Source organism: Platalea leucorodia (genome assembly GCF_965183815.1).
Source record: "Platalea leucorodia genome assembly, chromosome: 3".
Lineage (NCBI taxonomy): Eukaryota > Metazoa > Chordata > Aves > Pelecaniformes > Threskiornithidae > Platalea > Platalea leucorodia.
This window is the reverse complement of record NC_138825.1, coordinates 45,511,678-45,583,766: the sequence shown is the minus strand read 5'-3', so window position 1 is coordinate 45,583,766 and position 72,089 is coordinate 45,511,678. Positions and strand designations below refer to the sequence as shown.

Genomic DNA, 72,089 nt, shown 5'->3' with positions numbered 1-72,089 from the left:
AGTCCCTCCTCTTTTACGAAACCATTGCCCCCTGTTTATTCTCAACATCCCTCCCTGACTAATGACCCCACGTTCAGGTGGGTCAGGCATGTTGACAGACCAGGGCATGAGTTTCCAGACTGAACTATATGACCAGTTCTCGTCCAGTGTTGCTGGCTAAGTAAAGTTCAGATAGGCTTTGCTATTAGAAAAGACTCTGGAGCGTGCAAACCACAGTGAACTAGAACTACTGGTTTGTGCTGTCACCCTTGCACTTAGATCAGAGGGCTTCTGAATTTGCCAGGTGAGGCGTGACATGAGTGTTACCCATTTGTCATGCTTTCTGCAGCCAGCTTATGCAGGAAATGTCTGACAAAATTCCCCCTGTCTGAACAGTTTCCTGGGCAAGTACATAAATTCTCACGTTTATGATGATTTTTCTCTCTGTAATGCAGTATATCGGTATTGTAACAGTAGCAATCCATTAACATTACAATATCGTGCTTTTGCAAGGACTTTTGTAGAAAATCCTAATGAACCTTGCATTTGCCAAGAGCCTGAATGCAGATCAAGGATCTGCTTGCCGGGGGCCAAGAAAGATGGATCAAGGTAACTGCTGGTCCTGTCTATGTTCTTCGCTCATCCTGCCCCCAGCTTTCCCCCCGGTGACTCCGCACTGGGCTGCAGGGGTGCAGGCTACCCACCTTTCACAGACCTCGCTGCTGGGTCAGCCCTGCGGCCGGATAGGGCTCAGCCTCTCCTGGGCTGCTGCCATCCGAGACCTGACTTTTCTTATCGTGTAGCTGACTTTGTTAGGAAATAAGCGTTTACTGACAAAACGCTCCAGCTTTCGTGGAAATGCAGGAGCACATTGTACGTGATGTACGGATTGGAAAACAACTCCTGCCCGGCAGGCTGGCAGAGGCGCGAGCACTGCTGTGTGATCAATACTGGCCTGAGCTTTCTGCAGCTCTGCTCGGAAAGGGGCAGAGAGAAAGCCTCAAAAATCACCAGGATAAAGCCTTTTCCACTAACACTATTAAGATCAAAACGTGGCTTTCTATTCCTATAGCTGCGTAGAGTTTTAATTAGGGCTTTATGGCTGGGGGGATTTTTCCTCCCTCATTTGATGCCATAGGCTCCAAGATAGTGTTTTCATATTCCTTGACAAAATGAAATAGTGCCTTGACAAGACAAAACAAAAAGGAAAGAACATCTTTTTCAGCAGAAGAAAACGAGCCTGATGATTAATCTCTGCCACCGGCACGGTTGCTCAGGTGCAGAGGCAGACAGCCACCTCCGGGCGCTGGTACGTGGCCGCCCAGCAGACGGCTGCCACGCTTCAGCTGGTGTTGCCCCTCCACCCCCCAGCTGCAGGCAACTGGCCTTCTGCAGGAGGTTACTGCCTGCTACAGGGGAATAGGCAAAGGGGAACTAAATGTATTTGCCTCTCAGTTGCTTCCATACAAAATCTGTCTGTTTAGCTAAAAATGACAATAAAGGAGTGCTCGTTTAAGACTTCAAGGAGGTTTGGGGATATGTCTTGCTCTCCCAGCCCTGCTGCATGGGCAGTTCTCTCTGGCAGAGAGGCCAAACACGCAGCTGAGGCTGGGATCACGCCAAGCCCTCTGCAACCTGCTCCAGAGAGCGGTTCTGCGGCCTTGCCTGCTGTGTTTGCTCCTGTGGAGATCCTTCTGTTCCCATCTGGCTTGGGCCATCTCCATGAGCAGCAAGCTGGGCTGGAGTTTCTCCTGGGAAGCAAATGGCAGAAGGTGGGTAGAGTCAGCACAGCCTGGATCTCTGGTCTCTTTTTTTTTTTTTTTTTTGGGGGGGGGGGGGTAATCTGGATTGCCACACAGAAGGTTGTATCACCTGTAACCTATCTATTGATAGAATTACACTGGGTAGAAAGGTAAACCTTTCCTGTATAGATAAGCTGTAGCATTAGCAGTTTTGCAATTTCCTGAAACCCCCTTGCACACTTTCCTCACAGAGATTTAAATTAGGTGAATGATGATATAATTGTGATCTCTTTGTTTCATCTTTGTGGATGTTACAGAAGGGATTATTTTCTTTTTTGCATTTTTTGTTTTGGCCTTAGTATTATTATGCTGAGGCTTTGAACAGCTGAGTTGCCTGGAAATTCATATTTCCCCAGAAGAACCATTTGGCTTGTCTGCTGATGGCAGAGAGTGCAAGTTGGCACACTTGCAAAAGAGAAAGCTTATTTTACCAGCAGCAACTGTGTCTTTCATTCAACCTGGAACAGCAGACAGGAAACCAAGGGATTGTTCAAGAAGCAATTCCAGGCAAATTACAATCTGAAATCAGCTTTGAAAGAACTGTGATGGAAAGCAACTATATTATTTCTTTGAGGTTTTCTGCTGCCGTTATTCCCCCCCCCTTTTTTTTTTTAGAGAATACTAGAATGAAACCAACCTTCATTCAGGAGGAAAGTATATTGATTCAGTTTCATGTCTTTCAGCTTTTTATCCTCTCTGATTTGTGAGCTCCTAAAAGGGTGCTTTCTGTCACTTTGGTGAGGTGATGTGTCCCATATTTGAAGTTTGCACCATTTCAGTTCCTCAGTGATTTCTGTGGCTTAGAAGAATTTTTTTATTCTTAAAGTATTATATCTGAAATAGGTTTTTGTTGTCTAGAGATATTCTTTCGTTCCTTTAATGAAACAAATTTTATTTTAATGTGAGATTATCTTCTTGATTCTCTCACAACTTTATTTCTACCGAATGGAGGACCGTGCCCTGTGGGTACACTTCTTGGGAGGGAAAAAGTCGCAGGCAGCAGAAGGTAAAAAAAGCAGTAACACTGGTTAAACAGTCCCTGTTGCCTCCCAGTTGGTGATATTTGAGAAGAAAGCAAACGTGTTACCTGTGCTGAATGCTGTGCCTTTGTGTGTGTATATGTGCCTTTTCCAGTTTCTAATATGCGTAAATTTGGAGGAGCAGAAAACCGTACAAGAGTTTGAAAAGTAAGGACTGAGACAGTAACTGCAGTGCATCCAATGTCTAGGTGGTATTATTCTCCACCAAGAGATCAATTCTATAGTTTGCCTTTGCAGTCTTTTATTATAATAAAAGTCCTGAGGAGGCTGAGCGGGGATGTGCTTCTTCACATGAGCGTGCTGGCTGAGGCTGCAGGGCCCATCCTGCTCGTGGCAGGAGGATCCTGTTGTGGTGACCCTGCTGTCGTGGTGGACGCTTGAAGGCATGTCCTAGTACAGTGCCTTTGCTGTGCAGAAGTACGCCAGGCCCCAGATGGACTGTCACAGGGCCAAGGATCGGGCACCCTGGTACCCAGCTCAGGGTAGCTGCACTGCTGGGGGAATGATGGACTCATCTAGTTGTTCCTCAGCATCTCAGGTTGGTCAGTGTCTCTCACAGCTCTTCGATTACTGTATTGCTCATGATACCGATGCCTGAAATCATCCTATGGCAGCATAGCGAAAACCACAATTAAAGTATAAAAGTATCTATACTGGGTGACCCCAAAGGTTCACCCAGCATCCTGCCTCCAGCTGTGGCCAGCAACAGGTCCTTATAAAAAGCATAAAAAGCGGGGCAAATGCAAAGTGGTACCTTCCCAGCTACTGATTTTTTTAGGTGCTTCCTGAGCCAGAGATTGCATCCAGACAGTCATGTTCCCTCACCACTGGTGGACATTCATGGTTACATGAATTTATTTGATCCCTTTTTAAATTAATTTGTACATTTGGCCTCTGCAACTTCCATGAGCAGTTAGTTTCACAGTTTAATTAGATGTTATGAGAAAAGGTATTTCTTTCTCTTTGTTTTAAACCTGCTGCCTGATAATTGGGGTGCCTTCTAATTCTCATAGTGGGTGGAAGATTGAGTAATTGTTCCCTGTTTACTTCTGTTACCATTATAAACCTCTATTATCTCCCCTCTCAGCTGTCTCTTCTTTTCAGCTGAAGAGTCCAAGTCTAATTAGTCTGTCCTCATTTCAGCAAGGCTGAAATCCAGCTCAAAATAATTGCCAAGTGCGATCCTAGCACACTTGTCCAAATCATACCTACAAACCTTTGGAGGTTATTGTGCTACTTATAAAACCAATAGACATCTTTATAAGACCTGCTATGAACACAAAAGGCATGTACCGGCTACTCAGAGCAGTAGGATAAAGCAATAAGTATGTAACACTCTTTCACATAATGTCACTTTTGATCAGCTATAATGTGAAACTGAATGTTCTGGTAAAGATCGGGTGCTTTTGTGTATCCAGGAAACTCGCATCTGGCACAGAAATGCCTGAGAAGATGCCAAATAAAATATGCTTCAATTCTGATTTCTGCAGAAGAGGAAAAATTAGGAGAGACAGACCTTTAATTGGCAAAGTTCAACAGTGGGAGTTCTGTGGTGGTCTGTTGTTTTCTGACACAGTTAAATCCAGCTGCCAAGGAATGGATTGGGTCATCGTACATCAAGAGCTAAGATGCTCTGAAAGGCATTTATAAGTACCTGACTATAATTTAAAGTTGTCAAGATTATACAAAATCATATTAGTAAATGAACCACGGATAGCAGAACGAATGCTTTAGATATGCTTCATTTGAACTAGATGAATATCAAAATCCAACCTGATTTTGGTTAAATCCCAAGGAACAGTGTTCTGTCCTTTCATTATATTCTTCTCCATGTTACAGTATGTGTTCTTTGCAAACTGATCTTTTAATGTTCACATCCATTACAGTATGTAAAAAAGAGGCAGGCATAACTTACTGTGTATATGTATATGCACTTTAAAATCAATTTATGGTTTCATAAGCGAAATTAAGAATGAGATTGTACTGGGTACAAATGGACTGCGCAGTCATGAAGCTCCAAATCTGCTGAAATATTCTGTATAGATTTCAAGTAAAGTGGACTTTTTTTCGATTTCGTATGTAACCATGGCACTGCAAGGTCCTATATATTGAAAATAATCTCAGCAGCCACAACACCTCCTTGATCAATATTATGTACAAAATTCTGTGCAAAACCTGATCAGTGTCTGAACTTCTGTTCAGAAGCCACTTTTCCATCTGACAGTAGTTGTCTCCCACCTCCCATACACACAAACTGTGTTTTCACTTCCCGGGTGGCTGTCGGGGAGCCAGGAGTTCGGGTTGCTCCAGGCACTCGCAGGGCAGCGGCTCCTTGGCCTCCTGGGCTCCTGGTCCACCTCAGCGTAGGCTGTTCCATTCCAGTTTGCAGAAACTTTGGAAATAGTAGGGGACTGTTTGGAACTGGAGGAAAACCAGATTTTGAAACATCTACATTTTCTGTGAAATAAAACTGTCTTTACTCACCTCTAATTATGAGGCAGATTTCAACTGAGCATTTTATGATGTGCAGAAATTTAATAACTTTTATAAACCAGAGATTTAAGTTCTGTGATGAGTCCCAAAGTTTCAGAAGACTTTTAGACTTAGAATACGAATGTTGTCTGGGCTGCGTAAAGGGGATGGAGAGAAGTTCCTGGGTGGACATGTGGTATCTTAACACAAGCTGACCACTCAGCTATGTAGCGAAAAACAGGCAAAGATAGCCAAAATAAGCAAAAATTGAAAGTGTGCTCTTTGTAAACCCTGACAACTCATGAACGTTCAGATCTTGCAGATTTACATGTGGCAAAATAGGATGTGAAAACGCAGACAGGCACCCAAAGAGTGATGCTCTGCTGGCTTTGTCCTTGCTCCTCATGGGCCTCCCATGCACAGGCAGAAACTGGGCAGTGAGGAGTGGCATGGCCCACGTGTGAGTGCCCTGACTTTGTTCCCAGAGGTGCTTAGTCCTGGCCAGCTGGAGCAGGTAGGCATCTTTCAGGCAGTTTCTCCACTCTGAAGACAGCACTTGGTGGACTTAACCTTGGTGCTTCTGGTTTAAAAAAATAAAACAAAAACCCAGGTCATACTGCCTTCCCTTATTTCCCCTTCATTGTCTTGCACAAATCAAGTGCAGCTTCATCCAACCGGGTGTGAATTATCTGCTAGCTAGTCAGCAGTGCTTGAAAAAATCTTGCTACACCCAGCATCTTTTAAACTGCTTAGTATTTTCCACATTATGAAGGTTATTTGTCCAGTGACTGCCACCTGCCTCCTCCTTATCCTTCTTCTAAGCTAATAAAAACTATAGCTATGAATACCTTCAAGGAACCTGGGATAGTCCTTCCTATGCTACTTGGTTATGGAAGATTGATTCTGAAACTCCTGACACGGAAAGAAAACTCCGTAGTGCAGCAAAACCAATCATCATGTTCCAAATGTTCATCTAGCAACAAACTAAAAATTAGTTTGGACTTTGGGATAGAGTCCCACATCGCTGTTCTTGCTTTTCTAAAAGCAATGTAACTTCCTCATTTATCTTAAAGTATCTGTAGTAACCTTCCTGTTCTGGAATTGGGATATATTTAAAGGCACACATTTGAGGAAATCTAAATCCTGATATATCATTGGTGGTGGGCTTTTCGGTCGTCTTTAGAATTCAGAAGGCTGGCACGGAGGCACCAGTTCTCTGTGAGGCTAATCTCTTGAGTAACCTACAGCTGAACAGAAAAGCTACCTCTTGCAGGCAGCTGACAACAAAAATCCTGAGGTTTCTGAAGTGTGGGGCTACTGATGAATGACACATGAAGGCAGATAGAAATGCATTGATCTTGAGCTTTCATCTGCTTGCTCCTTATGAGTGCAAAATGGATTTGCAGTGCAGCTCAGGACAAACGAGTTTTACAAACATTGGGCATGGGTGTAAGCAATTACCCAGGCTGGGTGTTAGCAGGAAAGATACTGATGTGGCAGAAATTTCTTAACTCTTCCTTTCCTTTCTGCTCACCTGGGTATCAAGGAACAAATTGGGATACATCAGTGGCTCACCCCAAGTCCCACGGAAATGTCTTCCATCTTGTACATGTGGTGCTGTATTATGGAGCTGCTGACCCGTTCCCTCAATCTCTATTTTGGTTTGTTTTTCATGTTTGGAGCGTTACAGGTGTGTTGCACGGTAGAAGTACTGAGTAAAGCAATAAGGGAGGAAAGAATCAAAGTAGAAGTAGGAAATGCATCTGTCAGGGACTACAGCCTTAATTGCCAGCATGTTGTGCTTGCATTGACATTTGTCAGCGCGAAGTGTATGTTCTTACATGCATCTGCGTGATTCCTGGTTGTTTTTATTTTATTCGTCTGTACAAAGACATTGTTTTCCCTGCAGCTGTGTGCCCTGGGTAGGTCTGATCCTCCGACAAGGAGCAGAATTAGAGACGGTGGGGCTGTGTCAATATAGCAGCAGACATGCTGGGGTGGCAGGATTGTTATCAGCAACTGCTCATAATGCAGCAGGGCAGCACTCAGAAACGCCTGCCGAGTGCCAGGCCTTGAGAAAGCTGCTTCTAATATAACCTGAAGCAAGCAACAGGGTTTATTTTGGTCAGTCTGTGGCTCTTGTAATTACAGATGTTTCTGTAATTTTGGAAATCAGATATTCTCTTTATTAAAAAAAAAAATACTACAAATGTTCGCCAAGTATACACAAAGGTGTAGAAATGGTGACGTGGAACACAAAGTGCAGGAACATATAGCTTTTATATAGTGACCATTTTGTGTGTTAAGTCATGAACTTCTGTGCACTGAGAGGCAGGTTTTCCTTGCTGTGCTTAGTGCAGATCTAGCACAAGGAGAAAAACAACATCTATTGATTCACTGATCTGGTAAGTAATAGATTTTTCGGGCAATATCCCCAAAGAGTAAAAGAAGAAAAGAGTATAATTTATTGCATGCTAGAGATGCAATGCGGAGACAGTAGATCCAGCAGGCATTATTCTGTGTTTCTCATTTCTAACAGCTACACACATATTAGTAGTTTAAAATTCGAGCTTTAATGAATTGCATTTGCAGTATCTCACCTTTAACTCAATTACTTGCTAATTAGATCTTCCATTAAAATATGATCAAAATCTCAGGAACTAGTATAAATTTAAGAAAGTAAAACAGATTTCACTTTCTACTTACATTATTTCAAACAAGTGTCACAGGATAACTCAGGTACTGGATAGAGTCGGTTGTATCTTAATATGAAATGCCAAAAACCCTCTGTGATTCATCCACAGATGTGACAGGGGAAAGTGGGAAATTAGCCTCACAGCCATTTTAAAGGCTCTGCGTAAAGATTCCCCCGGTCTGGTCCATGTCACAGTGCTCCTCCACAAAGCTCGTGACCCTGCTCCCACAGCAAGGGCTTTTCTGGCTTGTGCAGATCACACTAATGAGTGGGCCAGTCCCCTTACCCATCGCTTAAGTGATCCGAGGCATCACTTCCACTGCGGCTGAACTGATGCTTCCCTTCCTCATGATGTGCCGGGAGGCTAAAGATCCTCCATGAGTAGGTGGGACTCCTCTACAGTCAGAGAGCACCTGTACACAGACCTAAACCAGGCAGGGCAGAAGCTTTGAGGTCTGCAGCCTTTCTGCTGCCAGTGTTTGCGGTGGTGGCTGCTGCACCCCACGTTGCAGGGAGGCACTGTGAAACTGCTCAGCCTCTCCTCCCCTGCCTTCCCTCCCCAGTTCACCTCTCCCTTCGTCCAGCTCAGCAAAGACTCATCTTCAGAGGAGGTCACTGGGGCTGGTCCACTTAAGTAAATGAAAGCAGAATTGAATCACCAGTTCTTCAAGGGACTTCCCTATGAAAATGGCTTTGTTTACATAAAGCCGCTGCTTATGCTCAAAATGTATAAGCTGAAGAAGAGCGTTTCTCTGCAGCAAGCTCTGGCTAAGAATTTAGTTTCTTCCTTTGCAGATCCCCCTGGATCTACTCCATTTCCTCCTGCTCATTGTGCAATTAAGAACTGAAATGGGAATGTGATCATTCAAGACAATACTGAGGCCTCTGTGGACGGGCACTTCATTTCTCTCCTATCTGTTGTAATGGCAAGTCCCCACATCTCTTCCCCTGGTGCACTGCCGTACCGTGCTGCTGAGAAAGTCATTACCCTTCTCAGGGAATAGCTACGTGGCGTGGAGTTGTTGAAGGCCTGCAAAGACAAAAAGCTGTTACTTTTGAAAGAAGAAAAAAAGAAAGGGGGAAGCAATTTTTGGAAGCAGCAGCAGTTTTCTCAAGGACAGCTGTAAATGGCACTTACTGCATACAAATAGAAGCCAGCAATGATGACAACAAAGCAACAAATAAACAAGTCAACAACAATGCCAACAAAAAAGTATTCTGCTGCCAAGAAAATACTTTATTTCTCATTAGCATAATTATTGCTTAGAGTTTCAACTCCAAATGCCACAAACAATTAAAAAGTTATGCTATGCTTAAATATTTTGTCATTTTTTGGTAAGAAGGCAGGCTTAGGGAGAGCAGAGTACAAATGCCATCGCTGCCTCGTGCTATAAAGTTATCTCCCTCGTTTGAGGAATTACCCTTTTGCATTGATAGGCTGATGACAGCTCCAAAGCTGACAGAAACCAACACGGCCTCCCTGAAGTAGAGGGAGTTGTGCCGAGTTGCAGCACCAGACGCTTTTAGATTTTTAAGATGCTGAAAACAGAACCAAGGATTTTCACCAAAGTGAATTTCATACTAAACTTTTCACTCCCAGGGAAAGGTTGGGAGAGGCACAGAGCCAAGATCTGGTCAAGGAAAAATCCTTAGACTGTTTTTCATGGATATTGCTTGATCTATTTCTTTCCCCAAACCGTACAGTGTACATACACACAACCTAGACACCCCGATGGCCTGTGAGCAGAAGTTTGGTGTCAGCTCGGAAGGCGGCGAAAGAGCGAGCAGCTGGGACTCCCTCAAGCCAGAGAAAAGAGAGAGGACAGCATTCCCCAGTCTTCCCAGTCCTCCTCGAGGCACTGCTTTTAAATGTGTATAAAATTATCACATATCCCTCCAAATGTAATCTCAGATTTAGGCAGTGAAAAATCTACACGAAGACAGTAATTTTTACCTAGCCTGATCCATTCCCTTTAACTAGGAAAACAGGTACTGGTGTTTTGAGAAGCAATGGCATTCTTGAGTCTTTTTCTGAATAGCATATTTCTGCCTAAATACTGCACTTTCTGCTCTTAAGGATGGTCCACACCATTTCCAACATCAATTTAAGGGAGTTGCTGGTAGCGTCCTGGGATTAAAGTCCTGAAGTTGAGCGAGTCATGTATAATGGATCCACCTTCTGAGAAGTCCCATCAATTAAAACCAAGGTATACTGGAGGAAAGTACTCTGGCAGCGACTCACCATTTGAAGGACCTACCTTTGAAAATCAATTTTTAGGCATGATAGATGCTTTCAGCTTCAAGAGCTATGGACTATGGTAGGCACCGACTTGCTGCAATGCTGCTGTGGTTTTTGTTGAGTCTGTTGATAGCTGGTGGCTATAATTAGCAGAGCCCTTTATGCAACTATCATGTCCCTGAGAGAAATCAATGCTGCAGCATTGTTTTGCCTTCCTTCCCTTACGCAGACTTCTGTAAATTGAAATGCAAATGCAGCCACAAATGGCAGGCTTTGAACCATATTTTATAGAGCTTCACTAATGTATTACAATGTTTCAGCTGTAGTACAAGATGGTGGGGAATAAAGATGTATGCTCATATAATTGCCTGGGGAGACTTCAGGATTGGAAATCTTTAACAGGTTAGACAGATGTTTATCAGGTATGACACAGTATCATTTATCCAGTTGGTTGGTCTAGAAGCCCTCTGGAGATCCCTATTTTCTTTATTTTGCAATGATTCTGTCCATGTGGGACGATTATGTTACCTACAAATAGTTTGGTAAACCAGAGGACCAATAAAGCTTAATTGGGCTCCTGTGTGGATTGCCTTACACCTAATAAAGCGGACGGTGCTTACAATTCTTTCAGAAAAAGCACGTACAGAAAATTCTCCCTCCACACAGTTTTCTGTTGTCATAAATCTTATAGGACCAGAATACCTTTGAGACCTCCAAAGATTTGATTGAAATCGTCCGTTTAGTACAATAGTTATTAGACAAGGGCTGATACCCCTACATGAAAGCAGGCACAGAGAGTGATTGTGTGTGCCTTGTTACACCATGAAATCAGGTTGAAATGCAAAGCCGATGCAGCAACCTCATCTGGCAATTTAACACATGACCATTTTGCAGGGGAAACAGGAAGATGTACATAAGGTTGTAATTATAATGATTATGGAGTGGATTTTTTAGTGCATTGAAGCCATGATTTTGTGATATTTAGGCAACACAAAGCTATCAGAAGCTCTTCTTAACTTTTTCTTATTTATGTCACTGGATTAGGGTAAAGGAACCAGTGTATCTGATTCCTTTATAGTAGGCATCACTGGTAAAACAACTTAAGAGTGTAATATGCACCCCAAGGGGTTATTAAGTGGGATTAAAATAAGGCATGGATAAGTAACTGGAGTTTTATGTGGAATTTTATTTTCATATTCTTCAACGCCACCTACACCTGAAGGCAGGATGAGGACTGCAGGTGATAAACTGGTGCATGAGTTCAGTGCCGATGATTTCTATTTATAGATGGTGGAAGTCTTGGGGTTGTATTTGACCTTCTGTATAACAATGCAATAGTGCATCCACTCTAACATCTCCTGTCAGGAAAGCACAGGAGAATGTACCAAGGAATGTTAGTCACCTGTGGTTTTTCCTAAATCTCTCTCTCTCAGTAGTGAAAAGTAAACGGGGGAAGTTGAGTGGGGAAGTTCTCTGAATCTCAAAGCTTGTTTCAGTCATTAAAAAGTAGGTCTGATCCCTGAAAACATGGAAGAGGGATCACATCAGGGAAGGCATCCTTGTTAGGGCAGACAGTGATGCATTTCACATCCTGTGGAGGAAGAAACTACGCCTCTTTTCCCACATCTTCTGCTGACACAAGAGGGAAAGCCAGTAAAGTCACAGGAATCACACTGAGACCAGGTCAGGGAGCTAGTGGGACACTGTGATGATCTGTCTAAAGAAGTACAAGGTATTAAACCAAAACTGACCAAGAGATTCCCGTTTGTCTTTCTGCTGTGGTCCTTGCTTTTCCCAACTGGTGCACTGCTTGCTTTCTCAGTGTGCATATATACAGTGTAATGCAAATTTATCCCCAGGGTTTCTCGACAAGAAAGGTGTAGATGACCAGCCAGTGTTCATGGCAGAATTAGATGGAAATATTTTGCTCAGCTATCTTTCGTTTGCCTGTAGTAGGTCTTCCCTTCTGACTAAATGCCAAAATGCTCCCTGTAAAATAACAAGTGGGATGTACATGGGAGTTCAAGACTGCAAACAGGCTAAGGAAAAAATCTGTCACTGATGGCTGCCGCAGATTTTTCTGGAGAGGCTAAAGCTGTTAAAACCACCACTCAAGCTTCTCCTGCCATCTTCTGCATGCATGCATTAAGAAGAATCAACCAGGGGAAGCCACTGGGATTTGATGTTCCTATCCTGATTCCAGCTGATTTAATGGGCAGGGTGGAGGCCAGCGGGAGCAGACCCTGGAAGCAGAAGTTAACAAGGTTTATTTGCCCATTCAGTGGCTTGGGGTCTGCTGTTGTCCCACCTTGCCCACTGATGGCTTTTTCTGGTCTCTGAGATGGAAGGTGATGAGGCTGTATGCCTGTTTCCAGACTTAACTGGGAGCTTGAGATCTCTACCCTTACTCCAGTTCAAAATGGTGAGGGAAACATGCTCCCTGCATGCTGCCCACCCCTCTGCCCTTTTTCTGGGATGTTTCTATGGAGCTGGAAGGGTAGACAGCGTGCTGCTGGGAACAGCAGCACACAGCCAGCTCAGTCCCAGCTGGGCTGCTTAGGAGGGCCAGGGCAGCAAAGAAAACACTTTCTTCTGGTTTTTTTTTTTGTTTTTAATTAGCAGTCTATAGGAGAAAAACATATGCAAAATAGTTCTTTCCCTGCTTTCTTAAACTCCCTGGTGCCACTTGTTGATAGCACATGGTGTACTAATGCTGAATAGAAGCCCACAGTAGCTGGGGTAGGTAGCATTTTACTATTTCATACATGGTCTGCTTGCCAGAGCTGTTGTCTCTCTTTTCACACCAGTACACCAGGGCTTTCCTTACGCGATGACTGGCACGCTCCCTCCAGACTACCCTGTGTACAGTCACTCCGCGCTGCTTTCAGAGCCCAGGCAGCAGATGCAAATGATCAAGGATGCATAAATCTTCAGCAGTGAGTGAAGAAGGCAAGGCTGGTATGCAATGGAAGGATGAACCACTGGTCTCTGGATATCTTATTGTCTTGCCCTCCCACTGGCTATTTTAGCAGATTGATTCTATTTCAGGAGCTTTTTGAGGTATAGCAACTCTACAGTTCTCTGCTGGTTCCTGTTAACAGAACAGATTCTTGCCGGGGATCATTTCTGATCCCTAGATGAAGGCACAAGAATGAAATCAAGAGGGAATCACTTTTGATTTCCTAGTCTTTAGATGCATGAAAGATGTTTTCTTAGCTCTGGGGTCAGGAAAACCATATCTGTGCTGGCATGTGTTATGTTTGCTTCATCCAGCTGCTGAAGAAAAAGAGACTTCACTCCCTTTGAAGTTTACCCTTCTGAGCTTGGTGCTGGTACAAACAACTGAAGTGGCAGCTTTGCCCTTTGAAGATGCCTCATTTCTGTCTCAGAGTTTCCTTCATTTGTTCCTTTGGAAGCTGATGGAGTTAAGGGAATACAGAGCCAGTGTGAGCTCAGTATCAGTAAGGCTCTAATGTCCTGGTAATAAGAACACTGTAATAATCTGAGTGGAGCAGTAGCATCATCAGCAGCAGGTTTCGTCACATCCATCTCTGATGGAGGACACTTTATTTCCCCTGGTCTCTCCAGGGAGTGCTGTGGTGTGAAACAAAGGGGGAATTTCACATCACTTGCATTGAGGCACTAGTTCAGATGCCCAGGTGAATGGGCTGGCTCCCCTCAGAGACTCCTGGATCTTCATGTATACTTTTGTCTTCTGGAGGTGACTCCCTCACCATGGCTACAGAGGGATGAGTCTTGTAACTTAGCACTGCCATTAGGTACATAAAGACAGATGTTGCAAACACCCTACAGCTCCCTGTCAAATCCATTCAGACTCCACAATTCCTCTAGCTCCTTGGAGATATGTATTGATGGAGCCATTACATCATATATTTTACATTTTCCAATTACTCTTTCTGTGTTCTTAATCAGCAATTAATTTTACAGCATCATTCTGAGTTCCTGATTATTCAAACTTCTTTATTTAATACACTACAGACAGATGTAAAAAAAAAAATCCAGCCTCTCCCAGCCATTTTGAGTTGTCATTAATTTCATCCATTTCTCATTTTTAATTGCCCTGTTATCTTTCTAGCTCCATTCCCACTCCAATATATTAGGGGAAAAAAAAAAACCAACCCAACCTTCTGGTTTCTTCTAGCCCCTTTGGCTAATGGTAACTCATTCTGGGGTTTTAATTACATTTTTAATTAAGGCTGCTACAACCCTATTGGCTCCGAGCCTTTCATCACGCACAGTATTTTTTAGCGCTCAATGCAGCGCACACTGGTCGGCAGGGACAGCCTCTCACAGAGGCTGTAGGGACAGAGCAGAGCATGTAATGCTGTCTGCTCTAAGAATCTAGTCAGGGAATAAGGAGATGTAAGTTAATTTCTTAGCTGTCTCACATGTTTGGGTTTAATTTAGTCACCTCATCGCTGTCTCAGTTCTCTGCCTGTAAAATAGCCTCTCTCTCTCTTATCAGCTAGTTGCATGATTTACCAAAATCCTTGTGCCTCAGTTTAATCACCCCACCATAAATCAGCGGGTTCTTTGCCAGGTGCCCTCACACGGGCACCAAACAGCCCTCCCCTGCCCCAGCCCTAGCGCTTCTGGCGTTTGCAGGATGCCAGGACAGCTTCCTTCTCTTGCGTGCCTGCCACAAACCCACATCAGCTGTCTGCCTGTACCTGAAACCCTCATCTACTGCATGGAGCCTGAGAAGGCATGGAGCGATGTGGCTGCCTGTCCGTACCTAAACCTCCCCCTTCCTCTACACGTGTTTGCACATCCTTTGTGTGACCCAGGACAGGAGTACGTGCTCCCACCTGCAAACGGAGAGAAAACCCGTCCTGGCCCTGCTGAGCATTGCAGTTGTACCACCTTAAGCAGAGTAGTTGTGCATCATTAATGCCTAGCTAGTCTTGAGGACACCTATTATAGGTGGGTTCAGTGATTCAGTGTTACTTCATTCTATGTGACTCATCTCTCTGACCCTGTGTTGACATAAAGTCCAGATTTGTGTGAACAGGAGTTGTGTTCAAACAGTTGTAAGTGAACACCCTTGACACTACAGTCATTAAAAACGGCACTATTTCATTTCCAAAAGCACAGAGATTTTAGCTTTCATATCCTAGCCAAATTCTAACTCCAGTATTTACTTTTTGCATCTCAGAATGGTTTCTGTCATTTTTACTGGCAACTACAGTTTCACTTCTTACCCTACACCCTATTGGGTTGCTCATATACTATGTATAGTGCCACATAGAATGGAGCTTTTAGGTATTTGTATATTCGGAAAACATCTTGAGAAGAAAAGCCAGTGTGTAATGTTCAAATATAAGAATATTTCTTATTAGTAATTTATATATTCCTCCAACTGTTCTGAGAGGTACCGGTGTTTATAAAATGCTCCGAGTTTCTCTGATGAAATGTGAGCTGTAAGAACAGTCCCTGCTTTTAATCACAAATGAACCTGAGGTGTCATAATTACTCTGGCTCCAGATTCAACAGATTTCACAATGCAGTAGAAAAACATAACCAGCTATACAACTGCAGGGTAATTAGTTCAGTAAAAACAAGGTGGACTTCTTGTAAAACAAACTAATATACTTCATTTTTTTCAGCTTCTTCAGGAAAATCTATCCAGGAAGAAATTCATTACCTAAGTTTCTCACTGGCAGCCAGGAGCTTCTGGCAACCACTGAGGCAGGAGCTGATTCAAGCACAATATTCGGGGCGCTGGTATCAGATGAGCCTTTCCCATAGTGACCCCCCTGGCCAGGCTCTGAGGAACAACTGGTCACAAGCTGGCGCCCACAGGCTCCCTCTGCCCGACGGGAGCAATCGAACGATGAGAAATGGAGCAGCTGCACAGAACAATTCTAGGAATAATTCATAAATACCTTTCAAAAAATTATTAGCATTTCAAAGTTAGTTTCCAGAGAAAACCTACCCGCTCTGATAAGGCACCCAGCAAGGTTTATTCGTGCGAGTCTAGCTCTCAGAAAGTGTTTATTCAACAAAAGTGCCAGGAATTAGACAAGTCCCAAATATCAGCTTTTCAGTGGCTGTTGTTATCCCCTGGAGCCATTCATATTCACAGGCATTCCCATGAAGAAAGGGACATTTTTCTCCAAGCAAGAAATAATCACAGGTTAGTGTTACATAAATAGCTGTAATATCAGGTCTTTCTCTTTCCCTTAAATGCATACAAGATCAGATAGAAACAGTTTCAAAGCCCAAACAGGCTTTCTTCCAGGTAGCAGAATGCCAGGGTACAAAACGTAAGTAAGGTTTATCCATTCGTCACAGCTAGGTTTTTTCAGATTGTGTAGACAGCAGGCGTTTTATCATACCTTATACAATCGAGCTTTGTAAGAACTTACTCAAGCCACCACCAAGCTCCCTAGGTTCCTGAGTGATAATCACTATGGAAGTACAACACTTAAGCTTTCCTTACCAAAGATAAAAGGGGAAAAAAAGAAAAAAAAAAAAAGTGGATACTCTGGGAAAGGATGAGGAACATATAATTATAGACAAGCTGCCGTCTTAACAGAAGCCAAGCTTAGCTCTATGCTGAACCATGAATAAGGCTCAGTGACTATAAAGCAACAGATGTTTATAGGGTTTTGGCTCATCAGATGTGGTGCTGCAGAGCAGAAACGTATGAGTAGAGCTGGTTTCACACAGGGACTTAACATCTCCTAACAGTGTACTTGCAGGTCTCACCAGCTCAGGCACAAAACCCTCTAAAAATCACTACATTGTTTCTACCCCCAAGCTTAATACCTACATGCATGCTGTTCAGCAGCAATCACAAAATCGATCCTTGTGATGTTGTCCAAAATGGCAAATCCAGATGACACACAAAGAACTTTAGTTCTGGTTGTAAAGAATATTTCTGCCTTCTGAGCTGCTGGGACAGATAGATGACAGCAGTATTTGTAAGTAAAATTTTTGGCCTCCATAGCTTTGGGAGGTAATTGAGACAGCCAGGTTTAATGATATTTCTTAGAACTTCACCAAGCCACTTTTAGAAGCCTTTAATGTGTAATTATTTGTAGACCACTGTTAGGGATTCATCAATGTCATTAATTTCTTTATCAATCCTTGAGTTTCATAACATTCAGACTTACCGATACATGCATACTGAATTTTTTCAGATGTCTCCTTTCTACTTTTTCTTTATAGTAAAAACTTTGCATTCTAAGTGTTTTTTGCTTTTTTTTCTTTGCATTACTTTTTTCTTTGCAAGAGCGTTTTAAAAGGACTGTTCAATCCAACACTACTTATTAGAAAATGATAACCCTTGCAGGCTTTTGAAGTGCCCTGTGGAGCTTAAAGGAGAACTGCGTCTTCTGTAGAACATTACAGGAAGTCTGGGGAGCATCGCCAAAGGATCTTCATAGCAGTTCAGGGGTTTCAATAGTAATTTTCAGTAGAACCTTTTGAATCTATCTATAATTCTCTCATAACTTTAATAAGGCCTCTTGGGACAATCTTAGCTCACTCTATGTGTTGTGCTCCATTTCCTTGAAAGTTTATGGTCTGAAGGCTAGATTGTTACATGTCCAAGACCCTTCCCTTTACATTAATGGGCCTTAGCATGAGCATATAGGCAAAAAAGGAAATTCGGTACTATCTATTTGTGTTTGAGAAGACACAAACGAAGTGTCTGAGAAGACACACAGATGAGACTTTCAAAGTCAAGGGACGGAACCACGTCTTTGGTTGAGCCAGGCTGTTTCCGGAAGAAGTATCTTTGCAATTTTTCCACCTTTGAGTAATCTCTGTAAACCGCTCTTGGCTGCTTCCTGTCCTTTGCATTTTCTTTGCTCATCTGTTTTCAAATAACCAGACAGACACACTATTATAGTTCAATTTGTTCTTCTATATTGATTTTTTAGGCTGACATATAATTTGCTCCTATGGCTGTTTGCAGTGACAGGTCTTTGGAGACAGGAGCTCTGGAGAAAAGAAATTGTGTTGTTTCATTCAGCCATGTTGTCTGGAAGCTGGGAGGGCCAGGCAGGCCGGGTCACCTGAGCTGCTCGCGCTGGAAATGATGGCTCTACTTACATGACAATTTAGTGAAAGTCCACTGTATATGTCCTAATTAGATTGGAAATATCTGAAGTCACCATTGTATGATACAAAATGTGCTAAAATGGGAGATGCTGCCTTACCTACTTAATGCCAAAAATGACAATGCTCTTTTTTTCTTTTTATGCCAAAGTTTGAAGTAACAATTTAATTAGGTTAAAGTTTCAAGTACAGTCAGAATTCATTTGGGCTGAGATGTGATTTTTACAGTTCATTCCTGGCTAACAAGGGGAACTATTTCTTCGGAAAATCAGAGGTCCTGGAGGGGCAATATTTCCACTGCATTATATTTCAGTTGGTTTAAACACAAATCTAGCAGTGGCTGAACACCTGAGAATGAACAGTACATGGAGGGGGGGCGGATTGCAGCTCTGCTCCTCTCAGCGATGGAGGCACCCACATCTAAAATGCAGGTGGGATAAGCCATCTACGTTGGTCTTATTTACTCTGATCAATGCTGGCTAATGATCTGATGTAGTGCATCTCTACTCCCCATTCCCTCCACTCCCTGCCACTGCTCAGAGACCGATTTGGGGGCCATATCTGAGCTGGTCAGATGTTAGAAGTGGACCGGAAGATGAGAGGGAAAGGATCACGGAGGCTTCCCAGCGCTGTGGCTGCTGCTACGGGAGCGCACATCACCAGGACATGTGGCAGCAAGCCGAGGTGGACAGGGGACACAACAGCTCCCTCGTGTCCCTCCCCTCTCCCTGGCTATCCACCCTGTTCACACACTACGTGCTGTAAGTGTACCCAGAAGCACAGCAATGTCTTGATAACCAGATGAAATACCAACATGGTGTCAACAGTTTCTTTAGGGATCACCTTTTACTCTTCAGTGTCTTTTTCAAAGAAACAAGCCTCAATTTGGAAACAGCCATCACAAGTGGACAAATAAAAAACCTAACCTTATAAGTGATGGCATTATTGTGGTATTACAGATAATGAAAAAACCCAACAACATCTGGCCAGTTAGCATCTTTTCTTCAAAAACACAGCCATATAAATATCTTTCATTGCAATAAACTTTTTTCTTTATTTGTGTAGTAAGACCACAGAACAAAAGAAAATATTACAATTGCTGAAATTCCACTACTGTTTAAATGGAGTAAATAGCATCATATATACAAGCATCACTTGTAAAATATGAAGTACAGACATTTATAGTAAAATTCTGTACTATCCTTAGCTACAGATGAATCATTTTCCTCCCAAACTTACAGGACGCAACAATACACAGAGAAAAGCAAATGATAACAAATTATGCTACTGAAATGAGAGGTAACTAGTCAACAACTGCATCAACAATTAGACTGTCTTTTATAGCTAATACATCCTCTCCTGAAAGCATGCCACGGCGTCGTCATTTCCATAAGAGGAAGACTATACTCTGAAACTATATATTTCATAAGGACTACAGTCTGTAGAAATGCTAAAATGCACTGAAAGGAGTGACATTTAAATGTAATTATAGACAGATTTTCAAACTCAGCAGACAATGTAATTTCCTCTGCGGTTTAGTGAAGCTATATTTAAAATAGTTTTCTTGATTATTCTACTTTCATAACCAAAACCATTTCAATAGAAAATGGTGAGGTGAAAATTCAGTTTTCTGCTTTAACATCAAGCAGAAGAAATATGTCTTAGGGAGTTCATTTGGGGGGCTGGAGGGGAGATCTTTTCCTGCTGCAAAGCATCGTGCCATTTGTCAACGACTTAAGATATTAAATAAGTACCTTGGGAGCAAAGTCACAAAAGTATATTGCACAATTGTACGTAAAATGCCATGATATATATTTTTCATAAATATTTAATGCTTTAGGATAGTTACATCCAGCTTTTCTTTCAATCTGAACTTTCCAGAAGACAGGCAGGATTTATATGATCCTGTTGTAACAGCACATTTTGTTCTCCCGAAATAATGTCTGTCTATCTATCACACATCATGAATGGGAATGTCTAAGCAGACAGAAGCCTGTGCCTAAAAATTACAGAGTGCCTACCTTCAGGTTTCTGAATTTGTGTTTAGGAAACTAACCACAAGCCCCTTGGCTTCCCTAAGGTGCCATGCTGTTACAGGTCCTTCTGCGTAAGGCTCCTTCGGGTCTGTTGTCCCCTTTGCCTGGGGAAATAGTCATACATGGGCCACGTATTGCCATACGGGAGGAGGCAGCATGCCAGCAGCTGGGGTATCCCCGGGGTATGTCACACATTTCCACCACAGCCTGGACGCCACGATAAATCGCTAAGGCCAGCTCTCCCAGAAGTGTTATGCTGGAAGGTAAGAGCTGCACACAAAAGGATTTTTCATCCATTGACACTTCCACTGAAAACAATGGCTGTTTCTTAGTGGGGGGTAATGATGGGAGACACTGCGTCATTAGCGGGGGAGGGTGTCACGGAGAAAGGGCCAGTGGTGACCTGCAGTAGAGCATCTGGGGCATGGATGAGTTTTGGACATGCCTGCATGCATACAACCATCCAGAAAAGCCTGCAGGAAGTACTAACACATAAAGAGTGTGGCCCAGAAAAGGAGCAAGGTAAGACCCCACCAGGGGACAAAACTTGCTGGCAGAGGCCAGCTTGGAAATTGGACATCCCTTCCACATGCTGTAGAAAAATACACTTTGCCTGGGCTTTGTACACAGACTTATTTGCCAGCAGCAAACACCTGATTCCATCATTGTTTTCTCCTCCAAGCAGGACTAGGGCCCCAAATACCAGCTGGTGACTCCTGTCACTGGGGATGAGAGGTCCAGGGGGCAGGCAAGTACTTCATGAGATTGCAAAAAAAGCACCACAATGAACTGTACGTGTCAGCTTCCTAATGATTTCAGTAGGGCTTTGCTGGCGCTCTTGACTACGTTATTAAATGCCCGTTCGCATCTCTTGGTGATTGGGATTCAAAGTAATCTTCTGTTTCTGTGACTCCATTTTCCAGATATAAAATGAGGAAACCAGAACTTCTTCACTCAAAGGCTGTTGGGAGATTAAAAGCACTGAAACCTTCTCTCTTTTCAGTGGTAAAAATCATTAATCTGGTCAGTAATTATGGCACAATAATACCATATAATAACTTAGATAAATTTGGTGGCTGAACAGATTTCATACTAGCATGACCATATAATTATGCAATAACATACCGAGGAGAAAGTTCTTTGCAACCCTGGACCTAATTGCTATGGGTTTGTGTAGTAGGAATAACCATCATCATTTTCATCATCAACGTAATCCCTTCCAACCTCAGCCATTCTGTGATTCTTGTCATTATTACTCGCTGACAAGTAGTACTTCTCTTCTAGGTGCCTTAAAAAGTTTCAGGCAACTCCACAAGAGTCTTTCACTGGTTTTGCATAGGGGAGACTTGTCTTTACTGGTATTCTGACAAGAGAAAATGCAGCCTCTAGCTGCTGGGTGTATATGCTTCTTATCTTCTCTTGCTCGTTTCCTTTGTGCGACAGGACTGAGTACCCTTTGAGGACTGAGGGGCCGCACTAACCTAAATGCTTAGTATCAGTGAAGCTTAATGTTTAATATATATCACCATGCATCATTCTTACAGAAATCTTGCTGAAACTTTCTTTTATTACAGTCTGGATCTTCTCTGTTTTGGCTCCTTGGAACATACTGTGCCTTATGTTTCATTAGTTGTAATCAAAACTCAAATTAACTAAAGAAGAGTATACAGCCCATGAGCTACTTCTTCTATAAACAATACTTTCCCTTTCAATTCAGTAAGGGATTTTGGATGTACTGAATTTCATCAGCAGGTTCACTTTGCTCACCAACATTGGTTTGCACCGTCACAGGTAAATCGTACTCTACTGATACAGCTTTTTCAAAAAGAAACGTTTCATGTGGTCTGGTAGCTGCACAGTATATGAAAGCCTTTGTATGTTATAGTCAAGCTAGACATGGTAAGAATTTAACTGTAGTGAAATAGAAGACATCAGTACAATGTGAAAACAATTTATTTGTCCCTATTGACTGGTAATATCAAAAGTTATCTATTACCCAGTATTATTAGGGTTTTTTCTTCCTCTTTCCTTTTCTGTGCACTGCCTAGAAAAATAATTCCCTTTACCTAGTAATAAGAGTAATTGTCCTTGTGGCAATATATCTGATTACTATTAATTATAACTTTAATATTAATTATTAATATTTTGATTTTTTTGTGTGTTGTTGAGAGATATGATGTTGACCTGAAGAGAAAACAGAGGTCCATCTAAAGCATGAAGCCTGTCAGGAAGATTGTTCCTAACACTAAGTGGTATATAGACTGTCCTGGAATTAATTTCACATCAAATCAATTTAACTGGAAAACACATGCTAATGGATAATTCTGCAGCCTGGTTTAAGATTTAATTGTTAGTTATTTGTATGGAGGTAATGTTATGACTTCATTAACAAAAGGACAGCTTGAAAAATATACATGGTGTTAATTTTATTTCATTTTCCTGTTTATGAAAATATAGTCCTAAATTCACTTTATGGGGTGTGTAGAAGAGAGTTTTAGTGAGGAGTGAGAATGGGCACAGGTACCATTAGTTTAAACAGAGAAGTGGGGGAGGTAGAGAAAATCATAATGCAGCATAAAATCAGAATACATAGTTGGCAATGTTCAAAAGAGTTGCAAACATTAGTTCCCCGCCTCATCTTCTCAAAGCATTTTGTAGCTCTGTCTTAAAATGAGGTGTGAGAGATCAGAAGAGAAATGGTGGCACTGTGAGAAATGTTTGGGGGTTTTTTCCCCTGGAAACTGTTTTTTTCAGTCTTTTGTTCTTTATTCCTGGCAAGGTCAAAGACTTGTTTGAAGGATAGCAGGCTGGATTCTGGGAAAGAGATTTCAAGAGGAAGGAAGGAATGATCTTCTAGCATATGTTGCAATTGTTTCCCATATATGTCTCATGAGCTAGACAGAATAGGATCAGGTCACCGATACTTGTTTTGCTATAACAGTAAGAAAAACAGATTTCGGTGGGGTGGGGTGAGCGTGGTGTTGTTTTTTAATCACTTTATGCATTTCTGAAAGTACAGGGGGAAAAAACCTGCCAGGTTTTTAACTGAGGTTTTTCTGGATAGACTTAGATTTTAAGCCATTTCTTTAACAGACTGTAGGCCAGACAGTTTTTATCTTTCTTTCTCAGCAAACATGCCCTCATGAACATCTGGTAAATGTTACAAGACTGTACAGTGCACTCTGACAGAAGTGGATAAAATGATGATACTATTGTATTCTATTAAAAATAAATCAACCCAATAGCACTAAATCCCCTCGTATTAAAGTTTTCTTACTTCACAGAACTTTTCCTCTTGTCCTGTGATGTTCTTTCCACCCAAGTGTATCTTCTCAGGGAAAAGGGTAGAATTTGGCCGTGCTGAAATGGTAATTTTCTTAAACTTTAAAATATCTCACGACTCAAGATTTGCAAGGGTATCTTGGGCTGAGTGACAAAATTGTCCTTTTGTACTTCTGATAGGTTTGTTAGGTTGATTGAGAGTCAGTGGGTGAAAATAGGACTCAAATTCAGTTTTGATTGATGAGTCAGATGACATGGTTGAGGAAAAGTAGGACACTGCAGCTTGTGTTCCCTCTAAGTGGATAAAAATAAAGGACTAAATTTTCAAAAGATTCAGGTCACTGAAGTAGGCTTTGGTATTCATTACAGCAGGTGCATGTGGCAATAGTACCCATGGGCTGTTCCAGACGTTGGTTCAGCAAGGCAATGAATTGCACCTATTAAAATTTAACTCTGCTGAGGCAGAAGGGTTGCCTGGAAAACAAACCTGTCCAAATAGCATGGCTAGGCGGGAGTATCACAGGTTAGATGGCTTTGCTTGTACTTCCTCATGCGTGAACAGTAACTCCTGCTTACTTCATTGTAGTAATGTGGGCCTTCAGCGATGAGGAATAAACGCCATGGCTGAGGGTTTCTGGTACGGTGTCTTGTTTTGTGCTACTCTACCAGCGCAGAAGTATTAGACCTCAGAGCTATCCGGACTGACCACTGGAAGAGACAGATTTGCTCTGCAGGAATGGCAAGGGAAGAGTGCTTGCTTCAACACTCACCCCCACCATGTGCTGGATGTAAAGCGTGTGCCTAGGGAAGAGGGTTGCCTGGGTTCCCCATCCCGCTAGGACAGTTGTAGGAAAGTATTGGAGCTTGTGCCAGCCTACAGATAAACATTAAGTTCCTTCAGGTTGTAGGATCCATCCAGCGCAGGAAATATCCAAGGTCAGACACAAGGGTTGTTTTCAGGTATAGCTGAGGATCTGGGTTAGAGTGTGTTTTATGTATTAGAGACTGGCAACGATCTGTAAGATGGGTCTTTCTTTAGAATTTAAATTCTCTAGGAGTCTAGAGCCCTGAAAAGCCAAGTTTCTGTAAGTCCTAGCTATCAGCTGTGGCTGCAGCAGGAAAGAGAGATCCTTTCCCAGAGCTGCACCTGCTCCTTCCAGGGCCCCTTACTTCTTGGGCTGCATCTAAGCAGCATCTGAAAGTCATCCTAAGAACCTGCCTTGTGGCCCCTGTATGATACACACAGGCAGCCACATCCAGCACCAGACTTCCCTACTTTAGCAAAGTAACTTGGCCTGAGGCAATGTGTAGTTACCACAAGGTCTCATATGGGCCAGGATGGTTGCAGGCATCCAGAAGTTCACTGTTACAAATGATAACAGCTTCAAAAACATCTCCAGCCACCTGAGCCCAACTACCCAACGCAGAGTCAGAGAGCACTCAGTGTCAGGACCAGGCTTCAGCACGCTGACTTGAGCGCATGAAGAAATCCAAGTGCGCATACGGTTCAGTCTGAACTAATTACCCAGGTCAGGGAGACCTCGGAGAGCAGTGCTGTGCTGCGTACACACACTGGGGCCCAGGAAAACAGAGTCAAATGGAGCTGAAGCTGAACGCTATTTTGGCAAGTTAATGTGACCTTACCATGAATGGGTGAGAGGGTGTGCTACTTGTCAGTGAAAACGTCACCACTGCTGGTCCAGGCTTACTTCTACACATCCCGCTGTAATACAAGTCCAACTCAGCCTGTTGCATAAAATTGATTATACGAGTATACAAACTCTAAGGCAATCCAGATTGAATTAAAACGGGCAAAAGGACCTACCAATACTCCCCAATGGCAGCACTGAACTGAGAGACTGGGACTGGGCCTCAATTAACCAAAAACAGAAATCACGGCAATACCACCTAACTACTGAAAAAAGTCATTACAGGCAGGCCATTTAGTGTGTAACCCTTTCTGGGGCTGTGTGTTTTGAAAGTGACCCAGAGAAAGCTGGTGGGCTTTGCTGGCACCATCATTTCCTGGGTGCCCAAGAAGCAGCACCACGTGTCTGAGACAAAACCAAGATCGGTCCTGGAGGTGATAAGATCAAGAAGGAGGCTTGGACACCCACAGCTGTTCAAGTCCACCTCAGCTACTGCATTCTTTTATTTCCCTCCATAACCATCTTTAACACCAGGCTGCCAGGAAGGAGGAGGAAGTACTAACAATTCTACAGAGTAGAAGGAAGAGGAATAAAGCATTTTGTGAAGCCTTATTTTCAGTACAAAGTATTAAGTACCTTAACTGGTTTTCCTCTTTTCAGCATCTTGAACAAGAGGTTAAAAAGACTGATCCTGCTGGCTGACTGCCACAGGACTTAGGAGGGCAAGGTCACTTTATTTAAAACACTGAATTTTATTTAATGTAATGCTCTAATAAGGTCATGTTGACATCCTGAATTCTCTGAGCTATTACATTCCTTCAGCGTTAACACAATCCTACAAATCACGGGTAATTACCTTTCTACCAAGACATGGCACAACTTAGAATATAACAGTGAAAAGCTGGAGGAAGAACACACACTATATAATTCTATACAAACATACATGTATATATATGAATGCATGTATTTACGCACATATATGCAGCCCTCATCCCCATTGGACCTATACCTCTTAGAGTGACCGAGTTTCTTTTCAGATAATGCCATTGGGTAAACCTGACAGCAAGTATCCATGAAATTACTTTTTCCATGACATAAAATGCTTATCTTATTAAAAATGTTATCTATCAGTTGTTCCATCTGGACAACGAGATCATTGGCTAAATATGAATACTTATTGCAAGGCTAAGGAAAATTACATTTATGCTGAACAAGGCATGACTCACTCGAGAAAGAAATTGTGCCTGACCATGCATACAAACTTTCTTGATTCTAAATACTACTACTCCGTGACGTAAACCTTCCCCTAAATATAGCCCCCAAACCAGGTACATTCATTCTTTTGCTATCACAGATCAGTGGTCTTAACCTTTGTGGACAGTGTTGCACCATTAAGTTAACGGCATAAAATGATTTTTTTGGAGGAAGCCACTAAATCTCAAGCCTTCTCGCCTCCCTCTCAAGTAGAATGCAGCCAGGCAGGATATTGGAAATGGCACGGACACAGACTTTGCTGACTCTGTTTCTCCCATGGCAATATTTCTACTGTCACCAGCTTGCTTGGTGATAAACTTTAAAGACCTAAATATGTCTGTACTCTCTTATCACATCTCCATCCTCCTGCCACATTAAGATGGGAATGAATCCCCTCTTCAAAGATTACTTTTTCCTATAAAGTCAGGCTGTGTTGTTTCAATTTTTATAAGATTCATATTATTGACCCAAATCTAGATGATTCCCTTTAGCCAAAATAGAACACCTCACCCATCCGAAACAGAACACATGGCAACCCATCTGACTGCTTCTCAACTTAACTGTGTTTGTGTTGCTGCCTCTGAGGATGTGATTCTTATAACTCCACATTCTGCCTGCCCATGGGGGCACGACATTCAATCAGAGCCACGAGACGACCTTATATTAACTTTTGCAAAAGCCCCCAAATTGTGTGTTCAGAAACAATTGTTGGGATACATTTTCTTCTACATCAGGAAATGTATTATGTTCCAGCCTTCATTTAACAGATACAGCAAATTATGAAGGATTCTACTTCTTCTCAGTTTCATTAAAAAAAATATTCATGGGAACAGTTAAATGTGGCAGAATCCTTAATGCAAGTGAATTCAGAGAATCTTACATTTATGGCTATCTTTCTTCACGTACTGATAATTTAGGACAGATCAGTCAGACTTAGACTTGCTATAACCACTGACTTTCCACTCATGCCAAACCCAAAGAAAAACCCTGAAGGACAAATTGGTTTCCTATCGCTATTCAATATTCAGCTGTCAGGGTGACACAGCTTTGATATTATTCCATGTTCTCCGCACAGAACTGTTTACTGGCTCCCACAGTGTCCTGGTTCATCCCACTCTTCCCCACCATCACCACCTCCTCTGTTCACCATACTGTGAGCTTATGCTGTAGGTATGCCAGAGCAGAACAGGTTCGGCAGGATGAGTATTGCCTAGTAACTGATTTTATTTACCCTGCTTCTCAGAACTTAAGGTTCTTCAGTGTAATTATTTATACTTCTTTGGAGAGGAAGGACATTTTCTTCTAAGACTGATGTCAAAATGGAGGATTTTGTTTGTGATTTTGCCACAAGGCTAGCTCTTTTGAAAAAAAATACCTTTCAGTCAACTTGAAACGCTGTGTATTTGAGTCACTTCCAGTTATTTTTTTTCAGTGATGAAAGTATTTTATAGTCTTGAAAGTATTTTATAGTCTTGATATTAGTAACAGTGCCAAACGTGGGTATTTCCCTTTCCCCAGACTCATCCCCCTCAGGGCCTAGAGCTCAGTGATGAAAGCAGCAAAGCCCCAGCATCAAATCTCCTCTTTGCCATATGCCGTTCAGCATAGGCCAGTCTCTGGGCACTGGAGCATTCTTGGGAACTATTCTTGCTTTTCACCAAAGCTAGTATTTTTGTCTAATATCATTTACATTCACTGGACGTAAGACTAGAGTAGAGTGGTCATCCTGTCTGGTCACTGCCTGCCACCAGGCTGTCATCTCCCTCCAGCCTACCACCATCTCCTTGTCTTCCAGTGTTTGAAGCACTTCAGCATTTCACTGGAAACGTGTCAGTAATAAAAGATTTTTTTTAGTTAACCAAAAAGCTCAGATAAAAATAGGCTGCCGTTAACACAAAACCTCTTTATTTCAGTTTCATCTCTCCTAACAGAAAATGTGATTCACACACCAATGAGAGTGCCTTACATTTCTTATGTACAAGAGCGGATTTTCTCAGCCTCTGGACAATGCTAAAGCTGCTAACCCAGTGATGTGACAGGGGAGTTGTCCTATCTCCCCAAGCAGCAGAGGCAGAGAGACTACTAACTTTCTCTATGGTTTTCTAGCACCCCAGGACACAAACATGATTTCTGTCTCAGTTCTGTGGGTAAATTAGAGTGTCTGTCTTCTCTTCTACCCTTGTAGACAGGCAGCTTGTACTTGAATTTTCTGTACCTCAGAGAAGTTTGGTGTGATAGAGAGCATCGGTATCTACCAATAGTGGGTTTCTTCTCCCAGCTAGCAGATGGACTTCTCTAGCAGTAAGGAGCCCAGTCATCACTGAGCGTAGCTAGTGGATGAGTGATGTGATGGTGTGGTATGCTTTATTAACTGGATTCATGTTTTATTAAGAGGGATGATCACAGTAGAATGAAACTTCTGCTGGAAAAAGACTGTTCTGTAACAGCCTGCACACTGAACCTGTGACTAGCTTGATCCTTGACTAGCAAGACAATGTGAAAATGGACGTAGCATGCTCTGGAATGAAACTGGAATGACATAATTGCATTCACATATAATATTATCATGGTAAATACGATCACTTGAAGTCAGAAAACTGAACATTATGACACCTTTCTGCACATCTATCCCAATGAAATCTGTAGTTAAATTATCAGGTATGTTAAGGGCTTTGAGTTAAAACATGAACATAAACAACGGTGGCTGAAACTCAGACTGTCCAGACATTTGCTTTGGAAGCAAGAACGTGAACGCTTTGGTGACACAGCTGTGCTCCTCTGCCGTTGTACCCTCAGCCCACGCCTCTGAAAACCTGTGGGGGAAAAATCAAGTTGTAAGAGCAGCGCAGGTTCTGTTCAGCAGAAAGTCCTCCTTTTCTCTCTAGCCCAGCAAGCCTCCAAGTGTGAGAGACTTCTAAAAATGGAGAACAAGTGATTCATAAAAATGGAAAACTAAAGGAGGCCAGTAAATCAAACTGTTCAGCTACCCAGCCACCGTTTCCTATCACCACTGAAGAGAGGTGTGTTCTTAGGCAAATATTTTCTAACAAATATTTGGCTTGAAGGTTGGGAAATATTGTTTTATAGAGAAGACAGGCCCATTCCCTATTACGAATGCAACTGTACCTACCAGATGTTGCCATAAATTAGATCGTATTAGGAAACCTCTTGTATCTGGCAAACAGAGTACACTTGATCAAATGGAGCCCAGTATGTCACATATATTGTTTTAAATGGCTTTTCTATTATAGATGGAGATACTCAGTCATTTGGAATTTGAGGGGACAAGTGATTAAGTAATTGGATGGAGTTAGCCAAGCATACCAAATTGGTATCCTTGACTTCTTTTTCTGTAACGATGCTTAAATCCACGATGTCTTAGTGCGATGCAATAAAACATGTTTGGAACACTCCCTTCAAAAGCATGTCTGCACTACATTCTTTCAGGCAGTATCCATTATTAATTGTCATTGCTATTGATTTAGATTGCCTTTTTCCTACACATTGCTGGTTTACAGCAGAAAAAAAAACATTTTAAAGATACACTGATGCTGATGAAAGGTGCTGAAGTGGTGGTGTAGGGACACGACATCTCTGCCTTTGTCTGTCCTTCTGCCAATTAACTTCTGGATATACAGCATAGATTTTCTTCAGTTGCTCATTTCAAACCTCTCCCCTAATAATTATGTTGTACCTCTGACCGGTGCTACAATTTATATACATGAAAAAGGCACTTTGGAACCATTTACCTTGCAACAGTTCAGGAGTTCAGCTGTGGGGGAAAAGTTTACCTTCCTACCAAAACACCCAAGTGCCCACGGTGCCCCCTCCCCAGCTGTATGATCAAATGTGCATGCAAAAGGTGCACATGCACGCACATGATAGACGCACATCGGTAGGCCACAACACATGTGCACTCCTAGCACGGCATCAAGAGTCTGCTGGCTGGACCTGTCAGGTATGCACCTACCACATCCCCCAAGTGTGCTATTTCACCATGCATTCAAGCAGCTGCTTTTTGCATGCATGAACACATTTTCATTTTGATCATCCAACGAGGGGCGGGGGGGGTTTAAGCCCCTGGAACAACTCAGCTGTAGCTGGCAGGGGGGAATGGGCCAGGAACTGGATAAGCCGTTCTGCCAGGCCAGATTCATCCCACAGCCCAGTGTATCTTTTGTATAAAAGGAAATGTTGACACATCATTTTAAGTTTCTAGCACAAAAAATTGTTTCATGCCTTTCATTTTTGTATTCTTTTCCCATTTTAGTTCTTACAGCTTAGAGGGGCACCTCACAGCTTAAGATAAGATGCTGGATTTTAGATACTCTGTCCAAACTCACTGGCTCAGCCCCAGTAAGTGTCTAATTTACAAGCTACTACTTTGTTTCTGTGACTGTACAAGTTGCCATCAGCTGAGCCGTGAGAGGGAAGCGGCAGAGCCCTGCAGGATGCGACCCGGGAATCTCCTCCAGAAGCTGCCTTTAGTCACCTGAAGGGACACTTTGGGAAGCTACAATTTTTACTGCTCCTTTTCATGTGGTGGGGAACTTCTTTGCGGATTAAGTGTATGAATGCGGGCCAGAGTTTGAGATGGATGAAGAAAGAAGCATTTGAAGTGAAACTTGAGAAGACCACTGGTTTGGACCACGCTGCGAGCTGGCTGGACAGTGCATTTGTATTCGTCGTGGATGCGGCTCTGAGCACGAGCCGGGTGCTTCACACCATTAAACAGTAAGTATCTCCAGGAGCGCAGCACAGAAGTGAAGACTCATTCAGCTCGGATGGGGCTTCTGGAGGTTACCTGGTTCAAACTGCACCCCCACTGGCCCCATTTTGAACTTCGGTCCCAGTGGACCTGAGGGAGGACATTAACACCTGCCATCAGGGTTTCTCCTTGAACGCATCGCATCCCCGAGCTGAAATTCAGCCTCCCGCTTCACACTGCTCCGTCTCTGGCGTTACCGTCTACTGCTTCGCCCAGCGCCTTTCGAAATATGAAAGAAAGCAAAAAAAAACCCCAACAGTGGAAGGAATTGCTGTTTTGGGGGTTTCTCTTTCACAGGGGGGGCGGGGAGGGGGGCTGCAACGAGGCGAGGAAACCTGCAGACACTTTTGTATGACAAGGGGAAGAAGTCCCCGCCAGGCGCCCGGCCGCAGGCCGCCCCGCCGCAGAGACGGGGGGCCCTGGGCCGGCCTCCCCGGCCGTTCGCTGGGGCCCCTGCCGCCGCCCCGCGCTACTCGGTGCCAAGAGAGGGGAGGAGAGCGAGCGCCGGTGCCGGCGGAGGGCGGGCGAGGCGGCGGGGCCGGGCGGCGGGGCCGGGCGGCCGGCGGCGGCAGCAGGCCGCCCCTCAGCCGCGGTACCTGCGCCGCGCGGCCACGTGAGCGCCACATCACCGCCGCTCCGCGCCTTCAAAGTCAGCGGCCGCAGGGAGGGCAGGCGGCGGCCGCACCGGCCGCGCTCCCCCCCGCAAGCCCCGCTCCCCCTCGGCGGCCCGGCCCGGGGCGCAGCCGGCCCCGGTTCGGGAAGATGCTGCAGTCGCTGGCGGGCAGTTCCTGTGTGCGGCTGGTGGAGCAGCACCGCTCCGCTTGGTGCTTCGCCCTCTTGGTGCTGGGTTACCTGCTCTACCTGGTGTTCGGCGCCGTGGTCTTCTCCTCGGTGGAGCTGCCCTACGAGGACCTGCTGCGCCAGGAGCTGAGCAAGCTGAAGCAGCGCTTCCTGGAGGAGCACGCCTGCCTCTCGGAGCAGCAGCTGGAGCAGTTCCTGATGCGGGTGCTGGAGGCCAGCAACTACGGCGTCTCGGTGCTCAGCAACGCCTCGGGCAACTGGAACTGGGACTTCACCTCTTCCCTCTTCTTCGCCAGCACCGTCCTCTCCACCACGGGTAAGGGAACGGCGGCCCACCCGCCGCCGGAGGCCTTCCGGGGAGGCCCGGACCCCTCCTCAGGGCCGCCGCGGAGGTGGAGGGGTTGGCGTGGGGCCGCTTTCCCCCGCAGCCCGGGGGCAGCCGGGCCTGGGGCCTGCCCCCCCCCCCCCCCCCTCACGTCCAGGGCCGCGGGGCCGGTGCGGGGCCGGCCGGCCCCGCACCGGCCCCGCGGCCCTGGACGTGAGGGGGGGGGGGGGGGCGGCGGCGGTTGGGCTGCGGGAGGAATCGTTACTTGCCAAACTCTCTTGTGTGAGAGGAATATTTTATGTGAGGCGCATCACCCGTATTTTCAACCCACCCTGTTAAGAGCCAGATGGCCAACTCTTCCCTCCCCCCCCCCCCCCCCCCTTGAAAATTTTGGGTGCTTTTGAAAATCCACCCAGGTGCCCATCGCTTTCTTTGAACTTTTAGACGCTTTCAGGGGCGTCTCCTTTGCATTTCTTTCAGTCTGAATGGGGGGGGGAAACTGCGAAGCTGGGTATAATAACGAAGTTAAATTTCAGTTTCATATTTTACCATCAGTTTGGGTTTAATATTTGCATGTGAAAGACTAAAAGATAATGCTTACTTCCTTCCAAATAGAAATTTTCATTGGCATTTTGGCCGTAGTTTTTACGAGCGCTTATTTTTACAGCAGTCGTGTTTCACACAAGATTGTAGTGGGCAGCCTTCTTGTAAAGGATGAGTGCAGGCATTTGTGCTGGGAAGCTGGGCTGTGGTGATTTGAATGTGGCTCACTGAAATGAATAACAAAAGCTTATCGAATAAGAAAAGCTTTAAAAAAAAATCGCCCCAAAATTAGTCCAGCCAGAGGGCTTTGAGGCTTGGCAGTACACTGATACCACTATAAAAGATGCAATGCTTTTCCATTTTTTTTTTTTTCTTCCCCTCCTCTCCCCCAAGTGAGCACTCTTTCTATTATGGGAAATATAATCAGCTGATATCAATAACGACACTTAATAATTTACTTACCTGATCTTATTTTGGTGCTTCCTGACTGATTTCAAAGAGGGAATGCTTGTCCTAAAAATAGTTGTCATTGAGTATACAGATCGGGTTGTCTGCTTGTTATAAGGAGTTGTTTTGGTTTGGTTGGTTGGTTGTTGTTTTTTTTTTTTTTTGAAAGTAAAATAGGGTTATGGGTATCCCCATAACATCTCCCCACTCATCTAAATAACTAGAGTTAGAGCTTGTAAGAAGAGAGAAGGTGACATGCTTGTGACAATTAAATGCTTGCAGTGAATAAATATCTAAGCTTTAATCAACATATAGTAAAAACATTGGAGAAAAAACGATGAATTGTGATAGTACTTCAGCACTTAAATTTTTTTTTTCCAGTAAAACTGTAAAGCACTTAATTGACCTTATGATGTGTGTTTCCATTACACTTTCTGGTACTATAAAATGTAAATTATTTTGTCCGAGAGCTATTTTTATATTCAAGTTATTTTTTCTATACAATAGTAACTTACATTTTCAGAAAAAAGGATATTAAAAAAGGTTCTGCTTTTCTATTTGTTCTTATACAGTGTAGTGTGTGTAACTTTTCATTTTTTTTGATCAGACAAAAATCTAATCCACAGTCCCTGCAGTTTATTATTTTTAAATCTGGCAGCATTGATTTCGGAGATGAATCAATCAAAAAATGTTCACAATCAGGACAGTGGGGATGGGACTGAGTTGGTAACACTTTAGTACTGCCTGCTAAGACATAGCTACAGGATGTTTGGATTTGGTGGTACAGTTCAGGCACAGATACCTCTTTCCCGCTGCACATCTGCTTAAGGGCAAGGCATGAAAACCTTTTAGAAAACTCCACTTAAATGACATATGCTTAGAAGATGCAGAGGTCCAAAATGCATGCGTTATCATTATTTCTGTGAATTTCAGAAACTGAAGTTCATCTAGTCATCATTGACATAGTAGACCAGGCATCAAATGCTGCTACTTCCTTCTGTGTCCAGTAGTCCTGTGGGTTGGGCCCCTTTTAAGAAAATCAGTTTCTTGTCTTATGCAGTGGCCTTCAGCTTTACTTGCTTCCTATTTAACATAAATAAGAATTTGTACAAGTAGACAAGTATAAATCCAGACCACTATAGTATGTCCAACACTTGTCCAAATTCTTCCGAAGGCACACAGATTTCTGGTGAGGGGCGTTTTTCGCCCCCCCCCCAATTTACTTTGTACCTGTACAAGGAATCTTTCAAGTCTTTTGAAATGATCATTAAAATGAAAGACAAGCAAGAAGCAAAACCTGCCTGGTCGTCTCAAACAGCTGTTTGGAAGTGTCTGAACATTCAAAAAATGCTGTATTATTACAAACTGTACACCTGAAACGCGCTCTCTTTGCCGAGTACAGTAAGGACAAATGGAGAAAAGAGAACCCTGGTACTGATGCTACCAGCTGAGGGTTGCTTCTGTGCTGGGATAAGTGAAATGAACCTGCGGGGAGCACTGGGATGTTCCTTATATTCAGCTGACTGAATTTGCCATTCATCGTGTAAATAAATGCACACCTACCCCTCGTACAGAGGACAAGGCTTATTTCACAGCCTTTTAGTTTTCTATATAAGGAAAGTGTTTAATTTTAGCATCCCCAGCTCCACTTCTTGTTCCCTCCCATCCTTATTATATTCTTTGGCTTCTTACTAACTAGAGAAAAATCCTTGAAGAATATGATAAAGCTAGTTAAGAATTTGGAAAAATTCTTAAATGGAGGGAGTTTGCAGAATAAACACAGTAGGGCAAATTGTTACTTGAAGGCAATTTATATTGCTGCACACATGGACTGTCACAGGACTGTCACAAGCTGCCTGAAGGACGGGCAAACAAAGGGCAATGAAGTGGACTGGGGGTGAGGTTTCAGCAGATTATACCAGTGAGTGGCAGCAGGTTTCTCTCCTAACAACTTTATTCCTCCCTATGCAACTTAAGCAGCCATGCAGAATGCCATATGAGCAGTGTGCAAGAGGAAGCAATTTAGTCATTAATCATTGACAACATAAACACTAAGAATATACAATTGCATGCATTTAAATAGCATCTGCCTTGGAAACTCTGTAATTATGACCTTATGCACATCTACGGTCATCGCTTGTCTCGGTGCTGGATGTCATGAATGATCTTGCTGAAGCAGTTGTTTCTGGTTGGCTTTGTCGTGGGACCATCTGTGCAAATACGTGTTTTATTTCTAACAATAAAAATGAAGTAATTTTTTGTGCTCACTCTCCCAGGTAGTGTGTTTTCACTGTTCTTGGCATTCTGTTAGGCTCTAAGATCTTATCCCATACTGGGGTAATAAGGGAATACTGTACTACACGAATTGTAAGCACAATGGAGTAAAAAAAGAAATTGATATTGGTTGTATTGCAAGATATGAAGAGTAAAGTGGCTTCTGTTTGTTGAGGGAAAACAGGTAGGGAAGGAAAGGATATGCCAATTTAGGAACATAGGGCCTGTATTTTTGTGTTTGCTTTTAGAAAGGGTCTTCTCAGTGTAAGGATATCCCACAGCATTTTATGCAAAAGGACCATAAGTCTTATTCTGACTGTCCAGCTTTGAGTATGTTTGCTTTCATCACAAACATGACTGTCAGTTTCACTTAACAGTTGGATACCAGAGGGATGCTGAAAAAGAGCTTCTTTGGATCCTTCTCTGTTGTGATAGAGTTGGCAAGGTATACATCACAAGAACGCTAGGATAGCCTTGTCCTGATCTAGGGATTTGCAGAGGAAGGGTGAGGAGAAGTTGCATCTTCTATGATGGCAATATACATTTTTCTTTTTTTTTTTTTTTTTTTTTTTTTTTTTTTTGTTACGATCAGGCTGGACTCTTGTCTGAGACATAGGAGTCAAGACAGTAAGAGAAGCGAGGAGAGGGCTGTTAGTATTCAACTGCTTCTAAAGCCTGTAATGTGGTTGTCTGCAAGGTGGTTAGTGCATATCAGCATCTTCTCCAGAATTTGCAAAATGGGGATGTTGGTTGACAGCTGGCTGAGCATGAGCCAGCAGTGTGCCCAGGTGGCCAAGAAGGCCAACAGCATCCTGGTTTGTATCAGGAATAGCATGGCCAGCAGGACCAGGGAGGTGATAGTGCCCCTGTACTCGGCACTGGTGAGGCCGCACCTCGAGTACTGGGTTCAGTTTTGGGCCCCTCACTACAAGAAGGACGTTGAGGTGCTGGAGCACGTCCAAAGAAGGGCAACAAAGCTGGTGAAGGGTCTAGAGCACAAGTTTTATGAGGAGCAGCTGAGAGAACTGGGGTGGTTTAGCCTGGAGAAAAGGAGGCTGAGGGGAGACCTTATCACTCTGCAATTACCTGAAAGGAGGCTGTAGCGAGGTGGGGGTCGGTCTCTTCTGCCAAGTAGCAAGTGATGGAACAAAAGGAAACTGCCTCAAGTTGCACCAGGGAAGGTTTAGATTGGATATTAGGAAACATTTCTTCACCAAAAGGGTAGTCAGGCATTGGAACAGGCTGCCCGGGGAAGTGGTTGAGTCCCCATCCCTGGAGGTATTTAAAAGACATGTAGATGTGGCACTTAGGGACATGGTTTAGTGGTGGACTTGGCAGTGCTAGGTTAATTGTTGGACTTGATGATCTTAAGGGTCTTTTCCAACCTAAACGATTCTATGATTTAGCCTGTACTGGTTTCAGTGTTGGCACTGAGGATGGGTGTATTATGCTACATTGCAAGGAATAATACCCAAAATCCATGATGTACTGGATTCAGTACAGCTTGCTGTATCCTGAAGAGAGTAAGGAACATCTATGCAGTAGTTGTAGCTAAATGCTGACAGTGGCTGTTACCTTGAAACTGTCTGGTTGAAGGACTAGTAAAGAAACAACATGGCTTTCAGGGAAAGTTTTGCATTCCAGTTAAATAGCTTATATGAGTCTTACTGGAAAGCAGCGTGAGGAGTTAATATTAATGCATATACAGTTTGATTTGTAAGGGCATTCTCTGTTAGGTCTGATTCTCGTAAGCCTTGCTACTGATGATTTGCAAGAGAAACTAAACTATACCTTTACTTATGAAAGATAACAGACTGGGAGATTGTGCTGGAGTCAGTGGATGTATTGCAAAAGAAGGTGCAGTCCATATGAAGAGACCAGGAGAGAGAAACCTGTCAGTCTCCATCATTTTCTCCATGTTCTTCTGTCAAGAAGTGGTCTTTCTCGCTTTTCTGCTCCATCAGAGGAACAGACCCAACGTCCCTTGCATATTTAGTGTGCAGTACAGATCTTAAGCAATCCATGGAAGATTAGGGAGTGCCACAAAAGCATCATGATGTCTTTGTAACGCTTCACTGTAAGATTCGTAGGCTCTTACAATAGAGCCCTCGGGTGGAAGAGGCTACTTGGGTCTTTCATACCTTATGGAAGAATGTGAATTTAACTTAATTAGAAAGAGGATAGTTCACAGAGGCTTTAGGGAAAGCAGATTTTTTTGTCCCATACTTGAATTTAATGTAAAATGCATGTTTTATTTTGCTGGCATCAGAATATGTGGTCTGTGTCCCTGAGGATGCCTGTATTAGCTCATTAACACACACTGAATAAATACATTTCATAATTCTTACCAGGTGTGTGTCTGGAGACCTGTCATAAGGTTCATCTTGTATGAAAACATACAGACCTTGTGATGGTTTAAACTCAGATCAGTCTTGCTAGTAGTCACCTCTGACTCCAGCAAAAAACTGAAGTTTCATTGTACTACTGCTCCGACTGTAGCACTCATGGATCATTTACATACGTGTGGTAAACTGCAGCTGTTCACCAGGGTGGCTATGTCAAACTTCGGGAAGGAACTTTGTTTCTCTTTTAAGAGTTGTTTGTTACTTAGCAACCAGATCTACAGGAAAAGGTAATTTGCTGGGGATGATGTGGGAGACAAAGTGAGATTGTGCTGCGCTCTGCAACAGAGTGGTTTTTATACTGGAGTGCTTCTAAGAAAAGCAAAGGAAATTAAGAGGTAGGTTGAGAAAGATGCCAGAGGAGAAGGATTACATTCAATAGGCCAACTGTTTGGGCACTGACTTAGGATGTGAGAAACCACATTATTTTCCCTGCTTTACTTGGAGAGAGAGAGAGTGGTTGAATGCTACAGGGTGCTGTGGGACAGGGTAGTCACAGCTACTCTCCTGGAGGCTCTCCCCTTCCAGATAGATCAGTAGACTGTCCTGGAACCAGGCGTCCCACCTCTCAGATTAAGTACTATAAACACAAAGTGAAAGAGTCATTCTGTCTGCCTGTGTGTCTGCTTTCCTCTCGGGGAAAATTCCTGTATTTTATACACCGTAGAACAGCTCCAGACTTGCTGCTGCCATATTCTAGTCTGGCCCCAGGGTTAAGAGGCTGGGACGTGGGAGGTTTCAATTGAATTCTGCTTAATGCCATTCTCAGGACAAGGATGTGAACTAAGGTTTTCTAGCTGTCTTTAGGAAGAGGAGACAAAAAGGCTACCAACTAGGGAAGCTGTAAGAGGAGGTAAGATGAATATGTATAGACTAGTACTGAGAAAGTAGATTGGATACTTCTGGTCTCCTTGTCTTACAACACAAAGACATGGGAACATTTAACAAAATAAAATTAAAAAAAAATCAAATTTAAAACCAGAAAAAAGCGACTTTAACAAATTTAAAAGAAAAAAAAAAAATAAACCAGAAACCCACCAAAAGTCTCTTGTATGAACATCTCCAAAATACCTGTATTTGTCAAAATTAATGATAATAAACTTTTTGGGAAGGATATGAGGCTCCATGCTTCAGGACGCAATCCACTCTTTAGTTCCCAGAGATGACAGTTACAGCCAACAGAGCAGTGGCATTATCTCTTGTGTGTCCAGGACAAAGGGACAAAGTTCTTGTTTTCTCTACTGAAGTAGGCAGTAGCAGAGAGGAAATCTGGGTCTGTCCTGTCTTGTGTTCCAGGCAGGGTGGCAGTTCCTTGTTTTTTGTGTGAGTACGGTAATCAGCTGTGCCAAACTCCTGCTTCTGCTTGCTGAAACGAAGGGTGGCAAGAGTAACTCTAATCCAATGTTTATGCTTTACGGGCCAATGACTAGTAAAAACCATCTTCTGGCAGAAATCGGAGAAGCCATGGAGTAGCATGACTGTATTATTGTTTGGAGCAGTGCTGGCCGCTGATGGATGGAGTGTCTCTCTTGCAAGCTCTGTCCTCGCTTGTGTGTCCCACTGTTCCACCTGCCTTGCTAAATTCCCAGTGATGTGGAGCCAGCCCAGCAGCTCTCCACAGGTGAAGGACTGCAACTGCTGCCTCTGTAGTCCTTCCATGTCAGGTCTAGGGTCATTCTTCCTCTGCTGAAATAAAAAAATCACAAAACCAGTCCATTGAACTTAGTATGATACACAGAGTGTAACTGCATCAGGACTGAGTTAATGGTGTTCTGCCCTGGGCTTATTAATTGACTCATTTTTTGTAAATGTTAACTTTGCTATTTCTCTGGGTTTTCCTGATTTAACTATGTTAAAATTATTTGCTGTTTGTCATAGACAGATTACATGGCATCCTGTTACTCTATTGTTATTTCTAATTATTACTCTGTTTGGCTTTATTTTGTTCTGTGATATTTACATCTTAATTGAAAGGAAAAGTAATCTCTCAGAAAAATTGCCTTTCATTAAAAGTTTCTATTTGTAATCCTTTTGCAAAACTGGAGTTTTTATTACCATTCTACTGACATGTCCAAATCAAATCCTAAGCTAAAAGTTATGTATGCTTTCAGAGCGAGAATAAAATCTTGCAGTTCCTGACCGTTGCTGAGTAGGATTTTCACTTTTATGTGAATATAATTTAAAATAAGTCTTCTTTCAAAACTGTAGTTTCTCCTGTTTTCATTTATGGCTGTTTTTTTGTTCTTTCTTTGTTTCACTTTGGCCCACTGCACCGTGATTTTAATAACCTATGGGTTTTTTGGATAGAAGAACATCATCATCTATGGAGAAATGTCTACTTTAGCTGCTGCTCCAGGTTAATTATAAAGTAGGCCACAAGCTGCTAAACCATAGGAAGACCAGGATATTTCTTGGCACATGCAGAAGTGGAATTCTAGCAATGTGAGAAAAATTACAATACCTACGAGAGTTTTGATGCCTTCAGCATTAAAGAATAGCAATAAAAAGTTTCTCGGGAGTTAGCTACCTAAATTCCTACTGTCTCTCTGGATCTGACCTCAGCTGCTTGAAGGTTATTGTATATTTGTACAAAATTCAACCCAAGTCCTGGAGTAGTTACTGATGGTGACCCAGAGACCCTAGGAGAAATGTGTCAGTTCACTTTCTCACTTGAGAACCTAGCTGAAACCTTAAACAGATTGTGTTTCTTATGAGGGCAAAACAGTGGTGTGTTAAGGAATGAATGGAGCAAAGCTTTTCAGGTGGCTGTGCTTCAGAAAAGTATTGGAGTGGCTTTTGCAAGAACATATGGATTTTTTCTCCCCTGGAAAGAAAAAGATACATATTCATCTCTGAAAATGAGTATGTAAACTTCCTTGCAGGAAAAGCAGATATGAATCGAAGTGGTACACCAGCTGTCACCAGACCCCAAATGTTTACTAACGGGTGCTTCCTAGGTATTTCCGTAGTACTCGAAACGGATTCTGTGCCAGTAGCTTAAGCAGCTTCAGAAGGTATCACAGCATCTTTAAGGAACTGGGGGGATGCAGATGCGGAAGCAGGGAGATGTTAGGCAGTATTCCCTGGCAGCAGCTGAGGGAGGAGGTTTGGCGGGGAAACAGGTTTTGCCAGCGGAACAAGCCAACCCAGTAGTCTTCTGAGTACCACTGCTTGTGTGTGAGAAAGTGAGGCTGTGCCCTCTGACAAAGTTGCATACTATTTACCAGTAGAAACTTTAACAGCAGTTTTCCGTCTTTCTCCTGAAAATTGTGAGACCAAACTGTTGTTATGCTAACAGGGAGTAGAGGCTTTCTGTATCTTTTTGCTGTCCTCTACTACAAAGTGAAAATTTCTGGAGTAACCAGAACTTCTATACAGAATGTTTTCAAGCATAATTTAATAGCATTGCAAACGCAGCTTTTGAGAGAACTGGTACCACGAGAATGGTGTTTTGTAATCTCTCTTGCTCCTTGTGCACTTCATGTTCCACACACTGAATGTGTTTTCTGAAGAAGTTTAAGAATAACTCCAGAAGCTAAAACAAAAAGGTTAAAATGTACTTCTGAATTTCATCCTACATGTAGTATCTGAGTACCTCTTTCTGTGTCTTTCATTTAAAGACTGTTTAAATTGAATCAGCTAAATAACCTTAAATTCTTCAACAGTAGCTACTTCACAAATGGCTTCTATGAGTAGAAGTATGAGTTGGTTTAAGGCGGGGGAGCACGACCAACCAGAATTAGATATTGAAATGATAGGGTTAAGACATACATTGTACCATTCTTTACTTTTTTTTTTTTTTTTTTTTAATAAGCAGAAGCTTAATTCTAATGATAGATGAATCTAGCTTCAAAATTAACTTCAGGCAGCACTTAGATTTTGGAAATTAGTTTCTGTGTTGTACTGGCTGTATGATAATGCTAGTTGTAGTATGCTGAAATGACTGTAAAAGGAATTCTTTTCCCAACTTCACTGAAAATATTTTATTTAGAGGTTAAATATTCTTCATTCAATGTTTACAGTAAAGGCACTGCCTTTAGTTGATATGACTATATGCCATTAAAATAGTAAGTAAGTTACACATTTGCTTCAGTGCGTTTCCTGCAATGTTGGTAAAAGCTGTATACCAGGCTTTTCGTATAGAAACATGCAGTGAGACTAGAAGTATGAACACATGATGTGTTGGGGAAAGAAAAATAGTCTGCCCTACAGAAAATTATAGAACTACTAAGCCTGCTGGGAATTCTGTCACAAGTGCACGTCTGCTTTTGCATCTTCCTTTATGTAGTAATGTGCCTAAAAGTGACACATGAGTATCCTGAAGCTAAGCTAAATACAGAATTGCAGGGAAAGGGTCTCCTGCATCAAGGAAAAAGGAGGCAGCCAGCTCACAAGGACTGTAAAATTGACTGTTGTTTCAGAAAGTTATTATCCCTTTTTGTTACGCACAAGGGTTAAATACATAGTAAAACTATAATTATTTATATTTATATATATTTATTTATTATTATTATGTGAGAAGATTTCTCAGTGTTAAGAGGCAAAAGCGACCCTTCAGAAGACCTCAAATGGTGGCAGCACTGGCTGGAATGGGGCTTACGCATGTTTTTATTTTAAAGCCTGTACTGAGTTGTCTCTTACGTGACACTTGGTCTTTTATTTACTTTGTTATTTTAAACCTACATGGCACACTACGAACACATTTTGCTCAGTCGAGCTTTTAAAATGTGATTGGCAGGCTGAGACATTGCAACATGCAGTAGCAGTGCCAAAGTCCAGAGGCAAGCTGGAGTAGGTATACTCCTTTGTTTACAAGAACTTCAGAGTCAACAAATGCAAAGGCAAAGCAAAGATTGTGATTTCATCTCCTCCTCAATAGGCTGGGATCATACTATACGTGGCTTTAAAGAAAGCTGTAGTGAAAAAAAAACCCGTGTGTTCAGAAAGTAGCAACGTGTTCAGAGATCTGCTAAAAAATTAAATAGCTTGGATGTTTAACTCTTGGGGACTTCATTGTACAATCCTATACATCTCACTTCATAAAAGGGGAAAAAGAGCCCTAAAAATTGCTTGTTGTAATTAAAATTAATGTGAGAAGCCACGAACTCTCTTCTCTGTATATTATTTAAGTAGCTATTTACCCAACTACATGCTGTACAAGAATGGCATAGACCTTTCCCTTTGAAGAATACAGCCTAAAGGAAATGAGAAAGCCCTAAAGCAAACTGGAGAACTTCCATCTCTTTTAGAGTTTTGGATGCTCTAGGCTGTATGATTTACTAATGGGCAATTAAATTTTAAACACTTCAGAGCATGTCTTGTTACTTATTGTCATGGCTATATTTTTTTATTTAGTATTGGAATGCTGACTCAGCAGTATAGCAAAAATGACAAAGGCTCAAAGACATATCATTGTGTTACTATTTGAAAGTCCTAGCTACTGTAAACTGCAAGAGGGATGCAAAGAAATGAATGCAAAATGCTGTAAATCATTTGAATGGTTAATAGTTGGCAATGAAGCTCTCTTACGTGAGCGTAAGAGGTTATTTAATTTACCTATGTGCATTTGCATGTCTGTCGAGAAATCCAGGACCCCAACCTGGCTTCTTGTCCACTGCTGCAACTCCAGTTGGGCAAGCAAAGAACCTTGAACACCACATGATGTTGCATTGCATGAATCAGCAATTCATGTTGATAAGAAAAGAGTAAATCTAAGGACAAACTCCTGCCTTAGTTCATTATTGGAGTTATTATGCATTTACATTCTGCCTATCTACAGTGCAAAGATAAATCTTTATCTTTCAGTCATATCTTTTAGTGCAGCTATTTATACTAAGTGAAGCCAGCTGAATGTTCAGGTCATGCTCTCCCGGGGGTAATTGTCACCTGACAGAATTTTGTATGTGCCTTCGAGGAAAATGTCATTTACACTAGAAGTTATTATTAACCATGAATCTCAACCAAAGCAAAAGATAGAAACTCTCTCAACGTCTCAAACAGAAGTTTGAGTTCCAGGTTTCAGCTTTGCATTATTCCATGTCTTTAGATGCCATGAGGAAGATAGCAATAATCTTTCACATTTCTGAACCACCTTTTATCAGTAGATCCTGAAGCATGCACATACCAGGAACTGCTTTACTGGTTAGAGCACTTCTATTATGTTCTGCATCTTGTGAGATCAGAGTGATATTTCTGTATGTATTTTGCAAAAGGATGAACTAAGACAAAGAGGAAAAAAACAGTCGTGAAAGATCATCTAAGAGCCATTAGAATGGTTGAGAATAGGAGCCTGTGATTCTTGTCTTGCAGTTCTCCGCTGCAGCTGCTAGGCTGCATTCCCATACAGCGAGCTGATTTCCCATCCTGTGGATGCACTTCAGCATGCTTTCATCTTCTTGCATTGGATATTCTTTTTTCACTTCCTTTAAGTAATAGTTTTTCTGCTCAGTAATATTAGAGGAAATGGCAGCTACTTGAATAGGGACTTAGAGAAGCCATATCAAAGTGTGCAATACACATTTGTGTATCTTTCTTTCAGTGGAGACTCCAGAAATATTGCCACTCCCTTCTAAGAAGTTGTTTGGTTGTATGCTCTGCGTAGAAAACAAACTAAGCATCAGTTAATACAGCCCACATAACTTACAAAGGTGGGAGTGGCCTTTGTGGGAAGAAGGCAGCATTTGCTCTGCTTTGGCACGCTGGTTGCCTCTCCGTATACCTAGTAAAATGTTTGCTCAGGGTGATGTAAACCAAAATGGGCTGAGCCTACCTATCAGCTCTGCCATGTCTTGGACTCCTGATTCCCACGCGATGGTCCAACCTTATTCCCTGTGCTAGGACTGTTGCCTACTGGCCCACAACAGTAAGCCAAGTCAGTTTATCAGACTAGAAGGAAAGTGTTCACTTTCTGCTGGATTAGTTTGCTCTGAGTTATTGCAATCGGGCAAACTACAACCAATGCAAGATGGGGTAGACCCACATAGAGAAAAGGATCTCCTTTCTCAGCAGTAACTCTGGGACTAGATTAGACATTTCATATAACAACTTGGTGAAAGCATGGAAAGAATCAAAAATGCACGGTCAAATAAACAACAGATGTAAGAAAGGAGCTGGCAACCCGTAATGATAATGTAATGTATCTGATAATGTAATGTAATGATAATGTATCTGACAATTGCTGTCTGCCCCTTGTAAAGGAGCGTTATTTCAAGCAGGATTAAAATGACAGCTAGCAAAGCTGAAAGAACTTAATAGGACTCCTCTTTGTTAATAGAGATGCCACCACTAAAATATTTCTATCTGGTATACCTCAGGTACACGCATCTCAAGGGGAACTTTATTTTTTCCCACTGGGTAACTAGTGTTATGTGATAAATTGCATCATCTTTGAAACTAGTAAGGAAGTAATGCAGTCATACTGTTGTGTTTAGTTACTGTAACTAGTTTACAAATTCTGATCATTGACAGTTACAAGAAACTGGATGTGTTCATAGGGCCAGACACTTGCAAAGAAATTCCTCCCTTGAGAAGATGCGTTAACTATCAATTTACACGTTGCTGCCCAGGCTCTTCTATGCTAGGCCTTTATTTTGGAATTGTTAACCATTTTACGTTCCCCCTCTCTTTATATTGAGCTCTGAGAGATGCCACTTAGAGCATCCCGCTTTCCTTAGAGAGTCACAGGTTGCATCAATCCAGCCTTTTTCATGTTGGCCACAGTTCGCAAAGGCAAGCACTGGCAGGAGGGTGCTGAACATGAGAAACCTTACTATGATTTAGCCTGAGTGATTGCTAAGTGTTTCTGATACGTGTGCTACCTTAACATAATGGGATTTAAGGAAATGGGACTCAAAATCATTGGTCAGCGTTGACGGTCTTTGACTGACCTGGTGAGCCCAGAACTGTGATAGGGCAGTTGGAGTATTTTTGGTGAATTGTCCTATTGATTTAATGTTGCCTGCTTTCATTATATTCAGGGCTATCTTATTTTGTCCCCGAGAGGTTAGAATGATCTGTTTTCACTAGGGAAATCATCCTGTAGTTGTAAGAATTTCTGGAAACATCAAATATCCCACCAAGAGACGTTTCTCTAACAAAGTGAAGAGAGGTTCACAATTTTAAAATGAATTGTCATTAATCTAAACAGACAATACAGTGTTTGAAAACCAGACAGCATCTTAGTTGTTCTGTCTGTATCTTTGCAGGGCTGGCTAAATGTCTTGTATCTGTAGTTTGCCTTTCTAAATGCTACATCACTATTTATTTCTAAATAACTTCTTCTAGAAAAGCAAAACCATCTACATTTCATCCTCTCGTGGACAGAAATAGTATGTGCAACTACAATGCTGTTCTTTTCCTTTCCCTTTATTTATTGGTAGAACATAAAGCTGTGATTATCGTGGGTATCCTGATTCCAGTGTAACTCATCAAATTTATGGTTCCCACAATTAGTGTTTGCTATGCGGGATGTCCTAAACATGTGAATGATTCAATAGGACTAGTGTATCTATAAAATTGCTTATGGTTCAGTGAGCTAGTTCTCACAAGAGTTGAAGTATTTCCCCATTGGGCCTTGCAAATTAATGTTCTATTTTGAGCGTGAAACTGTGAGTATATTCAGCTAGGCTATATTCAGAGTACCATCAAGCACCATATTTAGGCTTGTGATTTAGAGTTTAGAATAAGCCATCTCATCTGAAAAAGTATCTCACTTTGGCCCCTGTGTAAATATTGTCTCTTAATTTCTCTTAATTTCTCTTAATTATTATTTTTAAGTTAGAGATTAATATTCCAGATGGAATATGCCGCATGTAAAAGTGGAGACTGATGCACTTGAGTTCTGTGTGATTTTGTTAGCTGCTTTAGTGATTTTTGCTATTTGTGTTAAATTGATTTGCTTCTGTTTTGCTTTATGTGCTGTTGAAGTCTTCATGTTTCTGAGAAACGGCTAATTAAAACAGAAGACAGAAATAGTATTTATTTATATGCAAATGCATTATGATGTCTGATTGATTTATGTATGAAATATTGAAGTACCTTACAAAGATAGGTAAGAACTATGTGTCTTCCTCTGCTGAACAAGGGAGCTGATGCTAGTAACTTCCCTGAGTTCCACATGTTAAATCAATAACAAGATTAGAAGTATAAATTCCTATTCCCCTGCTGTATCTAGTAGATAACACTTTCTTCCATGTGAGGTTGCATTTTAATGCGAAGATGCTGCTTACAGATTTGATTTTAACTCCACAGCATGAACTGGCCTAATGTTTTAATGTTGTGTGATAATTCCTTACTGCCCACAATACCAGTTTCATTCGCTGTTTTCATGCTCTGTTCTTTCCGATGGTGCAATAAAGCAATTTTTGTTTCAGAAGTGGAGGTGGGAAGCATACTAATTCTCAGCTGGTTGTTTCTTTTTATTCCGAGATGGTAGGAAGAACAACTGTGTCTCATTTCAGTGCAAGAAATGGTAACTTAGCAAGACTAGATAGGTATTCTTCACTAACTGGGTACGTGACAAAAGCACTGCAGTAAGTGCCACTGCAACGCATTCAAAGCTTTTGACACATCCCAAGGTGCATTTGAGATGGTAACAGGTGCAAATTGTCCATTTTTAGAAACCTCTTCCCAGTAAACTGCACCAGGCTTCAAGCGGAGTACCATACTGCACAGGTGCTGGGCTCAGCAGTGGCAGCTGGCACATCCCCATGGTACACCGTGCATAAACAAGGTCCTTCAAGTGGTGGAAGGCTGAAGGAATTCATAGAACTTTAAAACCTGTTACAGGAAGATTAGAGGAGGTGGGGAAAGAGAAAGTTGCAGCATGAAATAAAACCATGGTTCCAGACCTTTTCTGGAAAGAAAAAGCTCCATCTTCTGCCAGTCTCTTCAGAAAGCATGTATCCCTTCAGCTTCACTGCCAGTTAGATGCTAAATGTGTCTTGGCTGCTAAAGTAAGTTTTTCCATAGGTGCAGACTGCTGCATCTACTGACAAAATCTGGAAGTATTACTGTTGCGTAAGACGTATGACCTTTATGCTGCAGTCAAGGTGGAAGTCTTACTGTGTTTTTTACCAAATTAACATGAGAAATGTTAATCATGGAGATCATCATCACTATCATGGAGAAGCTACTGGCTAAATCAAGTCGATAACATAATTTTCTCTTTCCTGGTCTCTCTGCCAAACATATTCCATGTTAAGATTTTTTTTCCTACTTTGAATATTTAAGGATATGAATCCCAGGAAGAGCTGCAGAAAGGCTTGTACCCCTTTCAATACCTTGAAGTTGATGTTGTAGTTCTTAAAAAGGTTTTTAATGAACCTGTTTCTTTGATTGCATGTTAATCTTTGTGATTTTCGCTTTAAAAAAATCCATTATTGTGGGAATGCTGCTGCACACGTCTTGCTAAACATAACAGTGCAGAAACCTTAACAGAAGACCAGTACAAAACCTCATCTTGTTTTCTAATGTTTCTGAGGACTACAGGTAAAACTCTCCTAATAAAGCTCATTCTTATTTCTCTTTTATCAGATGTAAGTTTCTGAGTCTTAGAGAGTTTGCTCTATCAGGAAACACCCATAATAAAGTAGTCTGTTGGTGGGGGCCCCTATTTTGGTACAGATTTTTGACCATCTGTTGCCTAGCAGGCAGGTAAACCAATAAAAGAATAATTGGAAATTTCCTGGCTGAATTCTCAGAGGAGCCCTCAGGAAGTCTCACCTTGCTCTTGACCTGTTGCTTGGGTTTTATTCAGCAGACTTCTGTCATTTTCCTTTTTTTTTTTTTTTTTTTTCCATTGAAAAATGAATCTGAGATAACAGGGAAAATAACTGTTGAAACAAGATACAGGTTTCTTTACTTATGCTAAATGTTTGCTAGAGGCAGATCTAAAGATGTGATGTTCATGTTTTGGATAGGTATTTCTAGAAATGTGCTGTTATTGAGAGGTCTGTGGGGGGAAAAAAATCCCAACACCAGATGGATCTTGGTTTGATTGCAGTTTAACCCTTATAGGGTCTCAAATCCAGGATAGCACTAAGAGGAACCAATTTCTAGTATAAAGACTTCAGGTTTACAAAAAAAGTGCTGTTAATTTTAAAAACCAAGGACAACAAAAACCCCAAACAGCAAACCCAGAAATGCACACATATCTCTTGACTATCATCTTGGATAGAAGTAAAGCCTGAATGCTTTGCCACAGAGGTTTAGCAGACCTCTGTCTGCTGAATGCACTCACATATTTAGTTGTTACTCCTGCCTTGAGCACCGTGTGGAGCACACGGAGGGCATGAAGTCTTTAATGACATGTTGCTTCAAAAAACATGACTGAAGTTGTCAGGGCTCTGTGGGAGCACAGGTCCAGCCCACGTGAACTTGATGTCAGGCTGAAGGTTTAGCATGTCACCACAAAAAAGAGTTTCTCAATGGACAGGAGCTATGTAGCTTACAGCTAGGTTTTGAAAAATTTGCTCTTGGAGGGTAAGTGGGAAAGCTTTGCCAGGTGAGTGCCTGGAGAACCCAAGCTCTTCCTGCAGAGAGCATGTCCTTTCTAAAGGCATGTTTACTAGCCCTGGAACGGAGTATGTGCCTCACCTGGAGTCCTGCCACCCTTGTCTCACACGCAGTAGGTCCCTTTTTGGTGGTGAGCAACACGTGCTTTCATGTAGACTGTGCTGGAAGGGTCTGACGGTTCCCTTGGGTTGATAATGTCTGCTTTACTCATACATAATGTATCCAGGCAGAGTTAGCAAGATCCGGTGTCAGGCGGTGGCATGAAAGAATGCTGTCATTTTCCACTTAAAGTTATTATCTTTTGAGTTGTATTTCTCTCTGATACTTTTGTTGAGAAGAGTAGTACTGCACCAAACACTGTTGTGGTTTAACTCGGCAGGCAGCTGAACACCACACAGCCGTCTGCTCACTCCTCCCCAGTGGGATGGGGGAGAGACTCGGGGGGGGGGTGTGAAGTTATAACTTGTGGGTTGAAATAAAGACAATTTAATAGGACAGAAAAGAAAGGGAAAATAATAATAATGATGATGATAAAAGAATATACAAAACAAGTGATGCACAATGCAATTGCTCACCACCTGCTGACCAATGCCCAGCCAGTTCCTGAGCAGCGGTGCCCCAGCCAGCTTTTCCCCTAGTTTATATGCTGAGCATGACATCATATGGTATGGGATATCCCTTTGGTCAGTTGGGGTCAGCTGTCCCAGCCGTGTCCCCTCCCAGCTTCTTGTGCACCCCCAGCCTACTCACTGGTGGGGTGGGGTGAGAGGCAGAAAAGGCCTTGACTCTGTGTAAGCACTGCTGAGCAGGAACTAAAACATCCCTGTGTTATCAATGCTATTCTCCTCCTAAATCCAAAACACAGCACTATACCAGCTATTAGAAAGAAAATTAACTCTATCCTGGCTGAAACCAGGATGTACTCACTAATAATCATCTCGGATGTGGGAGGGACATACTAATTTCTGTACTTACTCTTTTGTCTGCATTTGGTTCCTGTGCAGTGGATTCCATCTGCTGTTGTGCTGCTCTAGTGCAACACATCCTTCTACTCTGCAGTATCTGTACTGAGCGCTTCCTTGTAACCCCCCCCGATATGGATCTTAACTGCTGGTATGGGAATGACTTCATCATTAGCATCACTGCTATATGGTTGTAATGTTTTTCACTTAAATAGTAACTATGCGTAAATACTGTCTAAAACAGCAGTTACTGTAAATGGTCAAAACGTTACTGCTTGCTAGCCATTCAGTATACCCATCAGGCTGTAGTCTTTGCATCTGGCATGCATTGCCTTGCATGGTGTTGTAAGCAGATGAACTTTCTGATGAAAGGAAACATAGAATATCTGGGTCAGAATGAGAAAATACTAGCATTTGTTTGGTTTGGCCCAGAGGTATATCTAGTTTCCCTTCACTTCATGGTCCATCCTGGTATGTTCTCAAGTGACCTGTGGTTCAGGTAGCCTCACAGACTGTAAATACTGTCGTCGTTCATCTTACTGAGTCAGGATGGCAATTCAGAAACTATAAGTGAAAGTCTTTCCTACAAAAAATCTGGAGCCTGTCAGAGAAGTGGAAACACTTCACATGTGGGAACTGTGCTTTTAAGGCACTCTGGCATAGCCCTGCTGAACATGAGTGCAGGAGCTGGTGCTAGAGAAGTGCTGTTAACTTCCGTTTCAAACTCTGAAGGCAACTAAGTCTGCCAGATTTCTTGGCCCTGCAGTAGTGTTTTGGTTCAGATCAAGAGTGCACTGCCGAAACAAATCTCCAGATAGTTCCCACTTCCCACTTTGGCTCCACGCTTGTGGAGCGGTTTTGGAGTATGCAGACTGGACTTCTTTTCAATTGAACAACCTGAAACTGGCACTCTTGGAGAACAGTGAAGCACATCTTAGCTCTCACTGGGCATCCAGTCTTTGCGAACAGAGTAGAGCAAATCTGAAGTAAACACTGGCTTCCCTAAATATGATGATGAATTTAGGTCCACACTACCAAGTATTCCGCTCTACGGATCCACATTTACTGTGCTGTAATACTAATGTAAACAAGGTGACTATGCAATTCTTTTTTTTTTTTCCCTATTTATTTTTTCTGTTGCTATACTTTACATTCCAATAGTCAAAAGTAATTGGTTCTGGGCAGGGATTGGCAGATACTTGATCCTTTAAGTAATATGATCATGTGTTGTTTTTTTCATTACATTCAGATGAGAGTTTTAGAACAAGATCTCAGCTCTTGTTGTAACCAAACTATTTTCATGTTTTAGAGGACTTGTTTTGCTGACAAGCCCAACAACACAAAAACATTTTCTTCATCATGACATCATGTAATTTCTCCTACTGCCTCTGTGGGATGTGAACAGCATCAAAAATTATCACATTTTTTAAATGGAAAATTACCGTCTATACATATATAATTTCCAGGGGTCCTCCTGTGCTGACTGCAGCTTTTCTCTTGCTGATTGAAATGACAACAGGGTACTTGTACTGCTTTGTGTTTTGTTACTCAAATTTTATTGAAAAAATGTTTTTAACGTGCATTTTTATACTAGTGTTTGTGGGTCACAAGAGCAGCTAACTCACAGGTGGAGCAAAGCTATTTTCATCAGTCTTCAAGAATGTGGGTTTTTTCCTACTTTGAAAAGACATGTCTATGTTTTAATCTCTACATGAGAGAAAGTATTTATAATAATTCATATGAAAGTATGTCAGAATGTGAAGAAATAAAGAAAGAAAAGGTTATTTGTGCGTTATTGTCATTTGCCCTGAATATTTAAGGTGATGACATTTCCTCCTGCTGCATAATTGGTACAGGAAAAAAACGGAATTGGAAAGACATGCCCAGGCCACATTGGCAATATTCCTGCCTCCTATATCTCGTGTTTATATAAAGGTGCACAGCAACCTTAATATAGTACAGGGTATAGAAATTTCTCCTCAAACAGACAATTCTCCAGCATCGGCAGCTAGGTTGGAACAAAGGCAAAATTCATCTTAACACGTTTCCTAGCTGGAAAGAAAAAGAATATTCCTTGGAGATCACAGAAATGGGTTAATGGTTAACATGAATGATATCAGGATTTCTGTGCCATAATTTTAGAATTATAAAATGGTTTTGGAACTTGAGAGTTCCCAGGGCTGCTAAGCTGTAGAAGGGGACAGCATGTGTTGCTCTAGAAAATTGTAAATGGGCTTATAATAGCAAAAAAGATACAGGAGTTCTTTTTGTAAACAAATAGTACTATAATTTTTCTATAGTTAAGAAAATTAATAGATACACAATGTATGATTTTATTCTGGTCCTGATTGTTAAACTCATCTGAACGGGCCTAATGCACTTTCAATTTTCCTTGCATAATTAATGGCCAAAGAGAGCCAGCAGCATGCCCCGGTGGCAAAGAGGGCTAATGGTATTCTGGGCTGCATTAGGAGTGTTGCCAGCAGGTCGAGGGAAGTGATACTTCCCCTCTATTCAGTACTGGTGAGGCCACACCTGGAGTGCTGGGTCCAGTTCTGGGCTCCCCAGTACGAAAAAGGTACGGAGCTATTGGAGAGAGTCCAGTGAAGGGCCACTAAGATGATGAAGGGACTGGAGCGTCTCTCATATGAGGGGTGGGAGAGGCTGGGACTGTTCAGCCTGGAGAAGAGAAGGCTCAGGGGGAAGCTCATCAAGGTATATAAATACCTGAAAGGGTAGGTTAAGTAGTGATGGTGCAGGTGGCACATGGATGCTGTTGTGTCACACGCTGCTCAGTATCATCTAATTCTTTTCCACCTTTCCACTCGTGTTCACTGGCTGCCTTATATTTTATACTGAAGTTGTACGTTTTGAGGGCAAGGAAATATTTTTATTCTGTTTTGGTAGCACAATAAGTATACAATAACTGAAGAGAATATAAACAGTAGTGATATTTATTGTGGGATATATGAAACGTTTCCTTCGGCTGGGGCTGCACGGCTAGAAGGCGCGTCCCCTGGGTGGTGGATAGGGGATCCCTCTCTGGAGGGTGCACCGGATAAAATTGAAGAAGGTGCCGCGAACCAACGCAGCCTAAGGGAAGGCCACCCTGACAGAAAAACCACTGGCCCTCCAAGTCATGGGGGTTGGGCAGGAGGCCAACTACCTCCTCCCAGAAAAAAAATAAAAAGTTGCAGAAACGACGAGCATCAACTTTAAAAAAAACCCGAAATGGCAGAGATGGAGAAAATCAGTAATGAAGTGAGGAGGAGGAGGTGGAACTGGATCGGTCATGTCTTGAGGAAGAAACCAACAGAAGACTGCGCTGTGGCCCTTGGGACTCCAGAGCACGCAGCCGCAGACCGATCGAAGTGGAAGAACCATGTTCGCGCCTTGCGTGCCTCCTGGCACTGAGACAACTCAGATCAGATATGAAACGTTTTCATACATGTTTTAGTTTAGTTTTAAATATTTATGTAAGTTCTAAATGCTTATTACATTTATTTAAAAATAATATTATATACACAAATTATTTGTTAAATACTGAATTTTGAATGTATTTTTATATGGGTATTTATTTCTATAGAAGTGTTTTTCCACCAGAAGTGCCACCCTGTGCATAGGTCCAGGTCAGTAAGAGCTTTTGCTGTCTCTTCATGTGGGACTCCCAGGGAAGGTATGGAGTTGGGATTGGGCTTATTGCAGGAAAGGGGTTAACTTTTCAGAGGGTTAAGAACATCCTCAGTAGAAAATTGGAATCATTACTCCTTCTGCTCCCAGCATGAAATGTTGGGTTTATTTATTTATTTATTTATTATTAACAGTCACCATGCTTTGTGAATGTGGATGTGTTACTGTCAGTATGTAGCTATATCCACTGTCAGACTGGTTATTTAGGCTTACCCGGATCATATTAGTCAGAACAGGAACTGAACATCAGTGTTTTGCCAGCACTGATACAAATCCTTGGGCAGTTTAAACAGTACCAAATACGAGACCATAAAGCCAGCTGTTTATCTCAAGGTATTCACGTAAATAGTGTGGAAGTATCCCTTGTCTTCATACAAACATTTTCCCCAGTTTCATTCATCAACGTCCCCTTTTCCCAGCATCTGTGGATGCAGTTTCTAGCTTGGTTTCTTTGGGCAGGTGAAATATTGCTTCCTGTGCAGGAATGGATGTGGCAGACTTTATATGCTTTGCAAGATGTAAATGTTCTGACGTACAGCTGTTCCGGTAGGAATTGGTTTTGAAACTGGCTTTGAGCATAGAAGCCAATATATCCATGCCATTGGCTTGTTACTTGGGTTCAGATGTTGCTGACAGCCAGCAAATTACTCATACAACCTTATTACTAAACTGACTATGTTCAAAGCCATTTCAGCCTTTTTTGCTGCAGCAGGTGATGTTTGTGAACTGATTATATGAACCTGGTCCTTTCCAAGGCAACTCCAAACCTGGCTAGCAGGACATGGATTCAGAGGAATTAGTAGTCTTTGGCTTCAATAACTAATGGCAGCAAAGGACAGTCTCAGAAGGAATTGAAACCATGTACCATTAGTAGATACATGCAAATCAGTGTGTTGGAATTTTTTTTTTTTTTTGGAAGTTGTCCCTTGACACTAGAAATTGGCAAAGCAAAAAAATCACTTCTCTATTCTGAGAAGTGATTAGGTGAGAAATCGTTATGGAGAAGATCTAATCCTCATGGTTGATTTAATTGTTTAAATGTGTTTTTACTACTTTTATTCTAGTGAGGTTTGAGGTTTATATTATTATTGAAGGGAGCTGGAGTAGCACCATACTAAATCACCTCAGCTGGAAGTTTAAATCACCCTTACTGGTGCAGTGTGAGGATGAACCTAATGAGTGTTTTCTTTAGTGGCAAAACTGGTTTAAGAGGTTTCTGCCACACCCTTCATCACTTCCCTAATTATGCCAATGCAACTCTGAGGGCTGTGCTGTTAAGTTTTTATTAGTGAAATGATCTAGGTTTCAGACAAATCTCCTCCTCCTCACTTTCCCTTTCCCTCTTTTTTTTTTTTTTTCCTCTTTTAAACCCAGATAATTTCATCAATTCAGTTTACAGCACCTCTTCCTCCCTCCTTCAGTGCACACAAAACCAGTTCCATTAGCTCAACTGAGGAGGCAGCAAAATGTAACATCCAAATGGGTTTCCTCTGCTTAAAAATGCCTGTCATAGTGCAATTTTTCCTCCTCCTTTCTGCCATATAGGGTAGCTTATCTCAGCCTGGCTGGAAATCAAAGTTCTCAGGTTTGTTTAACAAAACTGTGTTGGTGAACTTGTAATTTTTACCTTTTTTTAACATATAACTCTGTTTTAATGTCTTGTTTTAATGGTATTGCTCGGTCTCAAATCTCTGAATAAGAGTTCTGTAAAGTCTTTTCTAGCAGCACAATGCTACTGTTTTGCACGCTTTTCACTGTGGACCAGTTTTCATGTCTGTTTACAGTCCTTTATATTCTTTTTTCTGTCTGTATTACAGGGAAGAAAGGCTTATGTGCAATGGTGTGCTAAAAGGCTGATTAACTACCTGTCTATCAGCCATCTTTAAAGCTGGTCCTTCCCAGTGCACACCCTATAGAAGCAGAAAAAGTAAAATACCTTTTCTGAAAGTATTTAATTCTGAGCAGATGCTTTGGCATGTGTAGATATGCTGCATAATACCATATCTTTTTTTATGATTTCTTTCATTCTGTATGAATGACCTTTTGCCTGCAAATGGCCCAGTCAGCTGCTGTACTTTACATCAACTTCCTAATCAGCTACTTCAATCATAATGTTGTTGGTTTGAACTCTGTAGGACAAGTTTCTGATCACTTTGGTTGCTGCTATGCTCTTCCTTGCAATAGAAAAAATACTTGAGACTTACTTGTGCTCTCTCTTACCACAGGGATCTACCATCGCCTGACATTTCCTTTTTATCTTAGAAGATAATAGACCAGTTATGAAGAAGGATGTATTTCACTGTTAAACATAGTGGAAAATGTCAAAGGTTTATAAAAATCACAGTGTAGAAATTATGTAAATATTATCATTGACCTTCATCATCATCATCATATTCCAGTGAGTCATGTTACGCTTGGGATGAATGAAAGATTTTTGCGTAACTTTAATACCTAGCACATGATTCACTTCACCTATTGGGGCATTTTGAGATTACGAGCAGACTTAAAGGGCTGACTTCTCTTCAGGGACACTGACTCAAACCAGCAAAGGGATAAGCACGCTTGTTTTGTTGTGCTACCACATTGGGGCTGGGCGTTATGACTCTGCCGTCTGAATGGGTGTGTTGGGGAGGACACTGGATGTGCTGAAGATAACCCCCTCCCCACCCTGGGAAGCTCAGTGGTGCCATATAGGGCTGGTGGTCTTGCAGCAGGTCACCTGGGGCCAGGGAGACCCACAGGAGCAGTGGCTTGACAAAACCTGTGGTAGGAAAGAGGGAGAAGAGCACCTGGAAGAAGACAACAGACAACACAAACCCATTGACCGTTTCATTCATGAGCGGAGAGAAGTGAGCTTTAATGCTGTGGATGGTGGTCCCCATTCATGTACCAGCCCATGACAGCAGTCGTGGACAGCCGATGCCCTGGGAGTGTAACACAGGGGCAAGAGAAAGAGCCAGTGCTGCAGCCTGCATGCAGACCTTCCAGGCTTCATCACCATTGCTTGGGAGAGGCTGTCTGGGGGAAACTTTCCGAGGGCTGTAGCACCTCTGTTTGCCTGTTGCTTGCCTCAGCTGATGTCAGATCCATTTACAACACTCAAACATCCGTCCTTCAGGGCAGACTCTGGGGACTTCTGTGTGGAAGTCCAGGCTGGGTTATCGCAACACAGAATTGCAGTACCTCTGCACTCTGGCACTGAATGCTCAATTCAGGGTCCTGAAAGACCTGTAAGAAGACCGCTGTTTCTTAGAAGACCAATTAATGAGCTACAGGAGGGACTGAACTCTGAAGAGACAAAGCAGCGATGATACAGAACTGCTTAGATTGGTCAAACCAGTATCTGAGAGGGATGAAAGGAGAAAACACCTGGTGCCAACAAGTGCCAGACTAACACAGGATGGAAGAGTAGTGTGCAATGCTCGTATGCAATGCTGGGTTTGACATGGGCTGTTACGAGTTGGACATTGTTGTAAGCTACCCAGAGACTCTGGAAAACAAAGTGTGATGCTATATAAAAATGGAGGGAGAAAATATATCTTAACTGGAATATAATGATCAATTCTGCGTATTTCTCTACAAAGGAATCTAACAGGAACAATTAGACACAGGTAAGACAGAAGAGAAAATAACTAAAAGAGGAGCATGCACAGGAGGGTTACAAACCATTGAAAAGTATAGAAAAGTCGTGACCAAACCTTTCTAAAAAGATACAAGAGCAACAGACCGACTTGAAAGACAGTAAATGGAAGAGTAAATATTTTATTGAACACATAATTGACCTGTATAACTCAAAGCACCAAGATCAATGTAAAAAGATTTAAGCATTTTAAATGATTTTTAAAAATAACCACTTTTGTAGACTATGATGACATTCAAAATTACATCAGAATAGATCAAGACATTTTTCTATATTTATGTAAACTTATAACAGTAGAAGTCCTCCAAGTCATAAGAGAGTAACTGACTTTTAAGAAAAAAATCCCCATATGTGAACAGAACTGAAGCTCAACTGTCTACATCTTGTGGGGTTTTGCTCTTTGTGTGATCTACCAAATATGGTCTATCTCAAGACACTGAGCGAGATGGAGCGTTGATCTCGCTTAATTTGGCAAATCCTGCTGGCCTTGCGTGCGTTTTATTCTGTGAGCTTTTTTGAAGGAATGGTGCCTCTAAGCTATGAATAGACAATAGAAGGGATTCTATGTGAGTAATATCCTTTTATCTCTGGTGTTACTTTGCTTCTGAGTTCGGGCATGTTAACAGAGGGTTTGGTTTTTCAAAGGCCAATGCTTTTAAACAGGTGGTTGTTATCTGATATTTGCATTATACATGTGAAAACACAGCATTCAGTAAATCTTGTCTGTCTTCATAACCAGTAATACAGTTATCAGATATGCTACATGGGCAATTTAATTCTAGTCACCCATAGCAAATCTCCTTGATAGAATAAAGAAATGTCTTCATAAGTAGCCCCCTTTTTGTGAGCGTCCTTTTCTGATAACAAAAAGAATATCTTAGGATTGCAGTTGTAATGCTTCTGAACATGGTAGTTTCCACTGAAAAACGCAAATCAGCATACATTTTATTATCTATTTTTTATATAGAACTAGCATGGGCTAGGCACTTTATGGAGGGATTATAGAAGGGAATTTCCCTGAAGAGGTTACAGTACAAAGAAGCTACAAACAGGTGGAGGGGCAGAGATGGGAGGCAATAGAGCGCAGGTGTCTGAAATCAGACATGGAGTATCTACTGCCTCGGATCTGTAATTTCCTCTCTTTTAATGTATGGTTGTGTTGGGTTTTTTTTAATGACTTTTGTACAGGGATGACTAAGATTATAGGCATTGTTAGGAAAAGTCACATAGAAGCAATTTCATACTGGGAAAAAATGTGGATCTTTTTCCTCCCCCCTTGCCATAGCCTCATAAATTGTGACTGTTCTAGCTCAAGCTTTTCAATATAATCATTCCCAAGCAGTGAGTCTGTATCCTGAGTAGCAAGCAAACATTGATCACTCATCCATTGCTTTTGGAAGATGTCATCCTCTTACTGCTGCTGGTTGAGCAGAACATATATTCTCTCCTCAGTCTGAAACTGTAAACACTCTGTAGTATTATAGTTCCTGTCATCGTTAGCAGCTGAGGAGCAGATACACAACCCCTCAGCTGTCCCTTAAGTGATATGACAACCTTACCAGGATGGCAGAGCAGACCTTAGAAGGTAGCATCTGCTTCAGGCACCTCAACTAATTCTGTGAATTGGAAAAAATTCTGTAAGGGTTAACAGGCAGGCTACTCTGAGCACCCAGTTTAATATAACCTTGTTGCAAACTTTCCAGTAATAGTCTTTCTCATTCTACACTTTCCTCGGAGTCTGGGTGCATACTGTGTAGCACCTGGAAGGATAATTTCTGTCCTTCAGGAGGGATTATGAGTGAAGTATTGGAGAGGTAACAGAACCTCTGCTCACCAAGAAATGAGCTGATTGCTGCCTGGGTCAGCACAGAGGCTGGAATTAAATCACCATCAACCTGCTGTGTGCATAATGAACCGACAAATGTGTCAGAGATTTTTTTTTTTTTTTTTTTTGTATGCATGATACAGATGTTTGGGTTCAAATTAATGAAAGCTTGGATTAGTTGTACAGTGCAAACATGTTAAATTTAGGAACCTGGAGCTTGCAAGGGACTTTCCAGGTCTGCAAGCTCAACTTCTGCTTGTCATGTATAGCCTCATGATATTGCACTGTCCATAAAGTTACCGAGCTTCCTCAGGCTCCATTTTAAACATAGCTGGGTTCTTTCCCCAGTACTGAAAGTGGATGGCTGCTCAAAAAACTCTTCTCTGAAGCTTAAAAACCTTTTTCTGATTTCTAGACTAAATTTATTCACGCTACATCAAAGCTGTTTGTTTGTGTGGCAATCTTATTCTTCATCTAAAGCATTTCTTTTCCCTTGGTAGCACTTGTATGCTGATGCATTAACAGGGAGATACTATGTCGGTTTTCAGCCTCCATTCAGCTGTGCTGAGGAAGCCAACCACTTTTATCTTCCTCTCATAAAATAGTCTCTCTTCTCCTGATGGTTTCAGTAACCTTTCTCTGCTCTTCTTCCAGTGTGAATTCATTCTTTAAGTGTGGATATACAGAATGAGGTAGATTAGTCCAGATGAGGTCTCATCTGCATCTTACTCTAATGACACACCTCTAGTTTTGCTTTACTGAAGACACCTTGATGTGATAGAGCATTGCATTTGCCTTTTTTGTGTTTGTGTCACATGGGTCAGTTTTAGATACCCTGTGATCTACTCAGAACACACATCTTTCTTCTCTTCCAAACTTGGAGTTGATTGTCTGTCACAAAATGCTTTCAGGAAAACTAAGCAACTGGGGCTGGTCCTCATATGGATGTGAGATAGGGAAAGATAGAAAACAGAGTAGGAGAAAGTGGTTACTTCTTGAAGTAGGGGAATGTCACAAGGGTTGTTCCTTGGAGGCCTGTGTTGTGAACAGCTTGTGCTGTTCAACGTATTCACAAATGACCTGGAAGAGGGAGGTAACAAAGTTTGCTAAAGACACAAAATTATTTAAGGCAGTAAGGATGATGGAAGAGCCACAGGGCAACTGGGCAGTAAAATGGCACGTGAAAATGAGTGCAGATAAAATGTTAGGTCATGCACACAGCAAAACCAGTCATAGTTTCACATATGAAGTGATGGGATCTGTACTTGTGGATCCCCGGATCTTGCTGGAGGGGCAAGATCCTGGAGTTCCGATAGACAGGGCCAAGAAAGGGTCAGCTCAGTGGTAGTCAGAAACACCAGTCAGACGTCCAGCGTTATTAGGGACGGAGTAGAACACAGGGTGAAAAACCTTCTCTGCAACTTCATAAATCTGATTCAGCTGTGTCTGGCGTGCTCTGTGCAGTTCCGGTTCTCTTATCTCAAAGCGGATAAAGCAAACAGAAGGTGAGCAAGAAAAAAAGCCATTAATTAATACGATTTTCTGGGATTCAAAAGATTGAGCTTGGGTAAATTATTCATAATGTCATTAAAATTCAGATACAACTGAAGTTTCCTGTCAGGTTAGCTAACATGGAGAAACTACACCTCATGCGTTTCTTCTCTAAGACTTTGTAGGTTGTAACGATAAGACGTTTTGCCCGTCTTTCATTGTCTGGAAGTGTCTCTATGCATCTGAAATAAAAAGAACATTTCCTTTTCTTACTCTGCTGGAAAACTTAAAAGAGCAATGCTTCTATTATTAAATTCATTAACGTAGAGGGGAAATCTCTTGTGTTCATATAAAACCTTAAGGGGCTTGCAGAGCAGCCAGTGTCACAGGGGAGCAGGCAGGGGGTTCCCAGGAGCCCTCAGGGAATGTCTGCCCAGTCCAGTGCTGCACTGGGCAGACTGGGTGAGTGCAGAGTGAGCCCAGTTCAGAGATCAGAAGCAGCATAACCCTGTACGCACTCAGCTCTGCCTGGGCTCCTCAAGATAGCTAGTTGCAGTAGCTCTGGAAAATGCCTCGTTGTGCAGCAGTAACGTAACCCAAATGAACTGGCAGATTTGGGGCTGCAGAATTACTAGGGCCTGTCTGCACTTGCTTGGTTTGATATCAGCGTAAAGACTGCCCAAACTAGATTTCAAGAGATTTCCTCTTCCTTGCTGCAATGAAAACAAAATACTCATTTTTTAGTTGGCAAACAGAAGAAAGCATTCCTGGTTTACGCTGGATTTACTGTTCTTTTCTGTGCCTGTGATTTACATTTAGAACCAGGCTGTCTGGCAGAGTGTGCTTTGGCAGCATAGCTGCTTGCGCTAGGTACAAGTGTAATTGCACACATTTGTGGAATTGAGATCGCTGGCCATGATCAGCCTGTACACCAGTGGATACATTCCTGCACTCTGAACAGATCGCTATTGATGCTTCTAGTGTGTAAATGACTAGGTAAAAATCCAGCGACAGTGGTTAGATCCCAGGAGTTCTGCTGTGAAAATGGTTGTTCTGTTTTTAGATATCTTTGTTGGATTATCATCTAAACACCTTGAGGAAGTATGGAAGTATATAGCATGGAATGCTGATTATAATACTTCTATGTAATTTAAATGATTCCCACAAAAGGTCTTAGAGTGTTTTACTATAAAGTAGATGTAGGAACATTTTTCTGCAGTATGGATTATTCTGCTTGACAAGGTAGGTAAAAGAAGTTACATCACTTTTTAAAACTAAACAAAAAGGTCAGTAGGAAAACCCAGAATAAAACACAGGTTTCCTGGCATAGGTTCCAACTCCTGACTAGGCATCATTTCCTTCTGCAAAATAAACATTTATAGAATTATGTTCACAATTTTGAAATATACAATTTTTTTTTTTATTTTTACTTGCTTATTGCTAGTACTTAGGCTTTGTTTGCCTGCTTAAGACAGACCTTTGTCAAGAATAGCAGAATTCAGAATTAGCAATAGTGAAGTGGTCTTTTTTTCCCCTCACACAATATAGCCAATATCAAATTGGTATGTGAGCTCCCAGCTTTAGCTCAACCTGTGCCTCCTGTGCTTTGTTCCAGGTTATGGACACACAGTGCCTTTATCTGATGGAGGAAAGGCCTTCTGCATCATCTACTCAGCCATCGGGATCCCATTTACACTGCTTTTCCTGACAGCAGTGGTACAGCGCGTCATTATATATGTCACCAGGCGGCCTGTACTGTATTTCCACATTCGCTGGGGCTTCTCCAAGCAGGTTGTTGCAATCATCCACGCTATAGTCCTTGGGTTCATCACTGTCTCGTGCTTCTTCTTAATCCCAGCAGCAATATTTTCTGTTCTGGAAGACAACTGGAATTTTTTGGAATCTTTTTACTTTTGTTTCATTTCGCTGAGCACCATTGGCCTCGGAGACTATGTGCCAGGAGAAGGCTACAATCAAAAATTCCGAGAGCTGTATAAAATTGGAATTACATGTAAGTATCAAAGTAACCAGTTAAATAAAAGGCGTTTGATTTAAAAAAAAAAAAAAAAAAAAAAGTCAGACTTTTCCTCTCCATTCTGTGGATGGTGATTGTTTTGTGAACTGTCAGCTAGCAAACTGGGCATTGTAGGTAGCTGTGCAAAGAGGAGACCTTTAAATAAGGTCAATTTTCTTAGTTAAGAAAGAAGAAGCTAAAACCAGAATTCCATTGTGCTAAACTATAGCTACTTAGTCTACTATTAATAGCAGAAAAAAATGCTCACATTACTGTTATGAAAATGGTTATGAGCATCTTGGGCTAAGATTTCCGTGCACCACAGAGATGGGAGGATGATCCTTGTAACCTAAGGTCATCTCATCAGGTGAGATGACAGGTGGACAGAGAGGAGTCGAGGAGCAAGGGGAAATGAGGCAGAATAGCAAAGTTTCTGACTCCAGTTGTAATAGAAGGTAGCTGAAGCTGGCACTGGTACGTACCAGACAAGTAGACTGAGATGATAGCAAAGCAAGACCACAAATGTTAAATTTGAATTGTTTAATTATATTTGACACAGAAGAGAGGCACAGTGATCAGTGATTTGATCAAAGTAGAGCTAAGAAGATTGTCTTTGTGTTGGCATACTGAATGAATGTATGCTCAGGGCAATACTCTCCAGTGAGAGTGTTTTGAAGCATCCCAGTTTCTGATATGGCTTCAGTCTGCACAGTCCTGGGTCATCAGATGCACCAGTTAAAAGATATGAACAGCCAAAACAAACTTTTCCTGTCAGGTCCATTTCTTAGGCAGGTACGCATTTGTCTGTGCTCCTGTGCATGATCCAGCAATCCTAATGTAGGCAAAGCATCCATTAACTTGACTTTGCGTTTTACCTAAAGAAAGATTGGGCCTTGAATTTTCATTCCTTGAAGCAGAGCCTTGAACTAGCCAACAGAACACTTTATTTTATTCTCCTGCCAGGCCTGTTGTCATTGCAGGAGATTTCCCCCTCTATGCATCATGTTTATTTTACCAGCAGTAGCTTTTAATTATTACCCTGCTGATCTGCAGAGTTGATTTGGGGATGCTACATGAAGTGAATGGAGAAAGTCACCTATAGTAAAGGCCTTGTAAAAACTAGCTGTTTTGAAAACTCAAAATCAGAAGAAAACATTATGTCTGAGATTATCCTTTTTCAATCTTTAGAACACTTAAGAAATAAATTGCAGGAAATACTAAAATGAAAAAGTAGCTTTTAGGCAAAGTTATGGCCTTAGAATATTTAATTTCAACAGTTTTTAAGGTCATAACTTTTAAATTATTATCTTTCCTTTCATGTGAACAATTCAAGGAACCAAACAGGATGTATAAAATGTTTTCTTGGTGAAAGCTAAATTTTCTTCAAGAAAGCTTTTGGAGTTCTGTATCAGAAAATGCTTAATGAGTGCTACAGGCTTTTCAAGAAATTTAGGAGAAGACAAGTCTTCTTCTAAATCAAGTGGTGATCAGCTGGACTGAGTTTCAGAGGCAATTACGAAATTCTCAGTGCAGATTTATAGATGCCTTTTAATTGGCGTGGCTTTGTCACTTCATCCTTGTGTTAATGCAGGTCTCCTATTTGATGTCATGAGATAAAGCTTAAAAACAATTCCTAAATTTTAGCTGTAGTGCTGATTTAGATCAGTACCTGGTATTGCAATATTGATTTAATGGTGCTCCTGGAAGGGAAAGGAGAGTGTTGTTGCCAGTGAATAATCTGTAACTACAGGTGAAATATTTATGCCTTTAGGTAACGGAACAGTGACCATATGTAGATTATAATAATTAATCTGTGTTGCTCTTTCAGCACATTTAATGTTCAGCCTTTGGATGAGCATGTTGTACTAATAATTATAAACCTAGCTCCTGCTTGATTTACTCCTTCAAATGATAAAATATTCAAGTAGTCATGCTGCTCATTAAATTATAATGATCAGTAGCAGGGATCTAATGAAACATTGAGATTAAGAAGTGCTCATTTTAACACCTTCCCTCAAATTCTAGATGCATATGTTTGGGGGGGGGGGGGGGAAGAGCACAGTGGGCTGCTAACCATACAAAGCTCCATTTCCAAAAGCCTCAGTCTATGAGAGCTGACTATTACCTTTAAAAATCAGAATTAGTACACCACCAAAGGCATCAGCAATATCATTTAAGTAATACCTCCAAGTTTGGATGGTTTATGTATGTTAGTAAAACATTGCAAATAATCTTCAAGGCGTCATCAGATATAGAAATTTTGTCAGATTTTTAAAATATCAGCAGTAATTTTACAGTAATTTTTCATTTTTATTTTATTGGTTTTTTACATGTTTCTAGTTGCTTTGTTTTTCCACTTATTTCAGGGTGTTGGATATCTTCTTAAAACTTTAAAGGAAAATATTTCAAAACTTGTCATGAAATATAAGTGATTTGTCCTGCTAAACTGGTGCAAACAACAAATAACCATAGTTAGCTGCCATATTTTTACTTGTGTTTGTAACATGTAGGAATATTAAGGGAAAAAAATCTTTTGAAGAGCACATAATCATGAAGGTCATAAGTAAGTGGGGGAGTGTGCATGGGGTAAATTTTAGTATTCTGTTCCATTTAATGCCTTTACATATTTTTCTCTTGTACGGTTGTAACAATTAAAGCTACTAGCGTTACTTTTTTTGATTATCTGGGGTCTTGTTGATTGTAGAATGAAAGAGGAGAAAAAAAGGATTTGACAGTCCAAAGTGGGTTACAGAGCTCTGAAACTGGGTCATAAAGAAAATTAACATACTATTCAGAGATGATGGGGTGGGAAAAGTTACAGGGATAAAACTGTTCCAGGCCCACTTAATTTGCTAATAATTAAAACACTTTTTTTTTTTTTTTTTTTTTTTTTTTTTTTTACCCAGGTTATCTGTTGCTGGGCCTTATCGCAATGTTGGTGGTTCTTGAGACTTTCTGTGAACTCCATGAGCTCAAAAAATTTAGGAAGTTGTTTTATGTGAAGAAGGACAAGGAAGAGGACCAAGTGCATATAATGGAACATGACCAGCTCTCCTTCTCTTCCATCTCAGACCAAGCAGCCTCCATGAAGGACGATCAGAAGGCAAATGAGCCTTTTGTGACTTCCCAGTCCCCAACTTCCAACGACAGCTCTCTAAACAATTAATACGGGGGTATCCATACCGTTGTTTTGGTGCATTTATGCTACTTACCATAAGAAATAGAATGCCTCATATTTTTTTTTTGAAAATATAAGAGCTGGAAGACTGTGCTACTTTAACAAGGATTCATCACTTCTGACATAGAAAAGACTTCTGGGAAAAATGTGGGAGCCACCCTGGGAATAGGGAATAAATGTAGGATGTGGCTGGGAACATTAGGCCATTTTGCTTGAGGGATAAGGAGTTGTGTGTACCACTTTCAGAGGTGTAAGAGAGAAAGGCTTGCACAAGCAACTTCATCCAACATCTTCAGGAGAGTAGGCCTTCACTGACATCCAACTCATTTAGTCGCACGCCCCATTTTGCAACTGGGTGACATAGCAAATTTTGGGATGTGCACTTCCGATTGTCAGAAGCGTCATCACAGACTAATCCAAACACACCAAATATCTTAATCTGGAAAACATTTCCAGAGCAATATCTGGAGGATCTGCTGGAGGCGGGGAGTATCTAGATCATCCCTCTATTACCCAGTAACTTGCAGGTGCAAATAATAATTCTAGGAATGAGAAAACAAAGGCTCTGGTCCCTCCTTTGCCCATGCCACTTACATTCAAATTTCCTACTTCCTTAAAAGGTCCCCTAAATCACATGAAAAATGTTGTTCTGAAGAGAGTGTGCCTTGAGTCTTCCACGCTGTTTGTCTTTGTATGAAATACTTTTGTAACTCTGAGAGGTAGCAAGACCAGTTCAAAGTGCTGGGTGAGATAGGGTAGTAAGGAAGGGAGACAGCTGCATTTCAGTCCCCTGTCCTCTGAAATGGGCAGGAGTGCATTTTTAGTTTTTAGCTATGTGGAATGCAATGAAAAAGAGCCAGCGTGTGCCACGATTGGCGGAGTCATGTGCTTATGGCACTCTCCAAGTAGATGGTTGAAATCTGTTCAGCAGAAGAAGGACTCAGTGCTCTTTCTTCCACAGTCCAACCCAGTGTGTGCTCTCTGCTGAGCTGATAGGTAAGTGGAGGAGAGAATTAGTGTCACCTTTGAACGTAGCCCCTTTTTCTTCTTTTGCTTTTCTAACTAGTACTCGGAGCACCTTAGAGGATAAGGGAATGTTTCGGGGCAAAACAATTTTTCAGTTTTTCATGTGGCAAGAAAAAAGGAAAAATGTCACATTTGGTTCGGATGGAACCGCAATTTTTTCCCCCTGGGAAAAGTCACTAAAAAGTCAAGATCTCGCTCAACTTCCGAAGCTGGAACCTCTTTGGCTGTAACCGGAGAGATGTTTTAGTCCAGCTACCAGTCACTGTGCTGAATGCAGGGACCTCGGAGTGAATTTCAGCAAGCAGGAGATGAGACTTAAGTGGTTGTAGTACTCTCTCTTCTGGCCTTAAGAATCTACGATATGGGAATCTTGATAATGCTTTGCAGTGAACAAAAGATCTGGAGCACAAATAGCCATATTAGGACAGCCTCCCACATAGGAATAGTGTAGAGGAGAGCCTTTTCCCTGCAGTGCAAGCATGCCAGATCGCCTGTAATTTGGCTTTTAGTGTTTAGAGCTGAATAATATTTTACTGTAAAAGAAAAAAAATGCAGTGTGTCTAGATTTAGCGCACATGGGAAAAATACTTGAAAGTAAATAACCCAAAATATACTGTGTTTGAGCTTAATTATAGCTAGCATCAAACAGATTTTATATCTTTACTGGAAAAACTTACTTTATGGTTGAATCAGCTGAAAGTCTTCAATTAAAATTTATATTTATAGAAATCCAGAGCTAAAGGTTTTGGTTGTTTTGGGTTTTATAGATTAGGTGAGAGCACACTGTGTTTGCATGTTCCCAGGAAAGTGGCTATTTTTATACTGCTTAAGTTAACACAGTTCTATTTATAATGAATGTTAACCAATATATATGTACATATATACATAAATGTATTTATATACTGTACATATATCATAAATCACCAGAGTTTAACAGACTTAGGAATGGCATTTTAGGTATTTTTTTTTTTCCCTAGGGTTCTCTTTATACAGTGAATAATTGAAAACTATGGCATTAAAATGACGCTGACATAAAATTAAGAGTACTGTACTATAAGAAACATTTATACTGTTTTTTTCAGTGGAATTTTATTGATTGTTTTCAGTACCTTAAAATTCAAGATTTCTTTTAATTTCAGTGTAACATTAAGCTCTAACGGATATGCACAGATGCTAAATGATACACAAGGTTAATTTTGTAGCGTGTACACAATTGCAAAATGTAGACACATGAAATGAAAGCACAGAATTCAAAGCAGAAGCGATAAACTAAGCAGTATACTGTGATATAGGTGAGTATTTGTTATTTTAAACTTAAATAAAAAGTCTGGCTTTTGCCTGCCTGCACTATGAAGTGAGGAGTATTTTCTTTAGTAGCGTGTGTGCGTGCACATACTGTGCAAAAATCCTGTCTGCGTTTGTCAAGATTGTGCATCCTTCAGTTAGCCTTCCTCAGCTCAAGGAGGGACTGTTAATGCCAGAGTGTGTTACCTAGCCTTGATATTAATAGTAGCCTAGTAGTGTGTTGATTATTCTTATAGGAAAAAAAGCATTCCAAAGTGTGTTTGTTTTTGTTTCAGATGCTGACTGATTACAGCAAATAAAAAATAGTGGCATAACATTTATCTTGTCTTTATAACCTAACTACTCCAATATTTGAAGGAAAACTGAAAAACTGTCATTGCAGGTTATCAGTACTACCAATGAAAATAATGGCCTTCATTTCCTCCAGCTTTTACATCTTCATGTGAAGGTAACGCACAAGATCAGAATAGTTAAAACTGGAATCCAGATTACAAGGAGAAAGATTATTGTGCAAGAACCTTAGCATGAAGTGCTTATATTTCCCAGAGGCGAATGGTGAAATGGGTGCATGTAAACCCGAATGGAGAGCATTGGTCATAAAACAATGGTGCTGAAACAAGAGTTGCAAGAGGGAGTTAGAAATGTGAGCAAATGACTTGGACGCAGAAGAGGAGTGCCTGGGTCCAATCCTCACACTCCTGTCTTCAATTGGTCCCTGCATATACCCCATTAATAGCTTTATTCCCATGCTACAGCTGACATTTGCCGTCTTCTCTTTGTCTTTCAGTCATTAAATATAAATGTGGTTTATTATTATTTCAAGGGAAAGAACAGGCAGGCCATTCAGTTGTGTTGGGGGAAAGAAAATGGAAAAACCCACTTGAGTTTTGATCTTGGAGCTGAGCGACAGCCACATTTGTCCCTCTGAGAACATGTCCTCTTCCCTAAGAGTTTCTTCCCAAGGCTCGGCAGTAGCAACTAGTGCAGGTGAACACGAGACTTGCTGAAGGTTGAAATGAGTAATTTTCTAAGTAGGTAGCTTCAGAGACTTGGGTGGTTTGCAGCTTTAATGCCAGCACTACAAAAGTTACCCAGCTGGGTGTTTACGTCAAAGTAATTGCACAAGAGCAGCAGTTCTGGATTACATTAAATGTTTGTCTAGCCCAGTAGTTTCTCTCTGGCAATGGCCAGGAGCAGACCTGTGTGAACTTGTGTAAGGAGAGGGAAAGCATGTAGCAACAGTTCCCCAGAATATTCTCCTAGCTCCCATCAATGTGCAGCTCTGGATCTATGATAGTATCTAGGAGGTACGGAAAGTCAGTGTAGGTATGCTGTGTAGAAAATGTGCTACGCTGATGTGCGTCCTCTCTGTTTTGGTCAGTAAGAGACTGTCCCGCACAGGATCAAATGAAGATTACCTCTTACTTTCCTACAAAGCAGTTCCAAGTTAAGTGCTTTGCAGCGACTAGGTGGGGTAGCACTAACACTGTGACTGCATGGGACGGTCTCTTGAAAAAGGGAAGAAAAGCAGGGTAAGGCCTTTTACGCGCTGGTACTCGGACGTTGCTGTCCTCTGGATGGGTAGGAACACACACACAACCTGTTTGCTGATGCTACATCTTGCAACTCCTTGTTACCGTTTGCTTTGTAAATAGTAGTCAGAAATGTACTGAGATGAACCATAAGTTGCTAAAAATATTACTGCCCTCATGCTGTTCCATTATTATTCATTCTTCTAGATTCTGCTTTCCACTGAAGCAAAAGAAAGTTGCTATAGCTGGAAGCTGCGCTATATCAGGTGTGCACCAGTACAAAAGAACAGGGTTTCTGTTCTCTGCGGAGAGTTCCACTAGTAACCGTCATTATCATAATAGGTATCAAGAAGCTCCTAGACAGCCAAAAAAGTGTGTATCATCTTCATGGTGCTTGTTTCAAACAGAAACAGTAATTTTTGAAATCGCTGTGACTAGCTCTGCAAATTCACATGCTTGCTAATGCATATTAGGCACTTGATGTGTGTCCTTTTTAACGCCTACAGTGTTAGTCTCATCACTTCCTAAGTTACCATTCTACTTGCTTTTTACCATGGATTTCCTGTCCCGGTTATCTTCAAAGGTCATTGCGTTGCCACTGATGATGAGTGCTGTGATGATGCAGAGTTATTTTGCTGGTGATGATGCCGGTTTGTCAGAGCCTTTGCCTTAGCTGACAACGAGACCACCTCACGTGTGGCCGTGGGGGCCAAATGACAGATTTAGGTAATGAGGAGGGACAGTGTGGCTGGGAGCAGGTGCACGGGCTGACAGCCAACGTCAGGACAAAATCATCCTGGCAGACTGCTAAGTGACCACATAGTTTTCACCAGGCTTCGTTGCCTGTCACTAGGAGTAAGAGGAAAATGCTTCCAGAGGAAGGAAGGAGGAAGGACATTGCCAAAAGTCAACTGAAATGAAGTTCAATGGAATTATGCGTTTTCACAATTTGTCTATAGTCTGTGGCTCTCTGCTGCTTCAGTTGCGCTGTACGTACCATCAATCAGGAAAACAGTTTGGCATTGCCCCAGTCTATGGTTCCTGTGCTCCCTGAAGCAAGTTATACTTGTTATCGTAACAAGTTTTTCTGTATTACGGTCACTAAGCGCTCAGACCCATGAGCAGGAGCGTAAGTCAGCATCACTGCTGAAACTTTGCAGGGGCAAATGTGGCTCAGGGCACTGCCTGGCCCTGGGGCTGCCTCCCTTTTTAAATTCCAGGCTGTCTGGGAAGAGAAAAGTGAAAACTCTACCTTAAAAAGTGAGAAACCTACTCTCCTGGGAGGCTCAAAGCTCCCCAAACCCGTTTTGTGTTAGTCCCAGAGGTCTTGTAGTCTTGAGCATACAGTATATATGTGCAAGTATCTAGACTAGCGCTCAGTTTCTGTATGCCTAGTTTTTTGAGACTGGTCAACCCACTGAACCTTCTGAATTTATCTTCCCCCTTTAAGAATGTGCCTCTCAATATTCACTGGCCGCCCCTGAGCGCTCACCGGCACCTTGCTGGGCCACTTCAGCAGGCAGCGAGGTGAGATTAAGAGAACAGAAGGGACTCGTATCCCATCTGCCCTGAGGAGGAGCGGCGGTGGGAATAGGTGAGGGGACAGCTAGTCACTGGGAAAGCCCCGTCCCTGCCCACGAGTACACGTTAACTTCAGCTGCAGCCACCACTAGGTGCACCAGTTTATATCTAAAACTTGTTCCAACGTCGGGCATATAAGGGCTGTATGATTCACCTGGCTGCACTCTCTGTATGTCAGCCAAAGTTCATGCTGCTAGTAACCTAATGACTATAAAAACTAATAGCTCATCTAGAA

At 41.9% G+C, this 72,089-nt stretch overlaps 1 protein-coding gene across 1 annotated transcript; it reads left to right on the top strand.

Annotated features, from left to right (window-relative positions):
* Positions 1 to 32,066: 32,066 nt before the first annotated feature.
* KCNK1 (potassium two pore domain channel subfamily K member 1) lies at positions 32,067 to 66,398 on the top strand (the record flags this gene model as incomplete). The annotated part of the gene is made up of 3 exons (XM_082308035.1): positions 32,067 to 32,421; positions 62,834 to 63,229; positions 66,139 to 66,398. The coding sequence occupies 3 exons, from the start codon at positions 32,067 to 32,069 to the stop codon at positions 66,396 to 66,398; spliced, it is 1,011 nt and encodes a 336-aa protein (XP_082164161.1).
* Between the last annotated feature and the right edge of the window lie 5,691 nt (positions 66,399 to 72,089).